At 47.7% G+C, this 71581-nt stretch overlaps 1 protein-coding gene across 2 annotated transcripts; it reads left to right on the forward strand.

Moving 5' to 3' along the window:
- Positions 1-14941: 14941 nt before the first annotated feature.
- On the forward strand, positions 14942-43487 carry PMP22 (peripheral myelin protein 22). 2 transcript variants are annotated; one of them, XM_029210615.1, is made up of 5 exons: positions 14942-15165; positions 19258-19369; positions 20608-20707; positions 34115-34255; positions 42187-43487. In XM_029210615.1, exons 2-5 carry the CDS (start codon positions 19292-19294, stop codon positions 42348-42350), a joined length of 483 nt encoding a protein of 160 aa, XP_029066448.1. In that variant the 5' UTR covers positions 14942-15165; positions 19258-19291; the 3' UTR covers positions 42351-43487. The 2 variants fall into 2 exon arrangements, with proteins under 2 accessions (XP_029066448.1, XP_029066447.1); XM_029210614.1 differs by lacking the exon at positions 14942-15165 and adding an exon at positions 17552-17724.
- Positions 43488-71581: the final 28094 nt, after the last annotated feature.

Here is a 71581-nt window from a genome sequence, read left to right on the forward strand (position 1 = left end):
GGATTTAACCACTGACCAGAAACAAACAAAAGTGATCATGGCAGGAAAAGGTCATAAGCTGGTTGTTTGCCCTTGAAATATCGTTTCCAATAGCATCAGTTTTAAGTGGTACTTTCATTCCTGGCTAACCCACAAAAGCTTGTTTCCTCCACATGACGGAATTTCAACTGCGTTCTCTGTTAAGTAGGTTTTGTGGCCTGGTTTGAAGACACAGTCCCCACTTTATACATTGTTTTCCTGGAGGAGCTTTTGGGAGACAAGAGCAAAGAAACCATGTTTATTCAAAAAGCCCTTTTACCTGCTGCCAGGTGCCTGCTGAAATGGAAATGGAGACGTGTGGGTGACAGGTCTGGCCTCTGGGAACAGTTAGGCGTCTTTTGGTCAGTGGATGAAGGTCTTGTCTAAGCACTTGAGGGCTCACTCCTCCGTGGGGAGGGCTGTCCGAGGCTCTGGGCTGCCCTGAAAGGGTAACTGGGGAATTCTTATGGACCCAGAGGCTCTCCAGCTTGATACAGCTCCTTTTAACCCAGGTGATGTAATGAGTGAAAGGAGCGGTGGGAGATGATAAATGGCAAATAAATGTCAGTGTTCAGCAGGTAATAGGGTCTGTGGACATTCAGCAAAACAGAGAACACATATTCCTGTGTGGCAGAGAAAATACTCACCAGGTGTTCTGTCGGCTCTTACATTGCCCCGTCTCCCTTGTAGCTGAGTTGGGTCCACCTGATAAGTTTTGGTCAATGGATTCTGAAGGGAAATGTCAAGCTGGGTGGTCAACAGCCAAGGTGCTTCCTCCACCTCTCCTTCCTCCCCCCAGTAATCTTGGATGCTACTAATTTATATGATGGGTCACAGGAAGGAGGAAGCCTGGATCCCTGAGTTGCTGCTTGGAGCAGAGCCCTCACCAACCCTCAGTGGACTTTGAGTGAATGAACAGTAATCTTTCGTTGGGTTAAGCTGCTAAGATTTTTTTTTGTTTTATTTGTTATGTCATCAGAGCCCATTCTGTCTTGACTAATGTACTATTTAAGTCTGAGCCAGATGGTTGGTGCCATACATAATGCAGGATTGGTGTTGCCTAATATCCCAGTTTTTCAAAACAAGCCGGAAATGGACATTTTCATGTGACTCCGGGTTTGAAATGCTGGCGACATATTCAACTTGAAAACACCATGGTTCTACGCTGTGTAGACCAAACATGTCGGTGGGCTGAGTTCAGCTTATCAGGGGCCAGTTTCCAATCTCTGAGGTCCCTCCAGCCTATTTAAGTATTTTACAAACTTAATGTCCTGTTACCATTCTAATTTCAGACTTAAAGGCAACAATTACGGGGATCAGTGGTGGGGAAATAAACGTCTCTGAAACTTCAAGCTAAAACGTACGAGGTCATAGCCAAGGAAGGTAACCCAAAGAGGAAGTTCTTCTGCTTCTTCTCTCTCCCCTCCTCTCTTCCCTGCCCTTCCCACCACCTTCCAAAAAGGTTGTGAGGCGTGCCTTAGGTCAGGTTCTCCAGAAGCAGGTGCTGAGATGGGGCTTCAAGAGCAAGTGATTTGCTAAGCAGATGCTCCCAGGGCAGGTTGGTTAGGGATGGAGAAAGCAGGGAGTGAAAGGGGAGGAACCAAGCAAAGGTTGCCACCATCTCAGGCAAAATCCTGCAGAAGGTAACTTGTCCTGACCCTATGGGGAAGCTTGGAGGGCTAGTTACACCTCCGAGTTGTCCCGACCCAAAGCAAGGAGTCTGTGCTTTCATTCTCCTCAACCGGACAGTCTGGCTAATGACCAAGGTGGGGATGCAAGGCAGGTATGTGAGCACCAGGCACCACCAGCTCTCCGAGCCTGCAGGTAGAGTGGTCCAGGAGCCCAAGGGCAGCCCTTCAAAAAAGACCTGCAGGTACTCGCCATTGGAAACACAGTGATGGGGGCAGTTGGGGGCACAGGTGCAGAGAAATGATAAAATGGGATGTGAGGGTATTTGGGCACAGCATGGATATGGCCCACTTTAGGCGTAAAAAAGATTTAAGGAAAAGAATTCTCTAAAACTGCATCATTAGGGAATGGAAAAGAGTGATTTTGTTGGGGGCTTATGTAGTAGTGATTGTAGTTCTTTGTAAGCACATGGTAACTGTGTGACTTTGGGTATCTCGTTTAATTTCTCTGAGCCTCAGTTGGCTTGGGATGATAGGGTTGCTCTGAAGAACACAGAAATAATGTGCTAGGCACTTAAGCCTGGTGCATTTTGGTGCTCACCAAAAGTCCTTAGCACCTTCCTTCCACACGCTCCTGGGACCCCGGGTCCAAGCACCTGCTGCCCGATGCTCTCCTCTGTCTGGACGCCCTTCAGCAGCCTGCACCTCCCCGCTTCCCCGGGCAATGCCTCCTCCCAGAACTGGTCCTTCTCTGTCCACGGGGTCCTCTCCAGGGAGTGGATTCCACCTCCATCACTTGGAAGCATCTGATAAAAAACTGATGCATGTTTCAACATCCCTAACCTAAAAGAAGGACCCTCCAGCAATGGAATCAAGAAGTGTTAAAAATCTTGATGTGCAGGTAGTTATTTTGGTTGTCAGAAATAGAGACAGAGGAAGAAAAAGGAGCTGCTTGTACGAACATATGAGAACTTGAACTGAAATCAAAGCTGACCAGGGTCCCGGGCAGCCTCAGGGACTCGATGGCCCTTCCATCTCACTCACTTCCCATCCTCCAGGGCCAGATGTGACAGAGGTCAGCAGCCAGCCTGGGTGCCCCCATTACAGTCCACGACTACCTCTGTGCACAGTCCCCGGGGTGCTGGTGGCAGGATTGTGACATTTGTGGTTTTGTGGGACAGGAGCCCGACCAACAGCACTTTGTCACAGATTCATTTCTGTGATATACTAGGGACTCACCAACAAGGTCAGCCCTGCTCCAAGCTGCAAGGTTAAAATTCACAGTCATCCACGGAGCACCTGCTGTGAGTCAGAAATTGTGCTTTGGCCCAACTTGGAGACAGTGCAGAAGACGGACAAATAAAAAGAGGTCTCCGAGGCAACGGAGAGGAGTGCTATTTGGGCGGGATGCGGGGGTGGTGAAGTGGGGACCGTAGCAACACAGGGGATGGATTCCTAACCGGTCCTTTCAGGGCGTTTGGGAACTTTCCGAGAAATAATAAGCTGAGAGCTGGGGGATGAGCACAAGTCAGAGAGGAGAAGGAGGCCGAGAGAATTCCAGGCGGTGAGAAGGGGTAGGGCAGGGCTTGGAAGGCAGGACAGAACACACATGTTCGTTAGAGGCGCTGCAAAGTGCAGCCCACCTGTCACCTGGGACGGAATATGTCGGGGATATTTCAAAGCACCATCACAGCAAGTTTTGTTACAGGAGAAAAGGATGTAAGTCAGCTAATAAATAGGCTATAACCAGGTTTTCGTTTTGCTCTGTTTTGATTTTTTTTTATTGCAGGACTTCTCAGAACCTTTAGAATTCTTCTAGATGCTCATGTCCATCAGGAAATCCTCCAATGGACTTTTTTCCCAAGAAATATTTAGCGTGCTCCATAGAGCCCTTAGTGGGCAGTGCTACCTCGGTAGAGGCACCTGGCTGAAGCTCCGTGGACAAAACGGGGCTGAGAAAGTGGTCTCTGGAGATCGAAAGACCCAGGTTTTTTTTGACTGATTCTATGAACAAATTGTTCACTTTTTCTAGCTTTGTTTCCCTCATTGGTTAAAAAACAACAACACAAATAATAGTTCCAAAAATAATAGTTGTCAACAGTGGTTGCCCCTGGGGGCTGGGGATGGACTGGCAAGGGGCTTGATGGAATTTTCTGGGTTGACAATAACGTTCTGTATTACTCAGGTGGATGCAATTATCAAGTTCCACCCGTGGTGCCCTTGAGACGTGCACATTGTACTGTATGTAAATCTTACCTCAAAAAAGTTAAACATGTATTGCACTTTAATGATTTTCATGCCACGTTATTTAAGAGTGAAAAATACCCTGGCATCTGCACCTTTCTTTTAAATGAATAAAAGTTAAATGGGTTGGTAGATGGATAGTTCTGTGATAAAGCAAATGCCGCTAAAAGGGAGCAAATAGAGACTCCACGTGGTAGGAATTTGGGTGTACGCTGGGTCACTCTTTCGAATTTTTGGGTAATTTTTTGCATAATAAAGTGTTGGTGAAAAGGAATAGTAACTATTTCTCAGGTCAAAATTTCAGGACTTAGCACAGTGTCCAGAACAGAATGAGTTGGCGATGATTGTTATCATTAATGGTAAGTAGATAGTGACAAAGTGGAGGCGGACAGAGCATTTGGCTTTGGCAGTAATTCAGAGAAACTAAACCAGGGCCTAAAATAGCGTAGCTGCCGTGAGCATGAAGGTGGTGGAAACATTTCCAAGGTGCAGCTCCTAACACTTGGTGGCCGGTGGGTAACTGGTGTTGAGAGAAGGGGAAGAGGCTGGGATGCTGCTGCAGCTTCTGGTCTTGGCAATGGACGGATGCTGGTACCTTTCAGAGATAACCATCCTCTCCAGATGGAGGAAAGCTGGCTCTAGAATGTCCTGGGACTCCATGCGGTTTTGTTGCCAAGGAGCCGCAGCAGCCCTGAGCCTTTGCCAAGTCTCATCTTCCCCCCTTCCAAAGAACAATTCAACATGTGTCAAGCTTTGTTTCCACCCATGAAGGGAAAATCTTAAGGCTTCAAGACCCTCCCTCAGGAAGATGCTTCAAGGGACACTCTTTAAAGTACTTTGCAGATTTCTCTGGAAACGACACCCTTCGTGGTCCTGGTGTCTGTAGGTTGTTAAAAAAGTGGTGGCTCCGTGGAGGGGAGTGGCCGCTCAGAGAGCAGGCTGCATCCTTCCGCGGGTTGGGGTGCAGCTCCTGCAGCCCTGAGAGCTGATCCTCGCTGGGCAGTGCTTGTACCAGCGCTCGGGACAGGGCCGGCACTCAGATCAGCGTTGCCATCAAAACTGTGGCCCACAGGTGGTAGAACGATGCTTCCCAGTACAACTGCTTTTTCTAGCCAAGGAAGTGCTGAACGTTGAGAGTTATTGTTTTCATTATTCAGCGCTCTTCCCAAGTAAGGGTTCTGTCCTTCATAAAAACTTTCCTGTTTTTTGATTTTCCATAGGCCTTGCGTTGGGGATTGAAAAAGTGCCATTTGTTTGGTGTTCAAAGAAAACATTTTAATAGTCAAGCTTATGCCACAGATGAGTTCATGGTTCCAGGCCAGGGATTGTACCAACTGCAGGGCTGGGCTCAGCCTTCTCCACAGCGATGCTGCTGGAAGTATTGTGCACACATGGGACCGGTGCCAGCTCAAAAACTGGTACCGGGCTGCTGTGAGTAAGTAGAAATTGAGAGTGAGAATTTAGAAGGTTTCAGAGCAGTTTTACGTGGCATGACATTCAGTGCGTGACCAGGGGACACGTCCATCTGGCATGTCTATAGGATCCCACAGAGGCTCAGGAGTCTTCTCAGTCTCTCTGGCCTTACCACTCTCCTTCTTCCCGGACACAGCTGAGCCAGCAATGAAAGCCCGTTTTCCAGGCCCCAGAGAACCAAGAGCACCACGAAGTCTATCCACTACCACCGAGGACATTGCCTCTGCTCTGCTGGCAGAGAGTCCTGCTTCTGAATACAACCTGTGTGGTACCAAACCCCATCCCTGTGATTCTTCATGTATCAGTTAGCTTCTGCTGTGTAAGAAATCATCCCCAAACTCAGTGGCTTAAAATGACACATTATTGGTTTTCACGATGCTGAGAGCTGGCTGGGTTTTGTTTGGCATCCCTTCTGGTCTGGGCCAGCATCAGCTCTCCTTTCCTGGGGTGCCTCACACGTCTGGGGCCTTTGCTGTGTTGGCTGGGATGGTTGAGATCACGCTCCGTATGGTCTCTCGATACCCAGCAGGCCTCCCTGGGCTTATTGGGATGATGGGGAACAGTGCCCAGCAGCAGGAGAGTAACCCCCAATGGGCAAGTGGGGGTTAAGCCTCTGCTGATGTCATCCTGCTAACGTCCCATTGGCCAAAACAGGTCATGTGGTGAGCTCTGGATTCAAACAGTGGAGAAAGAGACTGTACCTCTTCATGGAGGGAACAGAAAAGCTACATTGCAGAGAGGCAGGCATACAGGGATGGGAAGATTTCCCGGCTACTTTTGCATCTAATCAAGATTGAAGAGACCAAGTGACATTGTTTGCTCCTGGCCCATAGTAACTGCTCACTAAAGAGCTACTGAATGAATATGTTTCCTTTTCTTTTGCGTTACGAGGGCCTCTCACTGTTGTGGCCTCTCCCGTTGTGGAGCACAGACTCCGGACGCGCAGGCTCAGCAGCCATGGCTCACGAGCCCAGCTGCTCTGCGGCACATGGGATTCTCCCGGACCGGGGCACGAACCACGAACCGGGGCAGGCGGACTCTCAACCACTGCGCCACCAGGGAAGCCGTGAATGAATATGTTTTTAAGAGGCCTTCAGTTTTCCTCCTCTTCACATATTTGAGGTTAAGATGTTCAAAATACACTGCTCCCAGAGTCTGGTTCTGACTGTCGATGGCCTTGGATGCCAAAAACGCTTAGTCATCTGTTTACTCTGTCATCATGGAAGAAGCCAGTAAAGTCCAGTGACCTTAGTAAGAGGAACTGTATGGCTTTTGTTTCCCATATAGAAGCAACCACTGGTGTAGACTGGGAACTCGATCTTCATTCATTGTGTGGTTGTTAAGACAACACCAGCTGGTTTCAGCTATTCACACGTAACATTGTGCATAAAGAATAGGGAGTAGGGATCAGCTGGTGAAATTGTTGGGCGAAAAATGGCTCCATCAGGCATATATCTGGAGAAAACTCTAATTTGAAAAGACACATGCACCCCAATGTTCATAGCAGCACTATTCACAATAGACAAGACATGGAAGCAACCTAAGTGTCCATCAACAGATGAATGGATAAAGAGGATGTGGTGCATATATACAATGGAATATTACTCAGCCATAAAAAGGAATGAAATAATGCCACTTGCAGCAACATGGATGGACCTAGAGATTATCATACTAAATGAAGTAAGTCAGACAGAGAAAGACAAATATCATAGGATATCACTTATATGTGGAATCTAAAAAAATGATACAAATGAACTTATTTACAAAACAGAAATAGACCCACAGACATAGAAAACAAACTTATAGTTCCCAAAGGGGAAACATGGTGGGGGGAGGATAAATTAGGAATTTGGGATTAACAGTTACGCACTGCTATATATAAAATAGATAAACAACAAGGACCTACTGTATAGCACACGGAACTATACTCAATATTTTGTAATAACCTAGAAAGGAAAAGAAATCTGAAAAAGATTTTTCAGAATCACTGTGCTGAACACCTCAAACTAACACAGCATTGTAAATCAACTATACCTCAATTTAAGAAAACAGAAAAAAATGAATAGAGGAACTTGAGCTTGCAGAAAAAGTTTTCTTGCCTTTTCTAATAAACCTCATGTTTCCAGGAAAAAAAATAATAAGGAAAATGGCCCCAGCAGTCACCTGAGTGGATGCACACCCACTGGCGTGCAGAGAGTGGGGCTCTGGTGCCACCAGGCTTACGGACAGGTTCATGGACCAGGTTCTTCCTTTACATAGCTCCATAGCTAAGTGGTCCAGGCATCCAGCCCCATAACATGTCTTTTCCCTCAGCTGGATCGAGTGAAGCTTCTTTGTCAGAAGGTCTTCCAGTTGGGGGCCCATCACTGGCAACCCATGCCAACCACTCTCACCCTGGATTCTCTGGAAGAAGCTCTTCAGCTGGGTCATTTGAGGAAGCTGGGATGGTCTGCATGATGATACGACCAGTATGCTTCTGTTTCTCTGGAGGATTTCCTGCCCTCCCCTGCAGCCTGCATCCTACAGCCATCGTTGGGTTTCTGTGCACCAGCTCCAGTATTCCTCCACGCATCACCTCTCTCTATATGTTGGGGTGCATCAGAGGGGCCTGGGGCTGATCTAGGAAAAAAAGATATGACCACAGGAAGCTGTAACACACAGCAAGCTTCATTAGGCTCTTGGACAGGGTTGCATGAGAGACAAGGTCTGTCACAGCATGAGACTCTGCATAGGGACCACCATCCAGAAAGGGAAGAAGAAAGGAACTCCTCAGGAGGGGGGGGTCCCATTGAGGCTGCCCAGCTGCCCGGTGGGACGTCTCTGGGTCAGAGGACTGAAGGACCGAAGCGGTTTGGGGGTCTTACAACCACGAGGCTCTCATCAATAGCCTTCAGATGTGAGGTGAGGTTTCATGGGGTACGCAAAGCAGGCAGCTTCTAAATAACTAAAGCTTTACTCATTCCGGCTATTTTTAAACTGATTGGCTGTGTAAAAATTGGCGTTAGATGCCAGCAAGCTTTCAGGTAATGGGTCTCAGCCTATGCTCAAGATATAAACCACTCAGGGGCCAATACCCAGAGGCCACCTTCGGATCACTCCTATAACCCCATAACTGGGTTCTGGGGTGTTCTTCTGAAGACCAGGATGAGGCCACCCTGAGTTAAGATGCTGTGGTCCCCCTAAAAGGAGAATAAACGTATGACAGGGGAGAGCCTGAGTGGCGATTGGGAACCACGTTGCTCCGATGACCTCAGACCACATCCAGCCGATTCCTTACTCAGGATCACAGCTCCTGTGGGAGCTGTCTCTTCCCTGCTGGGGGGAAGTTAGCTGGCCTGCGGGCCTTAGCCGACGCCTGCTACCTACACATCGCCTCTTCGTTTCCTGAAATGCCTGGAGCCAGTTTGAGGAAATGCCATCTCTTCCACTTGTCTCCGCTGATTGAGGCTAGAACGTCAGGGCCGGGGAGGGTCACATAGCCCAGTGTTTCCAGTAGTGAGCCCCAGGGAATCTAAGTCTCGGGAAGAAATCTGGGAACAAACGTTCCATGGTACCATACGTTTAGAAAATGCTTCATCACCTAGTTCCCTCCTAGGGATTCCCAAGACACGGTTATAAGCTCAAGGAGCCAAGATTATAGAGGAGTGAGTATGTCATGTAGAGCATCCTTTGGGGAGACTCTTGAAGATATATCACTTGGGAGGAAAATTCAAAACGGTCCTGAGGTCTTCCGAGGATTTAGGAACTCACAAGGTACTGAAATTCAGATATTAAGGGTATTTTGATTTCATTATGGTTGCACGGCATAAAGGACAGATGAGGCGAGAGAGAGAGAGAGAGAGAGAGAGAGAGAGAGAGGTTCTGAGAAATAAGATAGTAAGACAAGGCGGTCAGTTTAATCCCCTTGGTCAAATGAACCAGTTTTCATCTGAACCATGTCTGACCTTGCTTTTGTTGAGGGTTGTAGGGAATCTCAGATTCAAAGTCACATACTAAACTAAAGAACTGTTGGCTTATTCAGGGTCCCTAAAGAGCAACAAAAGTCCAGGCCACTCCCCCCCCTTTTTCTCTGAGTCTCCTGATGTATTTAAACACGAACAACATAAGGTTGCCAAACTCACGGTCCATGTAAACGCTTACATTTGACCATCAACATCGTAAGATACACATTGTATTTCATTTGTGATTCAGCGGTGTCCTACCACCTCCGTGCCTGGGTGTGTGAGTCCCATCTGGAGACAGCACAAAAGATGACGCGAGGCCTGGCCTGAGGCCCTGCTGACCCCTCCCTGGGGTGGGCCGAGTGCAAATTCCTCCACTGACACCAGAAAAGTCAGAGGCTCGTCGTGACGGAGGCACGAGGCTAAGATCTGCGATTATTAATCATGAATAACCCTGTGATATGTTCCGTCGCGTGCAACCTTATTTTTCCCATTTTATGTTACAAGTTGGAAACACAGACGTTAGCTGTCATTCTCCAAGATTTGCAGTCTTTCATTTTTGTCGCTGTGGAACCTGGGATGAGTCTAAGATGGCACATTTGATGGAATTTAGTGATGTATGGTCCAAGTTTACACTTGGGCTCCACCGTCTGCCAGCTCTGTGCCCTTGGGGCACTCGGTTAGCCTTGTGGGGCTGCAGGGGTCACAGCGGTCCACCCACCCTGGGATTGTTGTAGGTATTAAATGCGAGGTTTTAGCACAGCACCTGGGGAGTGCCGATCAATTATAGGGATGGTATTTTGTAACTCCCCCCTCCAACCACGCGTTGTTGACTTTTCCTCATTTCATTAAATCATCTTCCTCAACGTTATGTTGAATATCTACACAGCATTTCATCCGAGGACTGTACCGACTTTTGTCCAGTCACTCCCCTATTGTTCGAGATTTAGGATGTTCATGTTTTCCTTCGTTATAAAAGTGCTGAAACATATAGCTGCATTTTTTGTTTAGCACATCCACATTTCTAGAATTTTAATTTCTAGATCAGAATTCTAAGGTAATTGCAGCATGAAGCCCAGGCCTTATCACCCACGTCCCCTGGAGAGAAATTTCCTACTCTTTAACAATGAAGAGTAAAAATACTTGAAGCTTTGCCCAGTCCTGCCTTGAACCTCTGCAAAGGTTTTGACCTCGATCTGTGAACACCCTTGGCTTCCGCTGAGGTTTCACGCTGGGTAAGTGGTTTGAGGAGTCGTGAGGAGGAAAACTTCTGCTCTCAAGTTCACTTGATGTGCAACCTCGTTCCTCCAGCTCAGAGGCGCTCATGGAACAGAAGCAAGCATCGTGGAGGCAACGAGGCTTCGCGGGTGTGCCCCCCCACACCCCTCCAGGTCCCCTGCGGGATGGTCTGCGTGCACCCTTTCTTTAAAAAAAAATTTTTATTGGAGTAGAGTTAACTTACAATACTGTGTTAGTTTCAGGTGTACTTTTTTTGTTTTGTTTTGCTTTTTTTTGTGTTTTGCTGGTGATGAATGCCCCACAGCCTGGTGTGGTCCCATCTGCCTGAATCAAGCATTCCCTCGGCTTTTAGTGGACTTTCCTGTCCACCTCCCTCAAAAACTACCAACATTGGCATTGTCGCACCTGGTCTCCACGGGGCTTGGAAAGTCCGTCCACGCCTCTCCTAGCCCATCATCATTATGTGGCAAGATTGTCCCCTTCCCCACCTCCGGGAGCCTCTCCCCACCCAGAGCAGAAAAATGTCCCTAGGAGTAAAAGTTTTTAGGAAAGCTTCAGAGTTTTCAATCCCAGGTACAAATCCATCCAGACCCTCTCTTGCTTGAGTTGCTTCTGCATCCTGGCTCTGCCAGCTCGTGAGATGTCAGAGAAAAGACTGCCTTCCCCCCTCCGCTTGCATCTATGGAATCTGGCCTTCCTAAGCAACAGTGCATTTGGGAACAAAGAATTCTTTGTACTTTGTATCATGCCATTGGTTCCACGTGATCAGTCTGTGCTTTCTCTCTCCCACAGGTGATGGAGCTAAAGGTACAGTTTATCCCATGATACATTGTATATTTGTGTAATTTAGGGAACAGCCTTGGGCCAACCAGAGTTTGTGTCTCATAGTCTGCTTTCCACCTGCTTCTCTGTTGCTCATTGAGAACGTCTTCCAGGGACTTGGAGATGACATAGTTTCAGACACATCCAGTTCTAGCGGGATCTGCTCACGGAAGTCACACCGGCTTCGTTCCTTCCTCTCTCCTCCCCCTCCCCTTCCTTCCTTCCCTCTGCTCTGCTTTCTTTCCCCTCCTTTGCTAGCTCTCTTAATAATAAGCTGCTCAGAAGAGTCTGGATGGGGCAGTAGCTGGCCTTTGGAGGACCCTTTCAGTCCAGCTGAGTCCGGGCCTCGACAGGAATGCCCACACAGGCTGCTGGCTGCCATGAAACAGGAGAGTCCTCCCTGGTCGAGTAAAACACTCCCCAGATATTGACCGAGCGCCTGGTGAGGGGCCGATGCTCCAACAACAACTTCATCCACTGGACAAATGCCCAGTTGAGACTCACCTCTGTTTTTCCTTTGGGAAATCTGCATAATGGAAAAAAAAAAAATCACAGGTTTGGAAATCGGAGGAGCTGGTTGCAAGTCCCAGCCCCAGCAGGTACTCGCTGGCCCCTGGAGGAAACACTGTCAATTCTCCAAGCCTCAGTTTCCAGCTAGAAAAATGGTCATGATTCCCCTTCAGGTAAGAGACTATATGAAACCGCATTTTCGCCACTGTAAGTGCAGAAAATAAGGGCTGCCTCTCACTTTCAGAATCTGCTCGGATTCTCCTCCCCGTAGAGAACAGTGATGGTCTTATGAAATCAAACTGTCAGCCACGTGCTAATTCCACCCGGTGCTGGCTGCACGGGACAGTGAAACTGACACCTCCGAGGCAGGGTAAGTCAGGGCGCTGGAAAGGGGGACGCACAGGACTGGGGCAGTTGGTGGAGGCTTTAGGACATTCTCTTCCTTTTTTAATGAGAAAAGAAACCTGGATGTGTAAATGGATAAAGTGTGTCAGTATCTTTGGTGAGAAAAGGGAATTAGATTATATAACATCTATGGAAGTGCCATGAAAAAGGTACAGATGTGCTATGAACGTCGGACGCCAATAAGAGACTCCAAACAGCACTGGGTACCGAGCATGGGCTCTGCTGCCACATGCCTGGTTTGAATGTGGCCTCTGCCATTTCTTCACGGGGTGTCTTGAGAAAATCACTCAGTGTCTTACTGTGTCTTGGTTTCCCCGTTGTAAAAAAGAGGCTGATGGGGTGCCTGTTTCCAAAGACTGCTGTAAAGATAAAATGATCTGATTCACACAAAATGTTCAGAATGATGCCGTACACACAGGAAGCACCAAGTATATAGGAGCTATTCTTGTTATTACGTTGGTGAGTGACTTGTGGATGACTTATCTCTAGTGAGCTGAGATAGCACAGTGCAGCCGGTCGGGATGAGCTAGTGCGATGTGTTTTCACTTTCTTTCCTCAGGGAGTTTGCCCAATTCTCATTTTCCCTAGCTAGAAGATGGGAGGAGATAATTTAATAATAATAATAATAAATGGGGTCTGGTGACTGTTCTATTTATTATCATGGCAAGTAGCCCAGCGGATACTCTCCATGGTCCTCAGGATACATTGCTCAACACAGATGCCTGGAATGGGGTCCCATCTGGCTGAAGAGGGGCCTCTAGAAGCGGGGAGAGAGGTCTCGGCAGGCATTTTCCTCGGCTGACCGTGGGGAGGCAGAGACCCTGGCCCAGGTTGGTGGGACAGCGTGTTGCGACCCACGAAGGGGCCAGCAGAGCATAGCAGTGACCGGCTCCCACGCCTCGAAGCCTCCAGAAGCATGTTAAACAGGTCACAGCCAAAGCCAGCAGGTCCTCAGGGCTTGGCTGCAGGGGGCCACATGGAAGGAGGCACAGGGCTGGGAGAGCAGGTCCCGGATGCAGAGCTCATGCAAGGATGGCGGGCTGATGAGATTGGCTCAATCCAGCCAGAAGCAAGATCCATTCCCCACACCCCACCCTACCCGAGCTTTCTTCCTCTGAATCCTTAGGGCTTGGAGCAGGAACGATCTTCTCAGACGTCTCCAGGCTTAGTCCTGGCCTGAGGGGCAGCGGCCTCTGTCATGCAGGCTTCAGAGTCAGATCATGGGGGCACCCAGGAAGGGGGCTGACTGGGGAGGCCAGGAACTCATGCTCATCCGTCCTCATCACCACCGTGTCAGCGGAGGATTGTGGGAATCTCCTCTGTCTGTCTGTCTGTCTCACACGCATGCACACGCACACACACACACGCACACCCCAAATATACACACACGCCCCTGCTTTGCCTGGCAAGACTCCGAACACAGCTTGTGTAACACTGCAGCCCACACTAGGACTTACCTCGATTTGGGTTCCACAAGAGAAGGCAGCTGGAAGGAAGCCAGAGACTGCCTGACACCGTATGACAATCTGGCTGAATGCTGGAACATCCGGGATCATTAGAAATGACCCACACCTGAGCCCCCTCCCAGGCCACCGCGTCCACGGCTCTGGGCCCGGGCAAGGATATTCCCAGGCTCTCGGGTGATTCTGACGAACAGCTGAGGGTGAGACCTGAGATATGAAAAGAGGCTAAATGGTTTCACTGGGCCTGGAAAGATGCTGGCTGGGGGTAGGACGGGGGAAGGCCAGCAGGCCACCTCCTGACTGCGGAGGCCAACAGAACGCAAAGCGTCTGTGGCAGAGAGGGACGTCCCCGCATGCATGGGTGCTCCAGATAGGGGACCCTCGACATAAGGTGGGGAGAAACTGACAGAAATCCAGGAAACTCATTCAGTGAAACCAAGTCCCCTTGCCTTGAAGCTTCCACCCAGGAGGACTTGCTAGAGATGGAGGAGATTTCCGAGCTCGAAGGGGGACAAGTGGCAAAGAGCCCGAGGAACACCTGCTTTCATTTGTCTACCTCTCCGCAACAGCTCTTCAATTGTCCTTCCAGCCTGTCCTGCCCCACAGGTTAGAATGTTCTCAACAGAGCTCTGCTTAGTATCTCATGAAGGTCAGCATTTAATCACGACTCGATTACAGGCCCATGGAAGACAGAGCTGAAAGAACCCATTTCTTGGAGCTGTGTTCCAGTACCCGCCCATGTGGTAGAGCACAGAGGGGTCTAGACAGACAGGGCAGGTAGCAGGGCCCTTCTGCCGTTGGGGGCTGGGACCGTGGACGTGATCTGGTTCCCTGCAGAGATGCTGTGAAGAGATGACCTGTGCAATGTCTGAGCCCCTTAAAATTATGTTGTTGATAAAGGATGGAACCTACCTGCACACACGTGTTATACGCACAGTGTATTTCATCTTTGCAGACTCCACTGGGAGGGGAGGGGGATGGGACCGAGGACTGGGGGACCTCTTTGTTCTCACACAGGCTGCCACTTGCGGTGAGAACGGGCACACCCAGAGCTCCTCTCCTGGCCGAGTCCAGGCTCTCCACACTCCCCAGGGCCTCTTGGGATCATTGTGTTTACTCTCAAATACGCAAAGCTGGGCGCTGTCTCTTTAAATAGTAGAGGCTGAGAGGCTCTCAGGCCACCATGACATATCCCAGCATTGGACCAGCCCCTGAATAAACTGGGTGGACGCCCGGTCTGGCTTCAGTTACAGGGAGCACCACCAGGGCACATCTCGAGAAGCCTGGCTGGAAGCAGCGGGGCTAGATCTGCTAGCTGCCGGTCTCTCCACTGCCCTGTTCCAGGGGGGCCTTGCCTGGGCATCCGTCACGTTTGACTGCAAAGAAAGCCGCGGGGAGGAAGGGGTTACACTGTTTGGCCTGGTGAGTTGTCTTGGCAAACTATGCCTCTGGATGGTGTGTGCTTATGCTTTACAGAGAGCTGCCCAGCCCCACGCCCTGCCAACCACAAATGGAAAGCATTGCAGGGGAGATGGCACGTGTGTGTTGGAATTCACCGGAGAGTCAGAGGATTTCTAAAATCCTTGGTTAAGAGCTGGATATATACTCTGGCTGGGGAGGCGAGAAGGACCCTCTGGGAGCATCTAGAAACCTCAGTGTACCCAGAGTGGAAGGGAGAAAGGGGACCAGATGCGCCTTCCCTGATGGGAAACAGCTCTGCACACACAGCTGGCAGGTGGCCTTGGATTGGTAAGCAGGTTAGGGAGAAACCTAACCTCTGCTCCACCTGTAGCGGAGCCCTGGCTGGGCTCTGGGTGTGGCCGAGCTGGTGACACCAGCCCCACTGGGTGGTATCCTGTCTTCCACCCCTCGGGGCTGAGTAGGCAGGACGCAGGCGAGGGGCAGTGTGGTGACCGCCAGAGACGGGTGGGTTCAGGTGTCCCGCAGTGTGGTGTGACCTGGTTATTGATAAAAACATTGGGTTCAAAAGAAAGGAAGAGATGAGCTATATCTGACCACGTGTGCACTTTTCTAAATGTATATACTTCATTTAAAAGTTTAGTTGGAACAAAAGAAAGGAAGGGAAAGAAACTCCTGAGTTAAATATGCTAATATTTATAAAGTGCTTAGAATAGTCCCGGGTACATGGTGATCATGTGAACATTGGTTAGATAAATAAAAATGTCTGAATGGCATATGAAGAGGGGCAATAATTCCCAGGGCAAACTCGGCCTAGACCATGACCCAGGAGGCGAGAGGTCACTCCCATTGGTAGGTAGAAGGTAGTCCTTCTACCTACATATGTGCTTTCAATCTATGGGATTGATAAGCAATTATCGTTTAGGGGGTCAGGCTTTCCTTAAAAGGTTGTTGTGAGGATTAAATGTGAAATAATAATTAATAATAATAATAGTGACAATTTACTGGGTACTGATCCTTTATTCTTTTCCAGACGCTATGCTAATTGCTTCACACACTCTTTTAATCAACACCATAACCCTTTAAAATGGCCATTCTCAGTCCTGTTTCCAGATGAGAAAACCGAAGCACCCCAAACTTCAGCTAACTGCCCAAATCCACAACCCTGAGTAAGCAGGGTAATCGGGTCCGTCTAAGCCCAGTGGCAACGTGCCTAACCATTGGACCACACCACCTCTCACAGAGGTGTCATGGGCACTGAGCGAAAAATTTACAAGGAGTCTTCTTTTTCATCTAAGGGTTTTTGAAAGCCCATTGTTGGAAGATTTTTTTCAAGTTATTTTTATCCGAAGAATGTACGATTAGCTGCAATAAGCAGTTACTTTCATGTAGTAAAATAAGTAGCATGGGAGTATGTGCCTCGCTCAGAGCGATGATGTGTTGTGACACAAACGCTGGCTGGCTGTGTATGACCTGCTGCATTAGCCGGCAGACGTTCAATACCCACCTTCCGGCTCCGGGTTCCTGCCTCAAGGCTGGACCCCCAGAGCGTCTTATTGGGGCGCGCCTATCGTGCGCCCGGAAGGGCTATCCTCTCTCCCCGTGACGCTGGGCGGACCCCGTTCAGGCGGCTGTGAATCAGCTGATTTCCCTGGCTGCGCTTCCCCCACCTCAAATGGCCAACTCCCCACCCTGTGGCCGGGGACGCGAGCCGAGGCCGGGCGCCAAGCCAGGCAAAGTCGCCTGGAGCGTTCCAGGTTGTGGTCTGGATTTCCCCAGCGACCCCAGGGCGCGCTGTCCTGCAGTGGGCAGGCCTCTCCCTCCTCCCCCAACCCTCACCCGAGCAGACCCGCTAGATCGGTCCCGGGAATCCGAGGCACCCGGCGCTGATCGCGCAGGCGGGCTTGGCGCGGGTGCGCCCCGCTAGGCCTGTAGGGCAGGCCAGGGACGCCAGGACCCGAGAGAAGGGAGGTCTGCCAGCGTTTAAGTGCCATCTCCCCCTACCCGTGGCAGGGGCATCCAGGCTGGCTCTCCCCGCGGGCGCGGTCCGACTGCGTGCGCCCCAGAGCCCCGCGCCGGTCACCCACGGAGGCGACCTCTGGCGGGCTTTCCCACGTGGGCAGAAGGGCCAGTATATCGGTCAACTCTTGGTCTCCGTGACCTCCGCGGAGCCAGGATAGCGGAGGTGAGAAAGCTCGCTGCCTCCTAGTTTCGAGGACAAGCCACCGCTCTTTTGGAGTCATCGACTTTCTCCTGGGGCGCAGTGAAGGCCGAGGAACTGGCTCCTGCCCTGCCTCCCTCCTCACTGCCCTCTCCCCTCCCCGGGTCCCGCCCCCCTGCACACGCTGACCCGGGGACACACCCTACTGCAGCGACGCAGACAGGGCGTTGTTCCCGTTAAAGGGGAACGCCGGGAGCCTCCCTCCGGCCCCTAGCTCGGCGCACGCAGCCCCGCAGAGCAGCTGTCTTTCCGGACGCCAGCCGCCGAGCGGACGCACGCGGTTTGTGCCCGAGGCCACTCTGAGGATCTCCGAGGATCGGGGACAGCTATCCCTTTGGGCTGTAAGTGCTTTTGGCAGGGAAAGTGGAGGAGATGGAAGAGGAACGTGGGCATCTTTCGTAGACGGTGACAGAACGCGCGGAGCAGGGGGCCTCGGGCCGGCGCGGTCCCCGATCGCGGGTAGACCACCGCCTGTCTCGCGTCCTTCCTACGGGGTTTGTAGGGACCCATTGCGGGGTGCCTGGTGGTCTATAAACCGCCGGGGACGCGGGTGCTGGTGTCCGGGTATGGGGCAGGGGCGGAGCACTTTTCGCCTCGCTGGACTCACTGGCAAAGCGGTCCCTGCGGTGGACATCTCCGGGGTACAGGACCCCCGTGCCCCCCACCCCCACCCCTGCCCTCGGCATTAGGAGTCACTGGATTTAATTTAAACCTTCTGGGAGACATCAGAAAATCGTGCTTATTTCCTCCTGCACATTCCCGAGTTTCACTGAACGTGTTGCTTAAGGGAAGGAACGGAGAGGTTTGCGATTGGGTATTTTAAAAACCGAGTTATTGAAACGATGTCTCTGGACCAAGATTCTGTCCTGAAGTAGCCCCCCAAACGCAGCTCATCTTCGCAGACGTGCAAATCCTCCCACAGGTCGGCGGGTCTCTGTCCCTAAGGTCTGCAAAATGTGGGGCTAGGACCACGCCGTGGCGGAGAGAAGATGTCCTGCCGGCTCCGTCCGGCTGCGCTTCTCCTGGGACCCAACCCATTCCCTCCGCCTCTCCTTCCCACCGGACACTGGCTCCCCTCCATCCAGGCTCCTGGGCCCCTGTCCCGGGAGCGCAACGGCCCGGCCCGCAGGGCTGCCGGGGGAAGAGCGCGCGGTGGGCAGGAGGCGCCGGCCCCAGCAGTTCTCTCCGGCCGTTCTTTCTTCTCCGCTCTACCCAGCTCTGCGCCTTCTCTCCGGGGCCGCTGGTGTCGATGCCAAGCTGTGCTGGGGCTGGGACGGCTCCCCTGCGCGGGAGGAACTGGGTGGAAACTTGAGAGCCTAGCGGAATGCGAAGCGCCCTGGGGTCTGGGAACCCGGCTTCCCGCCGCGCGCTCTCCCTCCCAGCTCGCCGCTGGTGTCCCCGGGCCTCTCGCAGAAATCTGGGCCCCTTCCGCTCACCCACAGCTCCACCCCACGGGGGAACGCGACCTCTCGCCCTCCGCCCCCCTTCTCCTCGTTGGGCTGCCCTGGAACCCCCAGGTGGGTGGAGGCGCTCTGCGGCCTCTGCTTGGCACTCTGGAAAAACCTCGCCTCCCGGGGTGACTTCGACGTGCGTCGTGCGTACCACTTGTTTTGTTCCAAAAGCAGATGTTCGGTCGCAGGCGGGCTCGACGGACTGTGGGGCGGGGATGCCGCGGTCGGCTGCTGCCCTCTCTCGGCGGTCGCCGGGCGGGGTGGGCGGGCGGGCGCGGCGCCAGGCCCGGGCCTTCTGAGCGCAGGACCCTCCCTCCGCGTCCCTCCCTCCCTTCTTTCCTCCCTCCTTCCTTTCCTCCCTCGCTCGCTCGGTCAGGCCGGTTCGCTGGGCCTCACGTCCAGTTCGGCCCTCTCTCCGGCCAGGCAGAGACTCCGCTGAGCAGAACTCGCCACCAGAATGCTTCTCCTGCTGCTGGGTATCATCGTCCTCCACGTCGCGGTGCTTGTGCTGCTGTTCGTCTCCACGATCGTCAGCGTGAGTCTCCGGCGGGCAGCGGGCGGGCGGCGGGCGGGAGGGGCGCCCGGGGCTCACCCCGAGCTCGGCCTCCGGATGGCAGTTCCAACTGTGCCCCCTCCAGTTTGCAGACAAAGCATCTCAGACATCCCAGGGCCCTTTGCAGTTTCTGGCAATCCGCGCCTTTTCAAAAGTAGTTTTGCGAAAACCAGAGCAGATTCAGCGGGAGGAAGGAAGCGAGCGCGGGACTAGGTGAAGCCACGCAGGCCTCTCTTTAAGCCAGAGAATTTAGGTACAGATCCAGGGGTTCCCCCACCCCCGGCCCTTCATTTGATAAGCTTGTGTAGCATTTTCCTTAATGCAGGGTCGTTGAGGAAGGAAGTGGAGTATTTAGGAAGGTTTGTTTTTTCTCCAAATGGCATCCATCAGATGGGCGGTTTATTTCATAAAACAGCCTTTAGGACTCGAAATTGGAAAGTTCAAATTGGCTTTTCCCTAAGAGTTCACAGCCCCAGGTCTGCTTTGCGCTGTGGACATGGCACCTTCTTAGAAAAGCCTCCTCCAGTACAAACAGGTCACTGGGATAACTTGTGTTGCAAAACCATCAGACATCAAGCTCATTAGCTTTTAAACTTATTTTCTTGAAGCTAAGCCCAGACTCGGGCAGTTATGCGACCGTGGCCTTAACTTCTGTATATACAGCAAGTCCCAGGCGTGATGTTCTGGCCTGGTTCAAAGGTTGAGAAATAATTATGTTGGGGATTGGTGAGTTGGTCCATCGTTTACCAGCATCCTGCCAACATCTTAAGTGTGCCTTATGGCGATCTTGTCAGGTTGATAGGAATTGTAAGTAAGGAAATGCGCTCAGAGTGGCTGCGGCTTTGGGAATGATACCCGGGAGATGGGGGGTGGGGGGAGCTTGGATGCAGGTGTCCTGGGTTGAGTCCACGGCTCCCTCTACTATGGCACACATCTCGGCACAGAGCAACTTATGTGTGTGTGTGGTACTTTGACACTTACAGAGTGCTTTTCACTAGAAAAGCCCCGGCCCTCCCCTCTGGCTGTCTGGGCCTGACCACCACATCTCCCCTTTCTCAAGCACGACCCTGGACTCTGGCTAGGCAGCCCCGGGGCAGGGCAGGGGCAGGCCCCGCAGACAGGTTGATGAGGTTGCTCTTTGCCTACCCTTGGTCTTCTCCCTCCCCCTTTCCGTCACTCCTCACGGGCTCCCCTGATTTACCACGTCTGGTTCTCTCCAGCAATGGATGGTGGGCAATGGACACGCGACCGACCTCTGGCAAAACTGTAGCACCTCTTCACTGGGCAGCGTCCAGCACTGTTTCACATCGTCAGCAAACGGTGAGAATGGTTTTTTGCTTCACAGGTTCGTCCTGATCTGTCCTCGGCATGTTTCTCTGTCCAGACCTGGAAGCACTTGTTCTTGGAAGACACAAGCTAGAGAGTTGTTGCCAGGGTGGGGTGGGACATGGCCAAGACGTCCCAAGACAAAAGGGGAGGGGCGGTCGCTTCACTGGCTACACTGAGATCCTGGGGAGTCTTTGTGCATTCTCTCTACCTACAGAGAAGCCCTAGAGCACCACACCCCCTGCTTCCCATCACTTGTGTAAGGCTTCTTGTGAACCAAGAAATGTGGACACACATCAGCAGTGATGATGCAAAACCTTAGGCAGACCTCACTGGGAGTTTCAATCCAATTAGCGTCTTTGGTTCGGTGGTAGGGTATCCAGGAATGTCCTGTGTCTTCCTGGTGCAGTGATGGAGGGGCTGTCCTGAGGATAGACGGGCCAGCTTTTGGTCTCCAGTTATAGGATTTCCTCTCTGCATCTTGGGCCTCAGGGGTGCCATTTAGCATCATAGCTGTTGAGCGATTCCTCGTTGCAAGATGGGGCATTGACGCTATTTGCACAACCCCAAGCTGAGCCCGGGAGTATTTCTGCTCCGTCCTTAGCATCTTTTCTGTGAGATGTTGGAAACCAGGCTTTCTTGGGTTCAGGTTAAGGGGTTAATTGGCCATGGAAGCACACAGCAGCTACTTCCAGCACCCAGAGGGAAGGAGGGCTCAGCGGGGACCTGGTGTCTTTGGATGTGGAGAGGCAGAGATAAACAGGATGCATTCTTTTTGGTGACTGGGAGGTGTCTGGTGGCAGCGTGCACCCTGGCAGGGGCCACAGTGCCTGGCATTGAGGACACGGTGGGCCAGGCTCTGCATGGTGTCATGTTCCAAAGGACATGTCCTTAGCCTGGAGAGGGAAGTACCTATAGATGTGACAGAACTTTCCTGACATCTTGGGTTTAAAGACCAGCAAAGTACACGTTTTGATGAGACTGCAGCTGCCCCTAGATCAAGTATTTCTGTTGAAGATGTTACGCTCAGTGAGAGAAACCAGTTCAGACGCAGCTCAACAAAGCAGGAAGGGCAGTGGCCCTTCGTTCTGTATGTGCACGGTCCAGTTTCTTTGTGGGACTTTTCCCCTCAGGGCTCTGCACCCAGCAGTACTCAAGCTGTCTCTGAAGCATCACCAACGAAATATCTCCAACCTCAGTATAAAGAGAAACTGCTCGAACTACTGTAGTTTATATGGGGAGGATAGGCAAGGACTAGAAGACCCTGCTTTATGTTTCCACTTTCCTGGGGGAAGAAAAGACACCAGTCTTTGTTGAAGGGAGCAGTCCTTAAACTTTTCTCGGAGTCTGTGAAGGATATTGAATTCAAACCACCCTAGAGGTTGCATTGTGAGTTGGCAATCAAATAACTGAAACACTCGGGAGCGTCTGCGCATGTGGCCACAGCACTGCTTGGCCCCAAAGCCACAGCATCCGGTCTCCGGGGCAGGGTTTAGGCTGGAGTTCCTTGAAGCTCAGGATGGGAGGCTCCCTGCTCGCTACTGACACCTGGTGGCCACGACTGGTGACTCCGCCCACAAGGGCCGGCTTTCCCTGAGACCCCCCGAGGTGTCCACCTGGACATTGCCCAGCTGGCATTTGGCCACGTGGGGTTGGCAGGGGATTCTCGACTCAGTCCCGGAAGGAGCAGTTTTGGCAGGCATACTCCAACCCGGCTGGGTTTCAAGAGGGATGAGTCGGCAGAGGCGCAGTGATCTAAATTGTCCGACCTGCTGGACCGTGCGTGATGTTTGCCTGCTGCGGACCTGCCTCTTCTGCGGTCGGGAGTGGCTGCTGTTCCGCCCTCGCAGCGGCTCTCAAAGAGGCACCAGCGTTATTCCTATCGCTCAGCTGTCTCTTTGTGTACGAGCTCACCTTCCTGGGTTCGTTGACAGTGACTTTGGGGTGTGCATCGCGGGTCTTTATCCAAATCCGCGTGGTTGCTTCCCCAGTGGTCGCTATCTCTGTTCTCATCTTCTGACGGGTCAGCTTGTGTTACAACCTCAGCTCTGATGGGGGTGAAGCCTCTGGGACTCCTTTGCCTTTTCGATTGGGTTTAACCATTTCTGTGCCAAACAAGAGGTGAAAAAAATACAGAATTAAAAAAAATTAGACTGCCTCTACAGATGAACTCTGCTAGTTGTAAACCAGTCACCTTGGTCCGTATTTGCTCTTAGAATGTTTCAAACATACTTTTTATTTTAGTAACTGAAAGCAATTCGTTACAGATACCAATTTGTGAAGAATATGTTGCAAGCATGTTATGTGAAAACGCGTTGGTTTACAAGACTTGCTATTTTTGCTGAAGGGGCTTGTTTTTGCATGTGCGGGGCTGGGGCAGTGCACCTCTGCAGGGCGTCATTCACTTTTTTTTCTTATATGGAAGATGCTTGTTGCCACATTAACTGCACGGCAGTCAAACGTCTATGTTATACGGTTGGAAGGAAAGAGATTAGATTTATTTCCCTCAAACTCTTTCTTGATATTAGAGTAGTTTTAGATTCCTCACTAAATGCCCTCAACTCTGTCTGCTTTTCCATTTTCTAAATGTATTTACACACCCTCTAGCCCCATCCTGATCCTGTCTGCAGGTAGAGGTGAAGGAGACCTATTGGGGGAATATTTATCATGACTTTGTTTTGAATGCCTTTCGGCCTGAGGGCTATAAGAACTTGGAGAATGTGCACGTTGGCCTTGACAGTCCTGAGCTCTGTGCAGGGGGATGAATCACTGTGCAGGTAGCATAGGCCAGATACCCAAAGAGTGGGGACAGGCGGGCAGCACCAGACTTCAGGGGAGGAAGTGGAAGGCAGGTCTCATGTGGGAGGGGGGATTTGATCCATCCTCCAAAGGATGGGCAGGATTTAAATAAATGCAGGCAAGGAGGAGGCAATTCCCTACTGAGGCAATGATGACCTAAAGCAAGGGGAAGGCAATGGAAGGACACATCAGACCAGTTGGCTAGCGTTCCGATTGGGATTAAGACTGACTGCATAAAACAGACTTCTTTAAATGGTAGTGGCCTAAATAAGATAGCTTATTTCTCTCTCTTTCAAAAGAAGTGTGGGAAAAAAAAAAAAAAGTGTGGAAGTAGGCAGCCTGAGATAGGTATGGTTGTTCCATGAAATTGTCAGAGCCCCAGGCACTTTCTAGCTTATTTCTTTGCCATCTCTCAGATTTGGTCCTCATCCTCATGGACCAAAAGGCTGCTAGAGCACCAGCCATTTCTCTACCCTTCAAGCAAGGGTAGAGAAAGGAGGAGGAGAAGAATGTGTCCCCTCCCTTTTAATGAAATGTCCCCGGATAGACCACACATTTCTGCTTTTATCTTTTCCTGGAAGTTCATCACAGAACCACACCTAGTGACAAGGGAGGCTGAGAATGGAGTCATTTGGCTTCATGGGAAGCATGGCTTTTCGATTCATAGAAATTTAATAGCGAGCACCTCCCAGTAAGCCTGGCTTGAGACTCTTCCCTTCAGGGCTTTGACTACCCCCCTGCATACCAATCATACTCTTTTACGAGAGCTCTGCTGTGTCCTATGCAGTTTCAGAGCAGAGCCCAATTACTTTAGGATTCTCCAAATAGCCCATCTCTGCTGTGTCCTGGGCGCCATCAGCAAGACACTGACCCATATTGGAAACTGGAGATTCCTTCGACTTGCCTCTCTTTCTTTCCACCTCCCAAGTCATTAACAAGTCTTACTGTTTCATGATGTCTCTTGAATCCTTGTTTCCTTCCTGTCCAGACCTCTCTTCTCACCTCCAGATGAGCATATACACCTACCTACCTGACAGTTTGGCTGGGATGTCCAGAGGCATCTCCAAACCAGCCAGACTTTGCCCCCCTCCACCCAATCTCCCTCTTTGTTGGTCTCTAGTGTGTTAGTGGATGCCACTTCACCATCCAGTGAGCTTCATGCTCAGAGTCTGCCTGGATGTGTTTCCTTCTCTCCCTTCTCAGAAGCATCCTAGGTCCCACTGGTTGCTCTTCATCTCCACGCCCGTCACCATGCCTGCAGTTACTGTCAGGGCCGTTCTGCAGCCTCCTAACTCCTGACCTTTCTTCCTTCCTTGTAACTCGTTTTGCATATTGAATCAAGGATGATGTTTAAAAATACAAACCTCATCATATTACTGTCAGTTTAAAACCTCTCAGAGGTCCTTTACTGGTCTGCATCTTCAGATGAGCATCTTTGCTAAGGTCCATACCTGAATGATCTGTTCCTGTTTCCCATTAAGCCTCACCTCCCATCTCTCCTCCCCTTCATCTTGGAATTTCAGCCTTCTCTCACCTCCTTGACCCTGAACTTCCCACCTCAGGACTCCCCCTGCCCTCCTTTCCCCCCTCCCTCTGTTCTTTCATGCAGGACTATTCACTGAACACCTGCCCCGTAGAAGATTCCACCGCAGACACCAAGGCTGCAAGAGTGGACAAGAGCTTCCGTTTTACTGGGCGGAACAGTCAATAAACGACGTGGATAGTCAGGGGCAGTGGTAGGAAAGACAAAGAGAATAAAGCAGGGTGATGTGTAATGAGGGACTTGGGTGAGGAAGGGTGTCCTCTTGGAGAAATGACCGCTTGAGGATGACCAGGAAGGAGTCAGCCACAGGGACATCTGGGGCAGGCTCCAGACAGCGGGACCTCCCGAGGACAAGATCTCCGGGGCGGGAAGGAGCCTGGCAGAGTTGAGGAACAGAGAGCACAGGAGATGGAGCAGCCGGCCAGCCTGTAGAGCCTTCTAGACCCCAGAAAGGAGTTTGGTGCAGATGGATGGGTTTCTAATGTTTATGATTTCATTTAGACCTGCTCTGTCTTATATGTGTTTCTCAGCTGTTTTATTCCAAGATGGACTAACAGTCTTGTGCGTTTATAAGGCAGAATACATCAGAAATTTTACAAAGTAGAAATGCGCCTATCTATTTCCAGCAGCAGCGACCTAGTGGCCGTTAGGTTGCGGGCAGCATTAAACCAATGCTTCGGATTGAAAATTAGAAAAAAATAAGTCTTGCCAGTCTCGGGAGCCCCCGACTTGAGCCCTCGGTGGTCTCCTGTATCTGTGTCTTCTGTGATCCCAGATTTATCTCGTTTGCCCATTTGGTGGCATTGTCATTTCTGCAAGGACATCATACCATTTCCTCATCTGTGGCTCAGCTTTTGGTCAGAATTTAGAAAACACAGGAGGCCCTCTGCACTTATGGGTTCATGTTTTGCAATTTAAAATCTCTGTGGCTCCCTGGGCCAACCCGCAAGCTCTGACCCAGCAATGACTCTTGATTTTACAGGCCCCTGTGGGATGAGGAGGTCCTGGCAGGCGAGGGAGGTGCAGGGAGTGGGACGTGGTGTCATAATGATGATGTTTCAACCCTTGGAGTCTCTCATCAGATGCCAGCATCCATGAGTTAATTCAGAACGCTTGTTCAGACCTGTGTCTGTACCATATGGCCCTTGAAGCTCAGACTTTGCTTTCTAAAAAATTTAAATTGGGCTTCCCTGGTGGCGCAGTGGTTGGGAGTCCGCCTGCCGATGCAGGGGACGCAGGTTCGTGCCCCGGTCTGGGAAGATCCCACATGCCGCGGAGCGGCTGGGCCCGTGAGCCATGGCCGCTGAGCCTGTGCATCCAGAGCCTGTGCTCTGCAACGGGAGAGGCCACAACAGTGAGAGGCCTGCGTGCTGCAAAAAAAAAAAAAAAAAAAAAAAAAATTTAAATTGCATTCCCAGGGTTTTACCAGAGTCAAGAAAGCATCCCTTGTAGTTCAGGAGCAGGGATTGGCCATGGGGTGGCCTGAGGGTGTGGATTTGGTCTTTGGTGCCTGAGAAGAGGAAGTCTGGCATGAAGGCTTCTGAGTATGTGGTCATCAGCACACACGTAGACTCTGACCTTGGCGGGGACCTGGGAGGTCATCAGATTCATCCCCCTTCCCATCCCACTAGCTTCGGACTGTCTGCAATGTGCCCACCATGTGCACATCCTACCAGTGATGGGGAACTCACTACCTTTCAAGAGAACGTCTTTCATTTTCAGAGCTGCCAGCGTGGTCCATTCATCCATCCTTCAAATATAAGGAGCGCATCCTAGGTGCTGGGCAGACAGAGCTCAACAAGAAAGACCAGTCCCTGCCCCGGCGGATGGAGCTCACAGTTACGCAGGGGAGACGGAGGATAGACAATGAATGAGTCATTGTGGGCAGCGGGCAGCGCTCTGTAGGAGACAGAGAGAGCGATGGAATAGCAAGTCACCACTGGGGAGGAAGCAGCTGGTCATGGCAGGCCTCTTCCTGCCAGAGTCCCGTGGATGGAGGCTTAAAAGATGGGAGAGACCAGCTGTGTGAAGAACTGCAGGAAGAGAATTCCAGAAGGTGATGGAAGGGCCAGGACCCTGAGGCAGGAAGAGTTTGGTGTGTTCACCAGTGCCAGGCTGGCGTGTCTGAGTGTGCTACAGGCAGGAGAGGACGGGCCGACGGCTCGGGCCATGATGCTGAGAAGGACAGCCCAGCCACACTGAAGGGTTTGGAGCAGAAGAGTGGCATGACCTGACTTGTGTTTTGAAAGTTCATCCTGGCCGTTAACACTGAGAATGTAGAATGTCAGCAAAGCACTTGGATTTGGGAATCTGTGGCTCAGGGCAGAGGTCTGGGCTGGAAATTCAGATTTGGAGTCGTCCGTGTCTACGGAGGGTATTTGACGTCCTGGTGCCGGGGAGTTGATGAGAGGAGAGGCAGAGGAGCAGAGGCGTCCAGAGTGAGTCCTATGACACTCTGGCAGCTGATGGGCACAGGAGGGAGTTGGCAGAGAGGTTGGGGAGGAGGGGCCGGTGATGCGGGGGAAATGCCCTGGGATGCTGTCATTAACAAATTACACAGCTGAGGCCACGACTGTCCTCTGAATTTCCAGTCGTTTCTGGATGTCTTCATTCATGCCTGGGGGTCTGGACCTGGGTTTTATAGGTTGCAAGCTTGTCCTCAAGGAGTTTAAACGCCCATCGTGTCCCCAGACTGACTTCAAATATTTGGAGGCTGCGGCTTTATCTCCCCAGGGTCTTCCTTTCTCTGTGATGCCTTCTTCTTGCAGTGGCTTTTCTGGTGCTGGTGACAGTCCTTGGCTGTCCCAGCTGGCTAACGTGTTGCCTCTGGATGGCAAGCATCCGTCTCTTGCCGCTTCTCTGCAGATGGCTCGTGGTTTGGCTTGGCAGGTGGATGAGCAGAGAAGGGGGAACTCTCTCCCTTTGCTGTCCCATTCTTCCTCCTTCCTCCCTATGTTTTGTGGATGCCAAACCTAAAGAAGGGCAGCAGGATCCTTTAATTTGTTAGATTTCAAACATGCTTTTCAACTCCTCAGCACCCCAGTGGATGGGTACCTGGAGTCCCTGCTTTTCTGCACTGGGTCTGCCTCTTACGAGCTGGTTACCTGGGGCAGGTGCCCGGTGGCCTAATAGGGTGAGCGTGGAGGTGGGACCTTGAGTAGGCACCCATCGCATCCCATATGTCCTGGAGCCTCTTCCTGTTCAGGATATAATTGTGACAGCGGGTGCGGGGAGGGGAACCTTTGAGCCGGGCCTTGGAAATTGGGTAGAACTTCAGTAGGCATGGGGAGGAGAGAAGAGTGGGTGCTTTACTATGACTGGTGGGCTGGGGGCTCTTAATTTCCATGATGCTTGGCTCCCTTTTTATATTTTAGGATTAAAAAGGAGAGGGGACCTCTGATTATTTTTATATGGAGAATGCCTTTTAAAGCCAAAGATCGTGAGCGCCCTCCCCCCAGGCATACCCTCCTTCCCTGTACATTTCCATCAGCACAGCTTGTGATCGGGCAGTTAAAATGCCTTTCTCCTTTCCACTGTCATTGTCTGTGGCCAAAACCCGCATGTCCAGGTGGCCTGTTCTTAACAACACCAACAAAAAAGGTTCTCCAATAAGTCAATTTGGAAAACACCATTTAAAAGTTACCCAGGCTATTTTTTTAATGGTAAGACTTCTCAGAGCCTTGAGTACGTCGTTGTACATTGCAGTGTCCGAGGAGGGAGGTTAATGTACTTGACCATGGAAGCCACTCCCTCTGTTTTTCTGTTTAATCAGCAACAAGTGTTTGGGAAACACAGCCTAACCTGACCCTCCTGTTACTAGAGTTTTCCAACCAGGGAATAGAGGAAGCCTGAAATAGCTGAATATTTTCAGTAACCTCAGAACCTCAATGGCTGTATTATATTCCCTGTTCAAGTCTAAAGACTAGTGAGAATAAGACTTGTGGTATCAAACCACACATATAAATTAGACTCTGGAAAACTAGCTCCTGTGCCCATCAGGAAGCCTCTTGGTTAGGAGGGCAGTTAACTGAGTGATGGTGCCAGGTGCAGCCAGAGCGCCTTGAACTTCTGTTCACTAGTCATCAGCCAGTGCTTCTGCTGGAGTCGAAATGCCCTCGTGATTGTGAGTTGAAAGAGCCTCCCCCGTGGCCTTCCTCTTCCGCGTGAGCTCCTGGCCAGAGGGAGCTGAAAGCCCCTGTGTAGCTTTCCCCTCTGGCAAGCATCCTGCGTGGGTCACGGGCAAAGTTAGCCTGAGCCCTGGGCCCGATTTCAAAGCTCCCAGCTGGACTGGATGGGAAGAAGCTGGAGCCCTGGGCGAGGACCACGCGGGGCCCTGTATAGGCTCCCACCGGTGAGCGAAGCTTAACAGCCAAGGCCACCTGGATAGGAGGCAGGCCGCTGGGCAAGTCAGCCGTCTCTGGGATGACATTCATCTCGAGGAGGAAGGAGAGTGGTGGTTTGTGGGATGGCAGTGGGTAGGGTAGCGAGGTTTGAGGGTGGGGATCGGTGGGGATCGAGGGCTTGGTGGGTCGCGTGCTTTGGGAAGCAGCACAGCTTTATGCAAATGGGTGGCACTTACTCCTGCAGTGGTGACTCACCCCCATGGCCTCTTTCCTCCTGGCTTGGCTTCCCCCAGTTTATCCTCTGACTCAACTGCCACTGTCCTTCCGTTCACTTTCCGGAAAACCTGTTCTCTCTATGGAGTCAGAGAGCTTTTATGAACTGCCTGAGTGGAATGCAAGGTGGGGAGGGGCTGCCAGGGGCGTGGCTCCAGGCTGGGAGTGAAAGATGCACAGGAACGCAGAGGGGCTGGTGCACTGAAGAGGGCTGCATCCCTTTTGAGCTCTTAGCTCACCAGATCGTTGGCCCTGGGCTAAGAATACAGCTGAGGGGGCAGATATATTTCCTTCATTGCTTAGCTGCCGCTGGGGCAGGAATCTGACCTTTGGTCCTTGGGCATCTCCAGCTTTCCCTTCTGCGGGGGGAGTGGGTGTGCTGGCAGCCACGGCCTGGCCCACGTCAGAGAGCAGAACAGCAGGTCTGCGAAAGGCTTTTAATTCCTGTGCTTGGCACCAACGTTGGAGGTTACAACGCTGCCCCCGGGGATTCCACGAATAGTTCTCGGGCACTGATCATGGGCTCTGCTAACGACCCTGAACTTGTGGTTTGGGAGAAAAGAGTATCACTGCCTTGGGGCTTGGGTAGAAGTTCGGACTCACCACTTGGCACGGTGGTCTTACATTAAGGTTGATCTGTATGAAACAGGACTGCAGTGGACAGGGCTTTCCCTTCCGTCCCGGTCTCTCCACTCTAACAATTGTTTTCTGTACGTCGGATGTGCTTGTCTGTAGCAGAGGCTGGCAAACGATAGCCTGCAGGTCCAGTCGGGTCCACGGCCTGATTCTGTAAATAAGATTTTATTAGGTGAACAGGCCACACCCATTCATTTACATATCGACTAAGGCTGATTTTCTGCTAAGGTGGCAAACTTGAGTAGTTGCCATGGAGACCACATGGCCTGCGAAGCCTAAACTATTTACAATCTGACTCGTCACAGATAATTTGCCAACCTCTGTGCTGAAGATCCCGTATGAAATGATAGCAGAGTTGTATCAAAATACTTCTTGGTGTTCCTGTTGGCACCTTACAATAATATGGCTTATGTGGACACGGTTGTCCCCGTTATACATCTACTTGGTGCGGCCCAGATGGAGATGCCCCAGGTACCATCCTGGAACAGTCCGTAGGTGCTCATTTACCCTGCCCCTCAGCTCAGCCTTTTCATGGGGTTATTTGTATTGTACAGAGCTTTTATATCAACACTTTTATTTGATCGTTACAACAGTCCTCTGAGATAGTTAATCCCACTTGTTACAGGAGAGGGATTCGGGGGCAAAAATATGCAAGTAGCCAGTTAAGCCGGGGGTACCCAGGACTGTTCTGATGGAGGGCGTGGCCTGAGCACGGCTGGGACCACAGCCTGTGGGTTTAACACACGTACGTCAATATCATTCCTTGCTGAAGAAATCTTTACTTCTCATCTTGATTTCTTTATCCAAGGGATTATCTGGGATACTATTTTAAAATGTCCCAATTTATGTTGGCTGGTTTGTTTTGAGTTTCTACTTTCTGTTTGCCTTTAGTTGTGTTTACATCATGTCTGCTTTTTTCTGAGATTTTTTGGTTGTTGCCTACTGCAGTTTGCAAGACTGTCCCATGTGTGTTTGAAAATAATTTGTAGTCTTTGTTAAAGGGACATACATGATCTACATAGCTACTAAACTGAATTGGTTAATGCTGTAATACAAATAATCTATATCTTACCGTATTTTGATCTACTTGATTTATCTATTCTGAGAGAGCTATGCTTAAATCTTCCACTATGATTGTTAGCTTTATCAATTTCTTCTCACATTTCAGTTATTTTTTGCTTTATTTTTTTTCCAGGCCATGCTATTATATGCATAGAAATTTATGACTTTTATTTCTTCATGGTAAACTGGATCTTTCCTCACTGGCCATTTTCCTCTTTTTCAATTTGAATCCCGTCCGCCTGATGCTATTATTACTGTACGTTTTTGTTAATATTTGCCTGGTGTCTCTTTTCAAAATCTTTTGATTTTCAACTGTTGTTGGTTTTAGGTATATCTCTTGTATCAGACTACAGATACAAATGACGTAATTCAAGATGGAGTTCCACATCTTATAATGAGTGACCTGAACCCATTCACACATGCTGTGATTGATATAGTTGGACCTGCTCTCATCGTGTATGTGTGTTACTTATTTTGCTTAAGGTTGAAAACTTGCTTCTTCAACTCTGTATCCCCAGAACAAACCAGAGAGCTTGGCTCAAAACAGTAGGTGTTCAGCCAAGACCCATTGAATAAAAACTTCCTTGACTTCCTGATTGGGATCTGATTTGAGGAACAGCTTACGGAAAGCTAACTCAATTGTAATGAGCTTGGCACGAAAATTCAAGTTCCTGGTGAAAGAGTTTCGAGAAGAATTTCATTACGTTATTAAATCTAAGGGACTTCTCCTATTGATGTAGACTTAACATGTATGACTTTGAGTTTTCTCTAAATATGAGGTCTGGCGGAAGTTCCTGGTGTTGATGATAGGTAAGGACTTTAGGAAAAGGTCTCGGAATCAGAGAAGGAAATCTAGGATGTCACCTGCACCAGCTGTGCCCCTTCTGAGGGTGTGCCTTGAAGGCCACTCCGCAGCAAAATAGAATCACTGTTTTAATTCTAGATTTGGGGCTCAGATTTCTTTGTTTCCAGCTTCACCTACCAAAGTGCTGGATGATTGCTTTATTACAAAAAAATGATATTATGGCAGCGTTGGCTTTGTTGCAGACCACCCCTCCAGAAGAAGTGCTACGCTGGGCATAGTGGTTCAATTGGAGACATAAAAATGAAGCTGGGATGGCTCACAACGCATTAGACATCCTTTTCGAACCTTAATTGTCAAAGAAATTGCAAAGATAAAAGAAGCGTATAGTCCATCACGGTGGAAAGAACAAACACTAGACTAGAATCAGGGGCCTCCCAGCTTTGGCTCTGCCAGTGGGGCTCCTCCAGACATCTCTGGAAATCTCGGTCAGTACAAAGGGGTGGGTTAGTTGATCCCTCAGGCTTCTTCCAACTCTAAAATGCTTCTGGTCTCAGTCTGGAAAAATGTCTGTGTCTGTGAAACTCGAGTCACAGTTACCCTAACCAGTACCCTTAAAATTCTGCCTTGAGCCACTCGCAGCTCAAACCAGGTTCACCTCTGTGAGTTATTGGACTTCCCTGGCAGCCCAGTGGTTAAGACTTCCACTGCAGGGGCCTGGGTTCCATCCCTGAATGGGGAGCTAAGGTCCCGCATGCTGCGTGGTGTGGCCAAAAAGAAAAAAAAAAAAAAAGGGAACATCTTCGCGAGTTATTGATGATAAACCATCGAGATTTCACAGCTTTTTCTACTGTGTGAAGCACTGGTGTTTTTCTAAGCCAAGGCCCATTAATCCGTTACTGAGTGGAGAGGATCAAACCTGGGTCTTCTCTAATTGATCTTTCTTGTTGAGAGCAGCGCCCACCCCAGCGATTCTCAGGTGCTTGGAAGGAAGGATGCAGGCGACAGGTTGGCAGGGCCCCTGAAGGTCTCCTGGGGGCACACTGCAAGTTCCCCTCTCTGGTGTTAAGCCCAGGTTGTTGCCTCTTGTTCGTCCCTTCCTGAAATGACCTTCATTTGCAGTAGATGGTGAACTACAGAGTTCCCTTCCTTGCCTGAATTTCAGTTGGGTGCCTGGAGATTTGATCTAAGGCTGGGGGTTCAGCAAAGATGAGGAAGGGTCATCCGTGGTGCTATCTGATGGTCGGACTGAGCACCCACTGCTCTGAGATCAGCGTGGCTGAGGGAGAGCAGAGGCGTTCATGGCTAAATAAAGCATGCTCTTCCCATCAGCATTTTCTTGCGACTTTCTACAGAATTAGTCTTGGCTCCAATAGCACTTCCGTCTTCCCAGCCATCCCCACGGTCTCTCTGTCTCCTTGGGGGATGCTAATATTTTGAACAGTGGTTTGGAACTATTCTCAGAATCCAGGGGCTCCGGGAAGCCCTTCGAACCCCCGAGGGCAGGGAGGGAGGAGGCAGAGGGCAGGCCTCAGAGCCCCTTGAACACACGCACATCTGTGTAAGTAACACATTTGGCTAAAAGACTGGAAGGGTATTCAATGTATTTTAACTGGAGTTTAACTCCTTGCGGTGGGACTAGGTAGTGTCTTAGAGACTTTTCTTAAAACGTCTACAATTAAACACGTTTTAATACCTTTTTTTTTCCCTCCAAAAGAAAGCAGGAAATAAAGAATGACTTTTAAGAGTGGGAAGGTGAATAGTCCGACTTCTGTTCACAGGAGGGATGCGGCTGCTGCCCTGGGCGGGGTGCGGGGGGTGCGGGTGGGGTGGGGAGTGGCTTTCAGCTGTCCTGGTGCCCCGGGCCCCGCCCCCCGCGGCAGAGCCCCGCCTCCCCGCGCCCCGCGCCCGGGCTTTTCCTAACCCAGTGTCTCCTCCCTCAGAATGGCTGCAGTCTGTCCAGGCCACCATGATCCTGTCCATCGTCTTCAGCGTTCTGTCCCTGTTCCTGTTCTTCTGCCAGCTCTTCACCCTCACCAAGGGGGGCCGGTTTTACATCACCGGAGTCTTCCAGATCCTTGCTGGTAAGTCGGAGATGACTGAGTCCATGAGGGGGCTGGGCACCCCCAGACTGCAGCACGATCAGTCAGAAGGGCGTGGCTCCAGAATGACTGGCGTGCAGGAGTCCTCCCCGTGGATGGATTTCATACAGCACAGGTGTGTGTGTGTGTGTGTGTGTGTGTGTGTGTGTGTGTGTGAATCTGGGAACTCTCCACTTCTCCATGGAACGGGGTGCATAGGAAACAGGGCTAGGGGTTCTGGAAGGAGGGTCCCTAACCTGGGGCGGAGCTACAGTTTGGACATATCATCAGAGGTAAATGTTGAGGATGTCAGTAGAGCACAGGACAGTCTTGAGGGTGGATTTCTGTAGCTCACGTTATGCCCCGGGACCATCCCTGCTTCAGCATGGAAATGGCCCCGATCTGCTGCCGAGGTTGCTCTCAGGTACCTGTCGCCTACCTCTAAGCAGTGATGGAGCCACCTGACAAATTCTTACTCTCCTTTACTCTGGCCCCTGGAGTCCACCAGCCTCCGACTTACTGGTGTCTTCCTTTCGGCATGTGTAACACACCATCGGTTCCAGGTTATCGACACGCACCGTGTGCAGAGTCCTAGACGTGACGCCTTCCAGCTCTTGTCTCTGGATTCTGGCCATTGTCTCACTTTGTTTCCTTTTATCCTTCTGTCCACTGATGGCCAGTTGACTGAGTCAGCAGAGCACTGGAGAGACATAGGAAGCAGATGTGGTGGATTCTACAGTCCAGGCTAATAACTCATAAAATCTGTATGTGCCAGAGTACGTCTGGTGACTGTGAAATGTTCTCAGTTCTGGCCCCTGAGTGGGCAGGGGTGTAGCATCTCTTGTTTAGTTGCTGAATCACCACCATGACTCATGAGCAGTCATTGGAGGGTTGAAAACAGCGCACAAGTCCTGGATGGATGGATGGATAGACGGGTGGATGGATGGGCAGGCAGAGCTCATGGCTTACATAGGTTTGTATGGCAAGACACAACCTGACGTTGACTGTTGATGACCCTTTTCTAGAAGCCAGAGACTTATGCTTTACTGGAAAAAGTAAGTAAACTAGAGAACCATTTCGCATCAAATTCCTAAATACAACATGTCAATGTGCACAGTTTGGAATTTCAAAACCAAACAGTGCTTTGCTACTTGATTTTATCAAGGTTTTATTATATCAGCCAAGCTTCTGGGAGTGTTGCCAGCTTTGCTAAATTACTAATTCTTCAGTGAGATATCATTTCTGGGTACATTAGGAGCCATGATCATTATTCACCCCATTTCCAGAAGTAGCACAGAAAACTAGAATATATTCTGGGATTTCCTTTTAGGCTCCCTGTTTGCAGTTTGATATCAATGGTGATCCTGTCCATGGTATCAATGATTATATCCTCAAGAAAAAGTGATATAAAATACTTATATTTGATCTATACGCACTCGTTATTTTACTGATAAAGAAACTGAGACTGGGAGAGGCTAAATGAACACGCAGCTCATGCAAGGACACTGGGTGCCCCCATTTCTTCCCATCCCACGTGGACTGAATATATTTAGAGATTCAGAATCCACCCGAGTTTTCAAGGAACGCAACATCCAAGGCAGAAACTCTGCTTTTGGTATGATCTTTCATTGAACCTGATTGACCGTGGAAGATGAGTTCAAATCTACCCCATTTATGATTCTCAAGTTCCGAAACATCTGTGATGAATGAGTCTACACCATCAGGACTAGTCAGACTGGAAACATTGGACACAGCGAACTTACTTTTGAAGGGACATCTCAGGGCAGGGAGTGCCTCATCTTCATTTTTCCAACTGAGATATTTTAGCTTAAAATTCTCTAACATTGTCTTTTTAGCAAGGTCATTTTCGGTCAAAAACCAAAGTCCAGAGATAAGTACTTCGTTCAACCCAAACACTCTTAGGTACTGAGATTTTGCTGATCTTCCAAAGTTTGTTTACTCATTCCTCCTCGTTTCACTCTTTGGATTCTTCTCCAAACTCAGCCCAAGCCTTCTAGAACTCTGCCATGAAAACCTCCGAATATAGAAGCACATGGTTTGTTCTTGCGTTTTCCCCTTCAAATCTAGCTTCTTATCTCTCACGAGACCTAGTTTTCGGTTATCGGTTTGTCAGTTTAGCGGTCCATCTGTGAATAGGAAGTTGTCTGGAGGTTGAAGTGTTGATCCAGAGTAGCGGTGGTACTTTGTACGTCCTAAGAATGTTCTGTGCTTGTTCCGTCCGGTCAAAAGGACCTGAGAGAGCTGGTCTTCTAGAAACCTCAGCTCTCTAGAATGTTGTGTTTGAACTTGCTGTAGGGTCTTCCCACTAAACTTGGGATTTAAGAGAGTGGGGACTTCCCTTAGAGATTTCCAGACTTCAGTGTGTGACAACCCTGCTCATGTGTGTTTCCTATCTCACGGCCTACGAAGGATTCAGTTACTAGAGAGACAGTTAGGGAAGGGTTGTTGGGGATGAGACATTACCCCTTAATATCAAGGAACAAATCAGAAAAGCAAAAACAATCAGGAAACAAAAAGGAGAGTAGAAAGGAGGGAGGGAGGGAGGGAGGAAAGAAGGAAGGAAGGAAGGAAGGGAGGAGCCCTTCCATCATGGGATGTGCAATCTACAAGTGGGTTGTGGCCACCGTAGCTGGGATCCACGCAGGACAGATGCTTCTTCAAACACTGAAGCCTGTTGTGTGGAAGCCTCCAAACTATGCTGAGTGTCCCAGGGGCTGTCAGGGCCTGACTGTCTCTGCGTAGCTTCCTTCTGGAGGGCCCAGCTGTGGACTTTTTAAACACACGAGTGAGCATGCAGTAAGGGCAGGTGAAAGGCGTGTGGGGCTCTTTGGCTGATTGCAGACTTGGGAGCCGTCTCTGCCTGGCTCTAGATGACTGACTTGCCTGTGCTTGTGGGGCTGCCTGTCTCACTGCATCATCTCTTCTCCACTTATAATAAGCTGCGAGTCTCACCTTTAAGAACTGTCTTTCCTTGATTACATACTTCTTAGGTTGGCTGCTTCTCTTTTTTTTTTTTGCGGTACGTGGGCCTCTCCCGTTGCGGAGCACAGGCTCCGGACGCGCAGGCTCAGTAGTTGTGGCTCACGGGCCCAGCCGCTCCGCGGCATGTGGGATCTTCCCGGACCGGGGCACGAACCCGCGTCCCCTGCATCAGCAGGTGGACTCTCAACCACTGCGCCACCAGGGAAGCCCAGGTTGGCTGCTTCTTGAAGACGTTTTGAGAGGCTCCGTCATCTAGTTGGGTGCTTCTCAATCTCAGCTGCAGACCAGAATCACCTTTTGTGAGAAAGGGGGTGCCTTTAAAAAACGCTGGTGCTCAGGCTTCATCCCCAGAGAGTCTCATTTAAGAGTTCTTGGGGGCTTCCCTGGTGGCGCAGTGGTTGGGAGTCCGCCTGCCGATGCAGGGGACGCGGGTTCGTGCCCCGGTCCGGGAAGATCCCACATGCCGCGGAGCGGCTGGTCCTGTGAGCCATGGCCGCTGAGCCTGCGCGTCCGGAGCCTGTGCTCCGCAACGGGAGAGGCCGCAACAGTGAGAGGCCCGCGTACCGCAAAAAAAAAAAAAGTTCTTGGGCAGGGCTGCTCCCTGGTGACTCTGATGTCCATCCAGAGTTGGGCACCACTGTTGCAGCCATTAACCTGCCCTAATCCCACTGTAAGTTCTTCTAGGATGATTTACAGAGCTCATCCTATCCACGAGCCATCAATTCTTCTAAACCCTCTTCTTAGAGAAGGACCGTCCTGATCCTGTATCTGGATTTTGGAGTCATTCTTATTTTCAGGGCCTGCAGCCATCTGTTCCCAGACAGTGCTTACCCTGGCCCCGGCTCTGTTGGGTTGAGTGGCACAGGATGCGAAAGCATCAAGAAATTCACGGAGATACAGACTATGTTTTGATTTATTTCACGAGTCACACCCAGCGGCGAGCTCCACGCACACCTCCTAGAACGCCCTGAATGTCCCACTTGTTGGGTGACTGGGTCATGTGTTCCCTTGGCAGAATTAAGCTCAGGCCACCTGTGTAGTTTCTGTGATTTGTGTTTATTGTGATTACGAGGAACAGCAAGGATGGTAGGAAACTCCTTTTAAAAGTGACTTTTACTTTTTCTGTTTGTTTTGTTCCTTTTCTTTCATACACATTGAGGTGGGTAGAGAGCACTTAGAATGAAAATCTGGGGGAGGAATAACAGCCCAGTGCCCTCCCTGTTCTGAGTGGTTCCAAGACAGCTTAAGTCGGAGACCACGTTAAGAAACACCAGTTCTGGGCGAATCATCCCAGATGTTGCCCTGGCTGGGCCCAGATGGGCATCTAGTAATGCTGTGGGCGATTTGCAAGGCTGCAGGAATCACACGGAGGCTGAGAATGGAAAGGGGGCTGGCGGCACAGAGGAGGCTCGGTGTGGGTGGGACAGAGAGCCCAGTGCTTTCCGGGTAATGGACCTTCCAGCCTCTTCCTTCTCTACCTTGTGGCCTGAAGGGTGAGGTGGGGAGAAACAGGGGCGTCACTCATGAAACGAGCTCCAGGGAGGCACTCCCACTGCCCATCTCGGTGGTCTCCCCCAATGCTCACTCCCTAGCCAACCCCACCCAGGCTCCTGGCTTCGCTCCAGGCTCTAACTGAGCTGCATTGGCAGAGGTCACGGATGTACACTGATGGCCATTTGCTGACTCCCTCCCCTGCTTTCCATACTGTTGCCATCTCTCTCCTTGAAACTGTACTTCCTCAGCTTGCAAGACCATTTCCCCAAGTTCCCTAAGTTAACCCACCAGGCAGTCATGCCAGAGCCGCCCACCCCCACCCCAGTCCACCATCGGCTCCTCCGTTGTGTGGCATCACACCTAGATATTGTGCTCATTTCTTTTCTTTTACTTGCAAGCACCATTGCTGGGCAAAAGCCAACTCATGAACCTTCCTGCCCCCGATCTCGTCCCCACCTCTAAATCTGGGGCGGTCTTTCTGGACACACCTCTGATCCTGTTTCTCCTCCACAAAAGCTGTGCTTCCCTCCACGACCTCGTCAAGTGCCCTGGTGGCCCTCTCTTCCAGCCTCCATCACAGAGACTCTGAGTGGGACCCGCTGGTGGTGTCCACGGGGCCCTCCGTCCTCCTTGCCGCGCTCGTGGTCTCCCTTCTATCTGGGATTTCCTTCACACCTTTCAGCATCTGGCCACCTCTTCCACATCCTTTAGACCCCGGTCAAGCCCCGTGTCCCCTTTCAGGATTCCCCAGGCCCCTGATTGATCTGTGCTCTCAGGGCATCCGGTGTGTTTCTCTCTCCTTTCCTTGGAATCACATCCTACTCTACTGGAAGTCTCTACTGACGTGTCTGTTTCTGGATGACACTCACCTTGAAGGTGGGGACCACGTCTTGTGGATCTCGGTGCACTCAGTGTCCAGAATGGTACCTGCACATGCCCGGTGCTCATTCCATGTTGACTGAACCGACCAGAATGGAGATGAGGAAGCCTAGAGAACCCCCTCCCTTCCTTCCTCTGCCTTTGGTCTCTTGGTGGCTCCCTTCTAAAGATGCCGGGCTCTGATTGTTCACCTGTGGTTGCTGTCACCATTAAAGGGAGCTCGAGGCCTGGTCTTCGGGGAGCATTTCTAGTGATGCAGACCCAGCCATGCTGAGGCAGGGGGGAGCTCTTGGGAAGTCTTGAGTGGCCAGCATTTCTGTGTTGTCTGGACAGGGTCAGTGCCTTTCCACGTACAGCTGACCTTTGCTCCCAGACGCAGGCCCCTCCCTGCTCATCTCTGGGGAGGGCAGCACACCTGTGTGTAGTTGGTGGCCTCACTTACCTTCTCCATGGAGACCTTCAAAAACGCATCTCCACCTACTGGTGGCCAAGAATGCGAATCACAGTCCCTTTATTGGGAGAAGTGTTTGACTTTTCGGGACTCTTGTATGGCACTACCTGCTCTGTATTCCGGGGCACGTCTGTTGCTTTGCATACAGACAGCCTTGTAATGATATATTCCCTAAAGCATCAGTCTCCCGACAACAATAATTATAAAGTGTGTATCCTCTTGTTGACTTTGCAAGTGTACACGCATATGGCTTGAAGAGAAGCATAAATTCCTTTACTTCTGAGATTCTCCCAGGGCGAATGTCATATAATTAAGCCACTGAGTTAGTCACTGCACTTGTGTGTCCTGTCTCTCTCGCTCCCTCCAGGTCATAGACAAAGTGTTTTTTCTTTGCTATTTTCTCTTTGCTGGGGAAATCTGGACACAGCTGGTCCACACAGCTATCACTACATTTCTCATGCTGTTGCTGGCCAGACACACACCCCATTTGGAAGATGATGGGCACTGTCTTGCCCTTCAGATGCTCTGCTTACATCTCACTCTCTCCCTTGCTCTTGCCTCACCTTTGAGGCTCTGCCGTCATTAGGTAGGTCAGATATAGCCTAAGAGACAGGCAAGAATTAGCACTTTGGAGAGGTGAGCTATAGACCTTGAGGTCCAGCAGATCGAAACCGCAGTTTCCCTCCCGTGACCATTGGCCAGCTATGACTTCCCCGCGGAAACAGATGTCTTCCCGTCCCCCGGGCTATCTGTAGGTGGCAGGTCCTGGAGCTGATGCCCCTGTGGTCCCAAGACTGTTGTGTGGCTCTCTCGACGGGGGCCAATGGAGTGGGTGTTTTCTCTCTCTGACTTGCAGAAGGACAGTCTTATCGGGGCAGTGAATGTTACACAGTCCCACTTCTGCACTTTGTTCAAACAGAGTCGCAGTGTCCAGTTAAATAACCCAAATAGCAGTGAGGTTAGATGTAGGTGGTCCAGGCCTTGGGGGGCTCTGGACCCACAGGCATCCCACATGCGTTCTGGACTTATAATAGAGTCAGTCAGAGCCTGTCAAAGCCCCTGTGTTCAGGAGCGGACAGAGCAGGCTTTGTGCTGCTCTGGGCTGGGGTGCTCACGTCACTGGACTCCTCCCTGCAGGGATGCTGACCGTCACCGTGGGCATGGACCGTCATGCTTGAACTTGCCTGCTTTGTGGGGCTCAGGTGGAGGATTTTCTTGTCCCTCTACCAAGGCTCTGTGGTAGACAAGGAAGGGGTTGCCTGACCTGCCTGCGGATCTGATACCCTTTCACCTTTGTTTGGGCTTTAGACCAACCTTGGGGGAACAAGAACAGTTGAAAGGGACCAGGCACCACGCAGCTTGCCCGTGACCACCTCCCCTCTCTGCAGCGTCCTTGCTCCCTGTGTCTTCCCTCCTTTCCTCTCCACGTGTTCTGCTGTCTGCCTAGTGGTGCCCATGGGCATTGCTTGCTTGGTCTCTGATGCAGCGATCCTGCTAAGGAGGTCAGCATGGAGTTCCGCCCCTGTGCTCGGCGTGAGTGCCACTCAGATGACGGTGAGGTGTCACTTCCCCTGATTTCAGAGAATGCCACCCCCCATCTGTGGAGTGGTTTACAGACTTCCAGGGGCTTCCACACCCAGCCATCCTTGCAAAGATATAGGTGGGCTTCTCTTGCCACCCCAATTCTCGCTGGGCCCCTCGTGTCAACTGGCAATGGGTGACGGTTAAAGGAAATGAGGAGGAAAGAGGAGGGGAGACCTTGGAAGCCATGGTCTGGGTCACATAGATTGGACACAGAGAGCAGATCGTTTCCTGGGTTCCTGTACCTTTGAGCCCCTCCTGTCAGTTCTGGATCTGGTGGCAGATTCCTGCCTGAGATGGATGTGCCCTCTCTTCCTGCAGCCCATATCCTTCTCCCTAAGAAAGAGAGAAGTGTGCCCTGGTGTGTGTGTGTGTGTGTGTGTTTGTGTGAGGTGGGGTCGAGTCTGGGAGGAGAGCAGGGTGGGTGGGGCAGGTGCTCCGGGTCCCATGGAGTCTGGTTTGGGGGTGGTGCAGGGTCCCCGCTCCATGACCCCTCCTGCCCCCAGCTGGTCCCTCTCCTTCCCAGGTCTGTGTGTGATGAGCGCGGCATCCATCTACACGGTCAGGCACCCGGAATGGCATCTCAACTCGGAGAACTCCTACGGCTTTGCCTACATCCTGGCTTGGGTGGCCTTCCCACTGGCCCTCCTCAGCGGCGTCATCTATGTGATCTTGCGGAAACGTGAATGAGGCACCGGGACAGGACGTCCGAGGGTCTGAGCGCACGCAGGGAGGGAGGAAGTAAACCAGAAGCCAGGAAAAAAAAGGAGCTAGCCAAAAAACCCAAACTCAAACCAAACCAAACAGAAAGCAGGTGCGGGGGGTGGTTAGTGTTGATTGAAGATGTATATAATATCGACGGTTTATAAAACCTATTTATAACACTTTTTACATATATGTACATAGTATTGTTTGCTTTATGTGTTGACCATCAGCCTTGGGTTGAACCTTAAAGTAGCTAAGGAACTTGACATCCTAACCGTATAATCAAACTCAGTTTTTTTTTTTGTTTGTTTTTGTTTGTTTTGCCCAGAAATAAAATAAGTCCATCTTGCCCCTTCCCTTTTGTCTGAAAGAAGATACCTCCCTCCCACTCCACCTCATTTAGAAAACCAAAGTGTGGATAGAAACCCCAAATGGCCCAAAGCCCTTTTACTGTGGGTGACCCAGTGCGTCACACACAGACACGCACTGCCCACGCCTCTGTGTGCAGCCTTACCTGCACTCGGACAGAACCCCCAAACTGGAGCCCTCGGAGAATCACGGCTTGTGGCTTTGGAATACTTGCCCTTGAAGGGGGGTATCCCGGTCACGCATCTAGGTGAGAAATTGGTGACAACAAACCTACGAAGTGGTGCTATGTATTTACCATTCCTTGTGATCACTAATCATCTAAACGCCTCACTGGAAATTCAATTAACAATTTTACAGCATGAAGTCGAATGGAGACCTGAATAATTCTGTGTAAGATAAATGGTTTATAACCACATTTGTACCTAGCTAGGCTGCTGTTATTACTATAATAAATAACAAACCACCGCCTTTATCACTCCCACGTTTTCCTTATGGTCGGAGCATCAGGACAAGTTTCTAGACCCCCTGGGACAGTGGTTCCTGGGATGCAGCATGGTCTAGACTGTCCTCTGACTCCAAGGACTGTCTGGCAATGACTCGTACTGGCCACCAACTGTAGATGTATATACGGTGCCCTTCTGATGCTAAGACTCCAGACCTTTTTTTTTTTTATATATTTTTTGCTTAGCTTTTTCTGATTTTATACCAACTGTGTGGACTAAGATGCATTAAAATAAACATCAGAGTAACTCACTGAGCTCTTGTGGGTTTTTGTGGGTGAGGGTGCGAGGTGCGTGTCGGAGCAGAGGGAAGAGGGTCACGGAGCCGCTGTTGGGCAGGTGATCTGGGTTGCTCTGGCATCTTTGGACATCCGTGATGGAAGGGCTTCTCCCTTCCAAGGTTTCCAGCAGAGACCCGCTTTCTCTGTTTTGACTCGGATAGATTGGGTAAAGTGGCACAGATGGCCACAAGGTGATTGAAAAAACTGGGAATTTCACTTTACGTGCTTGAACTTTGAAAATACACATGTTTATTTCATAAGGTTTCTTTTATAGCATTTAACTAAAAATTAAAAATTAATAATTAAGAACAAAGAAGAACAGAAATGGCCCAAATCTCACCATTTAGGTAACACTTTTGGCATTAAAAAAAGTAATATACATCCAGGATCATGACATGCGAAAGCCTCTTTTCCCCCTCTTTTCCATAGTCTCTCGCCAAAGGTAACCAGAAGACATAGTTTATGATTTCTGCCAGGAAAAAATGCAGTGCCCACACAGATACATCCATTCAAGTATTTGTAAAATTTACACAAAATGGAGAAAAATACTCACGTTATTCTGCACCATGCTGTTCTTCTCACCTAAGGATATAAATTGGAGATCTTTCTATAGGAACATATACCTTATTCTATTTTTAGTGAGCTCTGTTTCAGTCTTTCCAAATCTGCATAGCATTTCACTGTGTAGCTGCACATTTATTTACCAGTCCCTCAATGATAAACACTTTGATTGTGTCCTGGTTTTTATTATTACCCAAAATGTTTCAGTGAACATTCTTACACATGAATATTGGTGCATCTTAAGAGTACATCCAAGTGCTAAATTCCTGGTAAGGATATTACCAAGATAAAGGGCATGCATATTTTTAAAAAGTATAATAGGTATGGCCAACTTTGCCTCCAGAAAAATTGGACCAACTCTGACAGGGTGCTCTTTTTCTACACATAACTCGTGGGGGCTGCCCCAAACAGAGGCATGTTAAACTAAAAAATCTTGAGTAGAAACAGGTACTTGCTACCAGTTCCTTTGCAAATGGTTGTGACGGATCTCCCGTCCACGGGCCAGTCTTTCTGATCTGGGAACCCGTCTGCCGTAGTTTATTCTAAGTGTGAAAATACTTGCAGATCATATATCTGGAAAAGGACTTGTATTCAGAACATACATAAAGAACTCTAACACTCAATATTAAAAAGACAAATAATCCAATTAAGATGTGGGCAAAGGACGTGAATAGATTTTTTTTTTTTTTTTTGCGGTACGCGGGCCTCTCACTGTTGTGGCCTCTCCCGCTGCGGAGCACAGGCTCCGGACGCGCAGGCTCAGCGGCCATGGCTCACGGGCCCAGCCGCTCCGCGGCATGTGGGATCTTCCCGGACCGGGGCACGAACCTGTGTCCCCTGCATCGGCAGGCGGACTCTCAACCACTGTGCCACCAGGGAAGCCCATGAATAGATTTTTGTCCAAGGTATATATGCAAATGGCCAGCAAGCAACTGAAAAAAATGTTCAACATCTTTGGTCATCAGGGAAATGCAAACACAAACCACAGTGAGATACTAGTTCATACCCACTAGGTAAGCTCAAATCAAAAAGTCTGATAATAACACAGGTTAAAGAGGAGGTGGAGAAGTTGGAACCCAGATACACTGCTGGTGGGAATGGAAATGGTGTAACAGCTTTGGAGAATATTGTCAGTTCCTCAAAGGGTTAAGCATAGCAACCCTATGACCCTATGACCCAGCAATTCCTCTTCTAGGTATTTATGCAAGAGACATGAACAAATGTGTCTGAGCATGAACTTGTACGTGGATGTTCATGGCAGCATTATTTATAACAGTCAAAAGATGGAAACAGCCCCAAAGTTCATCAGCTGAATGAATTAACAAAATGTAGCCTATCCACATGCTTTCTCCATAAAAGGTAGTGAGGTACTGCTACATGCGACAACATGGATGAACCTAGGAAATCTTATGCTAAGTGAAAGAATCCGGTCATAAAAGACTGCATATTACACGATTGAATTTCTATGAAAGTCCAGAACTGGGCAATGGATAGAGACAGATTTGTTTAGAGCTGGGAAAGGGCGGATGAGAATGTAGGGCTGTAATAGCTAAAAAGTATGATGTTTCCTTTCGAGTGATGAAATGCTCTAACATGGGGGTGATGGTTGCACCTCTTTTCACAGAGGCGAATATACTAAAAACCAATGAATTGTATATTTTAAATGGGTCAGTTGGATAGTAGGAGAATTATATCTCAATAAAGCTCCTAAAAAAGAAAAGAAAAGGGACAGCTATTTGCTCTAGCCCTTGCTAATTTTCTCATTAGATCTGTTCTTTCTGTTTGGAAAGTAGTCACCTTTTATTTTTTGTGCTTTCAGATGAGATTCTTATTCCTTCTGAGCGATATAAAGCAAAACAGGATATTAGAGATGAACGGTTAACATAGCTCTTCACTCACAGACTCTTGGGTTTTCCCAGAGGGTTGTTTTGATGACATTTATTTTCCGTCCTTGAGCTCTTCTGAGAAATACTGCAATCTTAGGAATTTGTAGCAATGGAGTTTTGGTTCGAAACTGCCCTCCTCGCAGCTGCTTTGTGTTTTGCACTCAGGAGGGTACCGCTTATGAAATGGCAAATGCAGGGAGGTGTCAGGCTGGCTTCTTTGCAATTATCTTCTCTCCAGGACCTTGAACCCTTTATGTCTTAGCGACTCTGAACTTCAATTTTGTCTCCCCAACTTTTCGAGGTGCTAAGATCGCTGTTAGCCTTCCTGCCCTTTGCAACTGCTTTCAGGACAGCTTTTCAATCGCTTGGTCTGTGGCTTATTAATTGGCAAATTTTTTAAACAGAAATTTGGGAAAGGACATTGGGGTTTTCTTCTCACATCTGCCACCTGAGTCCTGGAGGTCTTGGTATCTCTTGACGCTGTCAAACAGATGAAAAAACTAGAATCCAGATTTTCTAGTAGTTCTTGGCCAGAAGAAGTTATCTATTCTATAAGCTGCTATGAGCTATTCTACAAGAAGACCCTTTTATTTTGAAAGCAAAAATTCAGTATTTATTTTGAAAGAGTTCATTTAAATGTATAAGTGTCAATTGGGGGGAACATTGATAACGTCCTGGGCAGGCACACAGTCTGGATAAACTCTAATGATTCCACTCTTTGTTTACACTTTAGTAACATTTTTTGTTTTCATTATGTAGGTCCTATACTTTTACGTTAACTCTGTTTCTAGGCATTTACATGCTTTATGGCTTTTGTGAATTTCTTTTATTCTATGGTGTTTTATTGCTAGTTATTGTGGGCATGTTGGAAACATTGATTTTTCTCAAGTTTTATACTTGTTTCTTTTACTGAATTGCCTCATTATTTTCAATATTTCTCTAGTTAATTATCTTGGCTTTTCACATAGATAATCACAGCATAGCAAGAACAGAAAAAAAGAGAGATAATGTGCCTTTTCTTCCTTTTCCGTATTTACAGTTCTTAATTCTTAAAATTTTATTAATTTTCTAAAACTTCTAGAACATGCCAAATAATAGCTGTGAGAGTAGACATCATTCCATTTTTTTCTGAATTTAATAGGAACGCTAGTGCTTATAATTATTTAACAATAATTTATTTCAGTAAGTACATAATTCTGATTCTCAACTTAATAAGAATTTTAACCAAGAATTTATATTAAATGTTACCAATTCTTTTCAATCTTTATCAAGAAGACTTTATTTTTTTATACCTTTAAAAAAGAAAGGTGAATCCTATCAATAGTTTTCTTAATATTGACTCATTGATTTTGTTAATGGAGTAAAGTCCACTTTTTGGAAAGCAGCATTCTTTTGACATATTGTTGGGTTATTTTTGCTAGTATTTTATTAAGGCATTTTTGGTGTTTATATGAGATTGATTTTGAGGACTGTGTGTGTGTGTTGAGGATGGAAGTGTGGGATGAACTCCATCCGTATCAGTACACAGAAAACATCAGTGTGTTTTGCTGGGGGACTGTGTGGGACACTCATTTTCTACACATTTGGCAGTTTTCAAGTCACGTGCACTTCTGTGCAATGACTGTTGGGAATTGTAAGAAAATTCACAATCGATTGACCTATTGATTTGACATAATTGATCGTGATGTTTAGACTCTTCACAATCTAATCAGTGGACTCTAAAACTTAACTCTACACATTGAGAATTTCCAGTGGATCGTCTCTGGGATTGATATTGATCCTTTTCTTTTTGGAATTCCAGCTGGAGCCAAGAAGAAGGTAAAAATAAGATTTAAAAATGCCCAAGCTTTATTACTGCACTCGGATTTAGAATATAAAATCTTCAATGGGCCGATCCATATGCGGCAGGCACGGAGGTTTAAGATTTGGAGAGGTATGGGACCACCTTGAGGCTCCTACACTGTTTATCAGGACCTAAATCTCTGAGAAATATACGGTGAGTCCACATCTCTGAAGGATTGCAGACAAGAAACATTTCCTAATTGAGTGAAAAAGCATTCCCTTTACTCTTTGTGCTCCTTTGGTTTCCATTAGGTATTTCCCAGGATAATTTTATTGCTTTGCCAAATTAAAAAGAACAACAAGAAAACTATTCTCTAAGAGCACTATATTCGCACTATTCAGCCTAAAGGAGATGAATATTCTTTTACGTTACGAAATCAGTGACTCAGCTTCAAAAGTACTGGAAAGGCTTTCATTACCCAGGTAGACAGGGGATGTCAGTCTTGAAAGTTTAAATTATGGGTGCTTTTCTCATGCCACTCCCAAGTAGGTAATTCAAGGAGTCAGTTACAATGTATGGGTTCCAAAGTAGATTTCCACAGAGGGAGCCCCTGCTTGGGTAATAGAATGTTCATTTTACCTCCGTTAAAACTAAGAAACTAAAGATTTTGAATAGAATTCATTTGCATAATTTTTCCACCTCCAGCTCTATTTGCAGTCAAACGCTCTCCCCCTGGGCTATACTTCCACACCACTCCAGCTCTATTTGCAGTCAAACGCTCTACCCCTGGGCTATACTTCCACACCACTCCAGCTCTATTTGCAGTCAAACGCTCTACCCCTGGGCTATACTTCCACACCACTCCAGCTCTATTTGCAGTCAAACGCTCTCCCCCTGGGCTATACTTCCACACCACTCCAGCTCTGTCTGTGTACTAATCACAAGAATTGTTTTGGCAGAAATGAACCAAAGGACCGTTTCTATTACGGCTGAGGACTATCCCATTGCATACCTGTGCCACATCTTCTTTATCCATTCACCTGTCGATGGACACGTACTTCCATGTCCTGGCCATTGTAAGTAGTGCTGCAATGAACATGGTGGTACATGTCTCTCTTTTTTTTTTTTTTTTTTTAACATCTCTACTGGAGTATAATTGCTTTACAATGGTGTGTTAGTTTCTGCTTTATAACAAAGTGAATCAGTTATACATATACATATGTTCCCATATCTCTTCCCTCTTGCGTCTCCCTCCCTCCCACCCTCCCTATCCCACCCCTCTAGGCGGTCACAAAGCACCGAGCTGATCTCCCTGTGCTATGCGGCTGCTTCCCACTAGCTATCTACCTTACGTGTTTGGTAGTGTATATATGTCCATGCCTCTCTCTCCCTTTGTCACAGCTTACCCTTCCCCCTCCCCATATCCTCAAGTCTGTTCTCCAGGAGGCCTGTGTCTTTATTCCCGTCTTACCCCTAGGTTCTTCATGACACTTTTTTTTCTTAGATTCCATATATATGTGCTAGCATACGGTATTTGTTTTACTCTTTCTGACTTACTTCACTCTGTATGACAGACTCTAGGTACATCCACCTCACTACAGATAACTCAATTTCGTTTCTTTTTATGGCTGAGTACTATTCCATTGTATATATGTGCCACATCTTCTTTATCCATTCATCCAATGATGGATACTTAGGTTGTTTCCAGTGTTTTTGAGTATATAATCCCCAAACTATATATATAGGGTTTTTTTTTTAGCATTTTGAAAGGATTTTTAGTATTAAAAGATGCATATATGACTTTTTTGCTGGTATCAACTGATATCAACATTTCACTAGTACAGAACTCAGCACAAGACAGCTCTATGAGAAACAAAATAAAAGAGATATAAACGTCTAGAATCTTAGAGAGACTACAGCCTAGTGAGGCGGGTTAGACAGATGTATACCCAGAATCTCGGTGGCGTGCTTACAATTTGACCTAAGCTCAAAACAATATGGGTACATCCCAAAGTGAGAAATAATGGTGTCACCTACCACTTATTAAGTGCTTTACTGGGCATGAACTGGAGTGTTTCCACGAATTGTTTCTTTGATGACGCATGGAAAATGCATATGAAAATCTGAACTTACAAGATAGCTCAATTAAAGGGTGACTATTTGCATTATAAAAGAATTCTTTGCGGTGCAAAAGTATTAGCATGGGGTTCCTTTAAATAGCATCTCCCCTGCGTATTAACGTGTTTATTTATAGATCATTAACTACTTGACAGAGATGCCGCAGGGCAGAGCAGCTCACAGACAACTGGTCAGGTGGCCTTACCGGTGGAAGATCAATTAAATTTGAAGACAGAATGTCTTTGAAACACAAAGTTAATGGGGAAAGGGGATTCATTTGCCCAAATTTGTTTGATCTCAGTGGGGAGCACATACATCGGGTGAACCGCACACCTATGTGCTCTCACTCATGCTTTATCCAGGCAGATGTGTTCTCCACTCTGTATGGCTAAGGTCTGACATGTTCAGGGTCATAGCGATGTTTGGCCTCCTTTTGGTTGCGCTTTAATTAAGAGGTAAAATGATTAAAGTGACAGATGTTTCTAGCCTGAGGACCTGGGCCCCGTTACATCAAGCAGATGGTCCCAAGTAGGAGAGCATCCTCTAATGAAGAAACATTTGCAATTCATGAGCGTTCGTGATGTCCATTTCTCTCACTCTCCAATGTTCTGCTTGTCAGGGGTCCCATTGTGTGGCCAGGGACCATGATGAATTAGGCAAACCCCTTCTGGTTTGGGACAGTGTCTTGCGCTGATGAAAATTAAAAGTATTATCACCCAGAAGATCAGAGTGGGGAGTTCTCCTGCCCTCTCTCTTATGTGCCTGCTGATCTGGCTGAGAGTCAACACCTACGGCACAGGCTCTATCAAGGTATGAATTGGCTTTAAGGACGCAGAGCTGTGAAAGAACTCACTTGCTTCTCCCTTCGATTCCTGAAATTTTCACTTTGGGATTGACCCTGGTTGACCTGGGGCTCCTTTTGATTCTTTGCCCGGACGACTGGCAGGCAGAGGCTCAGGAAAAACTGTCATTTGCAGGCAAAATATTTTGGCTTGATACCAGAAAACATGGATCCTGCTTTTGATGCCCAGTGTGACCTGGGGCAAATCACACACACACACACAACCAGATAAACGTAACCCAAATAAGGGAAAACAAATACACCACAGTAGAAGTGAGACGGGGAAGGTGACCACAGATTCTAAGTGGATTAAAACAATAAAAAGATGATTCTGGAAACAATTCCATGTGAATACATTTCAAATTGTTACGGAAATGGGTGCTTTTCTAGGAAATTCAAAACTTGACACAAGGAAGATACCTAAATAAAGCAATCACCGTGAGAAAATTTTTAAACATTTGTTAAAGGACTATCCCATCCCAAAAATACGAGGCCAAGAGGGCACTAAAAAGCAGCTTTTTGACCTTCAAAGGCTAGAAAATTCTTGCACTATTTAATGTGTTCCAGAGCATAGATAAAAATAGAAGGTTTTCCAGTTCGTTTTACTAAGTTAGCCTAACCACACGTATCAATCAGCTTCCCAGCAGGAAACAGATCTCACACTCACATTGACTAATTTGAAGAGAGCTCAGTTAAGGTGTGGGAAGGATGCAGAAGTGCCAGATGGTAGTGCAGTCCTGTTCACCACCCTTGGCTTGAAGGGGCGGGGAGAGGGTCTTATCGGAACCTCCTAGGAGAGCCTAGCAGCAGTTGTGATCTTTGCTCCTTGGACCCAGTCAGCCTCCTGTGAACTTGCAGGGAAGGCCTGGGAGAATAGATGCCCTCACCCCCTTCTTCTCCCACCCTCCGATTTCCTTCCTGGTTCCTCATTGGCCAAACCCAACTGGAAGCCATAGGTCAATGGAGTCCATTGATGTGGTCCCTGTTGGTCAGCCTCCTAGGGCAGACAGCAGGTGGAGGAAGGTGGAGGTGGCCCTAGAGGGGCCAACGGAAGTCCTGTCACACACCATGGTACTGCAATACCTTGAGGGCAACCTGAAAAGCATTGCACAAAGAACACAAGTGGAGAACAACCTAGCCTCTAAACAGAGATGCAAAAATATTGAAATGAAATACAAGCAAATTGAATTCAGAACTTTATAATGATACTATTAGCAAATAATGCTTTAGAGTTGGGTTGGCTGTTATTCTAATTTCATATATGTGTATTTTTAGAACACTTTGTTTTTGATTCTTCATGTTTCAAGGAAAATCCCCATTCTTTCCTTCCTTATTCTCTCCTTCCCAAGGGAGGAGAAATGACTTACTTAATTGATGAGTGTTGAAGAGGACACGGGGCCTGATGGGTCTCTTTTGGAATGAGTTTCTCCATGGAATGTAAGCCTCCTCTGCTTCTCCATGGAGTAGCATTACAGGGAAGACCGCTGGGCTTTAAGCTGGGCCAGTGACCAGGGGGGAGATTTACTGAATTCAAGGGCAAAAAATTAGCAAGACCATTTAGCTGTGCATCTAGACCGTGTCATCCAATCCAGTTTTTATCAGTAATCAAGCTAACATTTATCTCCATCTGATTCCTCTATCTTTTTATTCATTCTGCACTTCGGAGGAGAATGAGCAGTGTTAATTTAGTGGCCTTTAAAAAGTGCTAACATCAAGGGTGTGGAGAAAAGGGAACCCTCCTACACTGTTGACGGGAATGGCAGTTCATGCAGCCATGATAGAAAACAGTATGGAGGTTCCTTAAAAAATTAAAAATTGAACTACCATATGATCCAGCATTCCCACTTCTGAGTGTATATCTCAAGGAAACGAAATCATTATCTTGAAGAGATATCTGCAGACCCACGTTCGTTGCAACATCAGTCAAAACAGTGAAGACAGGGAAACAAGCTAAGTGCCTGTCAACTGATGAATGCGTATATAAGACGTGGTCTGCATATATGAAATGGAATAGTATTCAGCCACGAGAAAGAAGGAAATCCTGCCGTTTGCAACAACGTGGATGGACCTTGAAGGCATTATGCTCAGTGAGATGAGTCTTTAAGCAAATACTATATGATCTCACTTATATGTGGAAACTTAAAAAAAAAAAACTGAACTTGTAACAAGAGACTGGATTGCTGGTCCCCAGGGGCTGGGGGTGGAGGATTTGGGGAGACGTTATTTAAGGGTACAAATTGCAACTGGTAGAGAAATAAGTTTTGGAGATTTAATGCACAACATAGCGATGATAGTAAAAAATACTGCATTATAAACTTCAAAGTTGCCAAGAGATTAGATCTGAACTGTTCTCAACACAAAAAAGAAATGGTAGTTATATGACACGATAAGGGTGTTAGCTAATGTTGCTGTAGTATTCATGTGACAAAATGTAAATGCATCAAACTTACACAATGCTATGTGTCGACTATAGCTCAGTTACAAAAGTAAAAAAAAAAAGTAAAAAAAAAAAAAATGCCAACACCATTTACCTCTAATCCTTTCTGTAGACACTGCTCTGTCATCACCACCAAGCAGTCGTATAGCCAGTGGGACTCTCTATAAATCGCCCTCTGGGCAGGGAAGAATCAGAGAGAGCAACAAAAAAAATTCATTGCCTTTTGAGCTCTGAAGCAGACCTTCAGAAATCTGTAGCCCAAATAAAGAATTAAAAGCCACCGCTCTTCTGTGAGTAGAGAGAATAAAGCTTTGATTTTTCAGAAACTTGGCTCTAAGCAGAAGAATCAGACGTGAAGTATATATATCGTCTCTCGGAGCATGAGAAGAATTGGAGCTGAAGTAAGACTCTCTCCCCTGCCAGGACAAGGAGAGATCTCAACCATCGGCAAGAAAGGAAGAGTGAGAGGGTACTCGAGGTTGGAGGTGATGGTCAGGGATGGAAATTTTTACAGTATCATCAGAGGAGCTGAAGGAGGGTCCCAGAGCAGAAGAGGCCATTTCCGCCCCAAAGTGGAGTCACTGATGCTGAGCCCCATGTCAGGAAACCAAGATTTAATTACAGTTTCAGCCTCTCCCAGAAATGGAATCTTAAACCAGGGAATCGGGGAATCCCCTGATCAGCGCCAGTGAGGTCACCTGCCGGGTGGACCCCTGCATCCCCTAAAGGGAAGTGAGTGACCTTGCAGTAACCAACCTGCTTTTTGCCGAGTACAACTTCCTGTTCCCGCTCCTTCTGCCTGTGAAAGTCTTTGACTTTGTACAGTTCCTTGGAGCTCCTTTCTCTCTGCTGGATTGGATCATGACCAATTTATGAATCATTGAGTAAAGCCAATAAGATCTTTAAATTTTACTCAGTTAAATTTTATTTTTTAACAGGTCTAAGTCCAAACAAAACACAACAAAACATGCCCGTGTTGAGTCCAGTGGTTGAAGTTGACATGGAGCCATACGGTCTAGGAGGTGGCCTTGGGGTAGGGGGAGGGATAGATTAAAAGTTTGGAATGTACAGATACACACTACTATATATAAAATAGATAACCAACAAGGACATACCGTATAGAACAGGGAACTATACCCAATATCTTGTAATAATCTATAGTGGAAGAGAATGTGAAAAAAGAATATATATATATTTATATATATGTATAAGTGAATCACTTTGCTGTTCACCTGAAACTAACACAACATTGTAAATCAACTATATTTCACTAAAAATAAAAAAAAGAAGGTGGCCTTGCCGATTCCTGGGCTCTTTTGGGGAAAGCAGGCAGAATTCCCTGCCCCAGCCCCCTGGTGGAAGGCCAGACATCTGTTAGAACAAGTGGTCCCTAGAACACGCTTTGCGGTTTGCGGTTGTGCTTAGTTAGTTCCTGGATCTGAGGCCAGGAGCTTGAATTTGGGCAAAAGAGCACACCTGACACCTTTGGGCAGAGAAGCTTTAAGCTGCCTGCACTTTCTCCTTCCTGGGGACCGAGTGGATTGTGTCAGCACCTGACAGAGACCAGAGACTCTTGTTTTCTGATAACCTGACTGTATTTCTCAGAGGTCTTCCTGCCTCAGGAAGCTTCACAGTGCTGTGATGCAAGAAATAAATGTCTTGGCTGTTCCTAAAGGGGCTCCCACGACCAGATGAAGACAGGAAAGGGGTGATGGTAAGAGCGCAGATGCGCAAAACGATTAAAGCTTTCAAAGTACTTGCTCACAGCAGCGTTGAATCGGAGTCACTTGGAGATGAGAAAAGTGGCATCTCAGAAGATTAAAATGTCTACCCAAGAACACAGAGCCATGGGGTGGCAGAGAGGGCATTCAGACCCAGGGTTTAAGCTTCTGGCTGGTCCCAGTCCTTTCTTGCTCCATCTCTCTGGGCTGCAGTGATGGCTCGGGTCGCGATGAATGTCAATGAACTTTTAATGAGGTCTTAATGAACTGCTTCATTACCGGGACTCTCGGGGAGCCCAAGCCATGGTCCTTTGGAGACAAAGGCTGGTATTTAAGCCAAAAGGACTTGAGACTGCTCACAGGTCCTGCTTCCTTTCAAGGACAGCGCTGTCCGCCTTTTCACCCCATTACTTCCACCGCCAGGAGGACCTTGAACCAAACAAAAGGAAACCCTCAGATCTACTTTGCATTAGCTCTGGACCGCCCTTGGCCTCAGTGCTAATGAAGGAACTCAATAAATTCCCTCCGAAAAGTTGCATTTTATTTGCATATGTTTAGCTGCCCCCAGTATCCCTAATTCCTAAGACTGATGTGACCCTCAGAAAACCACAGGAAGCCACATTTTCCCTCCCTCCCCTCCCCAGCTAACCTGTCTTGCTTATTGAGGCCCATCTAACAACAGAGTTTAGCCCCTGGCAGATTTTCCACACAACAGAAAAGCATTCTGAGCTGCTAACTTAGCTTGAAAATCCCAGCTTGACCTCATTTCTTACTGTCTTTTCTCCTTCAAAGACCCAAATGTGGATACGCTCACAACTCGAGAGAACTACTGCTGGTTGAAGGATCGTTCTCGATAAGCTCTTGGTTTTCAAGCGTTTTACCAAATAATGTGGACCTGTCATGAGCATTTTGTCTGGGTGCCGAGATCAGACTTGAGGAAATTGTCATAGACTTTTTGTGTATTTTACAGTCATTCTCACCAGATGCCTTGAACACGGAGCCCCGAAAACGGCCAACTTTTAAAATTCAAATATCGATTCAGTACATCATGCTCACACAGAAGGAGCTGGGCATCCTGCTATCTCACTCTCCGAAGATTCTGTAAGCAGTAACGTCCGTAAGAGGATGGCCACTGTAGGTAGCACGAGTGGGATTACACAATACCTACTTATTGGAAGGATAGTAGAAATCAGATTGTAATAATAATAATAACAACAGGGCTTCCCTGGTGGCGCAGTGGTTGAGAGTCCGCCTGCCGACGCAGGGGACACGGGTTCGTGCCCCGGTCCGGGAAGATCCCACGTGCCGCGGAGCGGCTGCACCCGTGAGCCATGGCCGCTGAGCCTGCGCGTCCGGAGCCTGCGCTCTGCAACGGGAGAGGCCACAACAGTGAGAGGCCCGCGTACCGCCAAAAAAAAAAAAAATAACAACAACAATAACACTAATAATAATAATGGTTCCAGTGCATTTTCTTTCCTGTTTCACTTCTATTGACATTAGACACGCAATTCAGCTTCAGCCAGAAAATGGCGCAAAGGAAGGATCACTTTAAAAGCCCACTCTGGTTGTCAGGTCCTTCACCCCTTTCCCCATCTTCCTTCTTAACCACCTCAAACCCAGGAGGAGGGAAATGTTAAAAAACAAAATTCAACTGAGTTAGTTTTGAAGATCTCATTGACTTTATTCAACAGTTCACGAATCAGGCACCATCCAACCTGGCAGATAGAAAGGAGCTCCGAGGACACAGTCGCTGAAAGCTCTCTCTCGAAAGCCAAGTTGATCCAGTGCCTCAATATTTTGGTCCCCAAATGCAAAGTTACATCAGTCATTTGCATAGTGAGACACATCCTCCATACCAATGAATTTTAAATTTCAAAGCAAATATTAACTGTACATTATTTATATATTTCGCCTCTTCCTATATAAGTGATTGTATTTTTGTCTATTCTGTTCAAAACAAGACAACAGGCCCAAAATGGAGTCACTTATGCTAAATCCCATGTCACCCAACCAAGACTTAATTATAGGCAACAAATGGCTTTACTACTTTATAAAAATATTTTTAAATTAAAAAAGTTTGTAACAATAGGTGTCTATTTCCACAGCAAGTTTGTAATAGATTCATTCCTGTAATTAGCATTTATTTAGTCTTAGTTATAAGGCACAGAGACATGGAAAAGACACCCTTTATCCTGAAGGAACTCTCAAACTTATGGGGAGACCTATAGTTCATTGTTAACCATTTCTATTATATACTTGTATATTATGCAATTTTATAAAGCTATAATATATAATGCATAATTCATTCGTCAAACACTAGGGAGCCCTCTATGTTCATGTATAGTATATAGATGCACACACAATAGAATTCATTCATCAGGAAAGTTTGGGAGGCCTCTCACAGAGGGGAACATTGATGATCTCCGTTTTGAGATGGACATTCTGTCTACAGGTACGTTCAGAGCAGTACAGGGCGTGCGGACGCCAACTCAGCTGCTGAAGTAGCCTCTGGAGGATGCGGGGGCAGATGGGCTGCAGTCCCTTGGGAGTGACAGGGGAGGGACCTGGGCTGAGCTGCCAATTAGGGGATTCCCTAGAGGTCCGATCTGTCCCTTTACATGTTCAGGTGAATTTGAAAACCTTATTTCTTCCTTAAGGAAGAGACAGGAGAAACTGCTCAGTGAGGTGTGGAGAACGCTGACCTGCGTGAGGCCATTAATGACAAGGAATCATAAAGAATCACCTGGGGTCACATCCTTAGCAGAGAACCAGCTGAGAGACTTCAAACCCAGGAGAAACCTGTGAAAGGTCCAGAGCTGAAGACAAAAGCAAAAAAAAGGGGATATTCAGGCAAAAAGCCCAACATCTCTCAGAGCAGCAGTGACCGCATCCCACTGGCCCCCAACCTCCATACCTGTGTCAACTACAATTGGCCCTTGCCATCTACCTCTACCAGGGTTAAACCATGTGCTCTGCAGCTTCTGACTTTCAACACCCCCTGAAAGGAGCTCAGGGTGGAGATCAGGAATGAGGCGCTCTGTGCTCTGGGAAAAACTGGCAGAACAGGTCTTCAGAGAGTTAAATATTTTCAGGAGCTGATTTTATGAGCCCAGTTCTTGTATCTCCTCGTATCTAGAAAAACACTAAAATCCTTCATGGTGACGACTGCTCCTCGTGACTAGCAGAAACCTGCTGCAAAATAATATGTGCTCAACTGCATGTACTCCCCTCTTTGCCCAAATCACATCTATCCTGACCTTCCCCTCTCCCTCTTTGGAGCAGTTTCTCAGAGCCCTCTGAAATGCTGTCTCCTGGGCTGCAGTTCTCATTTTGCCCCCAATAAAACTGAACTCACAACTCTCACGTTGTGCATTTTTTTTTAAAGTTGACACCTGCAAGGGTTCCTTCAAAGCACACACCACGTGTAACCCAGGCGAGGGCTTGTACATGACCTCACAAGGTGAATACCTGTAGCCCCGTTTTATTTTATTTTATTTACTTATTTTTAATTTAATTTTTATTTTATATTAGAGTACAGTGGATTTACAACGTTGTGTTAGTGTCGGGTGTACAGCAAAGTGATTCACTTACACATATACATGTATCCATTCTTTTTCAGGTTCTTTTCCCGTATAGGTTATTGCAGAATATTGAGTAGAGTTCCCTGTGCTCTGCAGTAGGTCTTTGTAGATTATCTATGAGCTGCAGAGAAGTGAAATAATTTACCCAAAGGTAAAACCTCGGTGAAACCAAGACAGCCATGGGCAATGGATGCTGAATTGTTCCTGGCACCTGTGTCTAATAGCTCGCTGTGGATAAACAAGACGAGGTTCAGGACATGCGACCCCAAAACATGGCCGCTGGGCATATGCAATATTTTTGACCAAAGGCGTTTGAGAAACGGCAGGTACAGGAAGGGCTTTCCGACCTTCTCCTGAAGCCTGTGCGAGGTGCCCTCCCGGTACCCGGAGGAGAGGAGGGTCCTCGTCTGCGAAGATGGACGGAGCTGAGGAATCTGAAGGAACAGCCTTGCCAACCCCCCCAGTTCATCCCTCGTAGCTCATACCCGTGGTCCCATCACGTCTTCCCGGGACCCTCCACTTTTTATCAGAACTGGCACAGAAACGCTCAGGCTGTACCACTCCCTGGGGTCTTCACTTCTGAAAGTTCCTGTGTCCCATACAGCTCACGGTAAACGCACGTGGATCCTGTTCTCTTGTCAATCTGTCTGTTGTTACAGAGACGCAGCCGAGAACCAAAAAGCCTAGAGGAAAAGGCTATTTCCGCTGCCTTGCAAGCATCCCATTTAAATACGACTCAAGCCCTCCTTCCTCCCCTTGGTTCCCAGTTCCAGCCCTATGGTCCTGGAACAGACCTGAACCCCTCTCTCTCTCTCTGCAAAGCCTTACTGGCTGAGGACAGCGTTACTTTGACTGATGGCTGAGGTTTGTACTTTTCTGTACCCGAAAGCTCACCCTTGGGGACTACCCATCCCCCGCCCTAGGCCCTTCCCCCGACCAGGTGTCCAGGCCCAGCACCCCAGCTTCTCCCGTGGGATCTTGTTCAGACTCTGGTGTCTTTAGTTCTTGCTTCTCGTTAAGTAATGAACGCTGTGACTCCATCTGCAAGTTGAGGTAGGATGTGCTTAGGGCCAAGGGCCTCCCTGTTTATTACTCCTAAAGTCATCCTTCCGGGCCACAGGTGTCCTTGGAACACCTCACGTGCTCCCTGTATGGTGTCTGTGATTGAGGGGGCATCATGGCAACAGGTGGGTCCTCTTTCCTGCAAATCCCAAGGGAAAAGAGCTCTGGCTGCAGGGACGGGAGACCAAGACCAGGCCCTCTGTCTTCGGGTCCAGGTGATGATGGGCAGGCCGCACCATCAGAGCCCAGGGCTGCTTCCTGCCCTTCTCTCTTCCTTGTGGCCAAAACCCAGTGTCAACACAGAATTAAAGTTAACCTGATAGAAACACTGATTGGAAACACTGTTCTTCTTAGAAAGTCTCGTCCCTCTGTACTCCCTCCCGCCCTCCCCACGCCTCATTTCCCACTCATCTCTTCCACCCTCCAAGTTTATCTGTTGATCTGCCATCCGTCCCGCTCCCCTGAAGGTCACCCACAGGTTCCTGGCCCTCGTCTGCACTGCCCTGGGCAGGCCGGCTGCCCGGGTGCTCAGAGCCACAGAGCTCATAGCCTCCTGGGGTGAGGGTGGGGTGCCACAGGCCAGGGTCGGTGGAGGGGGAGGCCCAGGGAGCCTACCTAGCCTCTGGGTGCCACCCTGCTGGTCCCTCAGCGTCCATCGTACCTGCCGGTCCCTTCCCTTACGGTCTGGGGAGCTCCCTGCCCGGAGCAGACGTTCCCAGAGGGTAGAGACCATGCCCACCTTGTTCACCTGTGTCTCCAGCATCTAGCTAAGTGTCTGGCCCATCATAGACACAGCCTATGTTTGTTGGCTGAGTGAATGCAGTGAAGCTCTGTGTGTGTATGTGCGTGTGTCTGTGTTTGTGTAGAGAGGGAGGGGGTAGGGTGGGATAGAGAGTAAGATGCTCCTTGTACGCTATGGGGAAGGGGCTCATGGTATAATGCTGAGCACGTGGGGATGAAAGAAGAAAGAAAAAACTAGAACGAGAACCAAATGGTCATTTAACCACCCATCCCCCTATTCCTCCCGGCAGGACCCCCTCAAAGCATAGAGCTGAGCATGAAGCTTGCTGAGTCTTTTCCCACCTCCCTTGCAGCTAAGACTGGCTGGTGGGGCCAGGGGAGAAGGCTGCTGGGAGGGGGGGGTCTCTTGTAGTAAAAGAGACGCAGGCGCAAAGGCCCCACCCTTTCTGTAGGATTTTGTGTCTACAAGCGATGCCTGTGCTTTTTTGTGACCATGAGTCTAGCTGGGGTAGAAAAATAACAAGACCTGGTCTTTGAGGACAAGTTGAACCTACTTTGAACAAGTCTTGCCTTCAAGTTCTGTTGTTTGAAATAACAAATGATCTTGTTTTTTCAGCCATTTTTCATACTTTTGGAAGAAAGTGTCCTCGCTGATGGATTATTACAGCCACTTATGTGAGCAAATGGCCATTTCTGACTAACACAAAAAACTTTTATTTTTTAAAGATAATTTGCTCTGCCATGATCGATTTTTTAAAATAATTTTTATTTATTTATTTATTTTTGGCTGCATTGGGTCTTCGTTGCTGCGCGCGGGCTTTCTCTAGTTGCGGCGAGTGGGGGCTACTCTTTGTTGCGGTGCGTGGGCTTCTCATCGCAGTGGCTTCTCGTTGTGGAACACGGGCTCTAGGTGTGCGGGCTTCAGTAGTTGTGGCTCGTGGGCACTAGAGTGCAAGCTTGGTAGTTGTGGGGTAGATATAATCCCCACAACGAAGAGTATGGGTAGATATAGGCTATAGGAGACTTTTAAATTTATTCATAGGTGTCCTGTGTCTGACTTACAGTTCATTTTTTTATAATTATTAGCTCACAACTTGAGAAGGGTTAGGACAGTCATTTAAAGTGTATTTTCATTTTCTGTATTTTCATAACATCTACAAATTAAATTTCTTGAATTTCTAGAAGGTGCTACAGCCACTGTAGACCATCAGGTAGGCCTGCGTATATTATTGTGAACCTCTGAGATGCTGTGAGTCACTGAGGGGCTTCTTGAACTCTTTTTTCTCTGTTTATCCAACTGAGAATCAGGAATGCTGGTTATATTACAAAAATCTGGCTAGGAGAAATGGTGAACCGTTCATGAAGGTCTAGGAGTCTGGGACTTAGAGGTAGGTGTAAGTAGATCGTCACTACATAGGAGGTTCTAAGTACCATTGGTTAATAATGAGCAAATTCTCAATTGCCTTTTCTAAAGACCCTCCCCTGCTCCATATTTTAAAGGGAAATGAACAGTCATGAGTGCTAGCAGGATTTCCCTATTTTCTCCTGAAATTCCATCATATCCCAGTGGCAACACCGCTCAAGTCTAGCTGATCTGCTCAGCTCACTGACACAGAGAAGAACGTGGGTCGAAATTCATCGGTGAAAATAGCCTTAAGGAAATTGCAGTCAGATGTTGGCCAGGGTCTTTTTCCCCCACAGGTGTAGTACCAGGCTGTGTCCACTGGGTGGTACGCGCGGCCACCGACTGCGCCCGGGAGGCCCGGCCTGGCTGGACTGAGTGGAAACAGATTTATAGGAAATGGAAGCGTTTAGTTCAGCACAGTTCACAATCTGATGTTTTAAAAATGTGCAATTTCCTCTGTTCTTGAACGAGCCTAGTTCTGCTTCTTAACATCGAAAAGAGACAGGCTGTAAAGTGGTCTTAAGAGATGAGAGGGTGAGTTTGAGAATAAAAGACCCCCGAAGGGCTCTGAGAGCCCAGGAGCCCAGGGTCTGCGTGAGGCTCTGGTATCGCCCAAGTCACTTTACAGCTCGGGGACTCGGAGGGAGCCAGGAGAGGGCGTGTGGTATCGATCTGATTTCCAGCTCCCTTTCCATGGGAGATCCTCTGATGTATGGTAAGGAGGTTGTTTACACAGTCTGAACGTGAGGCCAGGGTCTAAACCAGGATGCTGGTGGAAGGAAAGGACAAGAAAATTGTAAACGATGATTGCTTTCGGGTATTGGAGCATACATGCGGGGTCACATTTCTTTATTTTCCTAAAGTTGAATCAAGCAAGACCTCCAGGAGGCCAGGTACCCGGGAGGAGAGAATTTGAAGGAGGCTCCCTCTTTCCTGGAGGACCCCGTCCTGCGAAAAGCAGTCAGAGTTCATTCCTCAACGGTGGTGTCGAACTGCCCCGCAGGAGAGAGACACAACACAGTAAGAGGAAAGGCTTTGATGGTGTTTGGTGAGGCGATGCCGTCCAGCCAGAGTGATGGGGAAAGCTTTTGGCATCATTAGCTTAAAAAATACAGAGAGGGCTTCCCTGGTGGCACAGTGGTTGAGAGTCCGCCTGCCGATGCAGGGGACACGGGTTCGTGCCCCGGTCCGGGAGGATCCCACATGCCGCGGAGCGGCTGGGCCCATGAGCCATGGCCGCTGAGCCTGTGCGTCTGGAGCCTGTGCTCCACAACGGGAGAGGCCACAACAGTGAGAGGCCCGCGTACCGCAAAAAAAAAAAAAAAAAAAAAATACAGAGAAGTGAGGAGGAGCTGCATTTGGAAGGAAGTGGATGCATTTCATTCATTCATTCCCTCGTTTTTTATTGAATGAGAGAGGACACCAGGCACCAGGGGTGCTGATCTCCTCGAGGACTTTATAGTCAAGAGGGGCAGACAGGCAACTGGACAGATGAGCGCTCAGATAGATGTGATCGCACAGTGCAGTAAGCGCTCTAGGGGGCTGCTAGGAAAGCCACGAAGGAGAGGGTGGTCAGATCCAATGTTCACAGCAGCACTATTCACAACAGCTAAGACATGGCAAGAACCTAAATGTCCATCGACAGATGCATGGATAAAGAAGATGTGGTACGTATATACAATGGAATACTACTCAGCCATAAAAAGAATGAAATAACGCCATTTGCAGCAATATGGATACAACTAGAGATTATCATACTAAGTGAAGTCAGTCAGAGAAAGATAAATACCATGTGACATCACTTATATGTGGGATCTAAAATATGACACAAACGAACTTATTTACAAAACAGAAACAGACTCACAGACATAGACAACAGACTTGTGGTTGCCAAGAAGGAGGAGGGGTGTGGGAAGGATGGAGTGGGAGGTTGGGATTAGCAGATGCAAACTATTATCTATAGAATGGATAAACAATAAGGTCCTACCGTATAGCACAGGGAACTATATTCAATATCCTGTGATAAACTATAACGGAAAAGAATATCAAAAAGAATGTTTAGAGATTGGTTCAAGATGGCGGAGTAGAAGGACGTGCGCTCACTCCCTCTTGCGAGAGCACTGAATCACAACTAACTGCTGAACAATCATCGACAGGAAGACACTGGAACTCACCAGAAAAGATACCCCACATCCAAAGACAAAGGAGAAGCTGCAATGAGACTGTAGGAGGGGCGCAATCACAAAAAAATCAAATCCCATAACTGCTGTGTTGGTGACTCACAAACTGGAGAACACTTATACCACAGAAGTCCACCCACTGGTTCTGAGCCCCACGTCAGGCTTCCCAACCTGGGGGTCTGGCAATGGGAGGAGGAATTCCCAGAAAATGAGACTTTTAAGCCTAGCAGGATTTGACTGCAGGACTTCAACAGGACTGGGGGAAACAGAGACTCCACTCTTGGAGGGCACACACAAAGTAGGGTGCGCATCGGGACCCAGGGGAAGGAGCAGTGACCCCATAGGAGACTGAGCCACACCTACCACTAGTGTTGGAGGGTCTCCTGCAGAGGTGGGGGTGGCTGTGGCTCACCACGGAGACAAGGACACTGGCAGCAGAAGCTCTGGGAAGTACTCCTTGGCGTGAGCCCTCCCAGAGTCCGCCATTAGCCCCACCAAAGAGCCTGGTAGGCTCCAGTGCTGGGTCGCCTCAGGCCAAACAACCAACAGGGAGGGAACCCAGCCCCATCCATCATCAGACAAGCGGATTAAAGTTTTACCAGAGCAACACCCAGCTCGACCCACCACCAGTCCCTCCCATCAGGAAACTTGCACAAGCCTCTTAGATAGCCTCATCCACCAGAGGGCAGACAGCAGATGCAAGAAGAACTACAATTCTGCAGCCTGTGGAAGGAAAACTACATTCACAGAAAGACAGACAAAATGAAAAAGCAGAGGACTTTGTACCAGATGAAGGAACAAGATAAAACCCCAGAAAAACAACTAAATGAAGTGGAGATAGGCAACCTTTCAGAAAAGGAATTCAGAATAATGATAGTGAAGATGATCCAGGACCTTGGAAAAAGAATGGAGGCAAAGATTGAGAAGATGCAAGAAATGTTTAACAGGGCTTCCCTGGTGGCGCAGTGGTTGGGAGTCCGCCTGCTGATGCAGGGGACACGGGTTCGTGCCCCGGTCCGGGAAGATCCCACATGACGTGGAGTGGCTAGGCTCGTGAGCCATGGCCACTGAGCCTGCACGTCTGGAGCCTGTGCTCTGCAATGGGAGAGGCCACAATAGTGAGAGGCCAGCGTACCACAAAAAAAAAAAGAAATGTTTAACAAAGACCTAGAAGAATTAAAGAACAAACAAGCAGAGATGAACAATACAATAACTGAAATGAAAAGTACACTAGAAGGAATCAATAGCAGAATAACTGAGGCAGAAGAACGGGTAAGTGACCTGGAAGACAGGATGGTGGAATTCACTGCCACAGAACAGAATAAAGAAAAAACAATGAAAAGAAATGAAGAAAGCCTAAGAGACCTCTGGGACAACATTAAATGCAACAACATTGGCATTATAGGGATCCCAGAAGGAGAAGAGAGAGAGAAAGGACCCGAGAAAATATTTGAAGAGAGTACAGTCAAAAACTTCCCTAACATGGGAAAGGAAATAGCCATCCAAGTCCAGGAAGCACAGAGAGTCCCAGGCAGGATAAACCCAAGGAGAAACATGCTGAGACACACAGTAATCAAATTGACAAAAATTAAAGACAAAGAAAAATTATTGAAAGCAACAAGGGAAAAACGACGAATAACATACAAGGGAACTCCCATAAGGTTAACAGCTGATTTCTCAGCAGAAACTCTACAAGTCAGAGAGGAGTGGCACGATATATTTAAAGTAATGAAAGGGAAGAACCTACAATCAAGATTACTCTACCCGGCAAGAATCTCATTCAGATTCAACAGAAAAATCAAAAGCTTTACAGACAAGCAAAAGCTAAGAGAATTCAGCACCACCAAACCAGCTCTGCAACAAATGCTAAAGGAACTTCTCTAAGTGGGAAACACAAGAGAAGGAAAGGACCTACAAAAACAAACCCATAACAATTAAGAAAATGGTAATAGGAATACGCATATCGGTAATTACCTTAAATGAAAATGGATTAAATGCTCCGACCAAAAGACACAGGCTCACTGAATGGATACAAAAACAAGACCCATATATATACTGTCTACAAGAGACCCACTTCAGACCTAGGGACACATACAGACTGAAAGTGGGAGATGGAAAAAGATATTCCATGTAAATGGAAATCAAAAGAAAGCTGGAGTAGCAATACTCATATCAGGTAAAAGAGACTTTAAAATAAAGAATGTTACAAGAGACAAAGAAGGACACTACATAAAGATCAAGGGTTCAATCCCAGAAGAAGATATAACAATTATAAATATATATGCACCCAACATAGGAGCACCTCAATACATAAGGCACCTGCTAACAGCTATAAAAAAGGAAATAGACAGTAACACAATAATAGTGGGAGACTTTAACATCTCACTTACACCAATGGACAGATCATCCAAAAAGAAAATAAAAAAGGAAAGAGAAGCTTTAAATGACACAATAGACCAGATAGATTTAATTGATATTTATAGGACATTCCATCCAAAAACAGCAGATGACACTTTCTTCTCAAGTGCGCACGGAACATTCTCCAGGATAGATCACATCTTGGGTCACAAATCAAGCCTCGGTAAATTTAAGAAAATTGAAATCATATCAAGTATCTTTTCTGACTACAACGCTATGAGATTAGAAATCAATTACAGGGAAAAAAACAAAAAAACACAAACACATGGAGATTAAACAATACACTACTGAATAACCAAGAGATCACTGAAAAAATCAAAGCGGAAATAAAAAAATACCTAGAGACAACTTACAATGAAAACCCGATGATCCAAAACCTATGGGATGTGGCAAAAGCAGTTCTAAGACGGAAGTTTATCGCAATACAAGCCTACCTCAAGAAACAAGAAAAATCTCAAATAAACAATCTAACCTTACACCTAAAGGAACTAGAGAAAGAAGAACAAACAAAACCCAAAGTTAGTAAAAGGAAATAAATCATAAAGATCAGAGCAGAAATAAATGAAATAGAAACAAAGAAAACAATAGCAAAGATCAATACAACTAAAAGCTGGTTCTTTGAGAAGATAAACAAAATTGATAAACCTTTAGCCAGACTCATCAAGAAAAAGAGGGAGAGGACTCAAATCAATAAAATTAGAAATGGAAAAGGAGAAGTTACAACTGGCACCACAGAAATACAAAGCATCATAAGAGACTACTACAAGCAACTCTAGGCCAATAAAATGGACATCCTGGAAGAAATGGACAAATTCTTAGAAAGGTATAACCTTCCAAGACTGAACGAGGAAGAAATAGAAAATATGAACAGACCAATCACAAGTAACGAAATTGGAACTGTGATTAAAAATCTTCCAACAAACAAAAGTCCAGGACCAGATGGCTTCACAGGAGAATTCTGTCAAACATTTAGAGAAGAGCTAACACCCATCCTTCTCAAACTCTTCCAAAAAATTGCAGAGGAAGGAACACTCCCAAACTCATTCTATTAGGCCACAATCACCCTGATACCCAAACCAGACAAAGATACTACAAAAACAGAAAATTACAGACCAATATCACTGATGAATATAGATGCAAAAATCCTCAACAAAATACTAGCAAACAGAATCCAACAACACATTTAAAGGACCATACACCATGATCAAGTGGGATTTATCCCAGGGATGCAAGGATTATATGTAAATCAATGAATGTGATACACCATATCAACAAACTGAAGAATAAAAACCATATTATCATCTCAATAGATGCAGAAAAAGCTTGGCAAAATTCAACACCCATTTACGGTAAAAGCTCTCCAGAAAGTGTGCATAGAGGGAACGTACCTCAACATAATAAAGGCCATATATGACAAACCCACAGCAAACATCATTCTCAATGGTGAAAAACTGAAAGCATTTCCTCTAAAGTCAGGAACAAGACAAAGATGTCCACTCTTGCCACTATTATTCAACATGGTTTTGGAAGTCCTAGCCTTGGCAATCAGAGAAGAAAAAAAAATAAAAGGAATACCAATTGGAAAAGAAGAAGTAAAACTGTCACTGCTTGTAGATGACATGATACTATATGTATAGAATCCTAAAAATGCTACCAGAAAACTACTAGAGCTAACCAATGAATTTGGTAAAGTTGCAGGATACAAAATTAACACACAGAAATCTCTTGCATTCCTATATACTAAAAACGAAAGTTCAGAAAGAGAAATTAAGGAAGTAATCCCGTTCACCATTGCAATAAAAAGAATAAAATAGGGCTTCCCTGGTGGCACAGCGGTTGAGAGTCCGCCTGCCTATGCAGGGGACATGGGTTCGTGCCCCGATCCGGGAAGATCCCACATGCCGCGGAGCGGCTGGGCCTGTGAGCCATGGCCACTGAGCCTGTGTGTCCAGAGCCTGTGCTCCACAACGGGAGAGGCCACAACAGTGAGAGGCCTGTGTACCGCAAAAAAATAAAAAAATAAAAAAATAAAATAAAATAAAAATAAAAAGAATAAAATACCTAGGAATAAACCTACCTAAGGAGGTAAAAGATCTGTACTCAGAAAACTATAAGACACTGATGAAAGAAATCAAAGATGACACAAACAGATGGAGAGATATACCATGTTCTTGGATTGGAAGAATCAATATAGTGAAAATGACTATACTACCCAAAGCAATCTACAGAGTCAATGCAATCCCTATCAAACTACCAATGGCATTTTTTACAGAACTAGAACAAAAAATCTTAAAATTTGTATGGAGACACAAAAGCCAAAACAGTCTTGAGGGAAAAAAACGGAGCTGGAGGAATCAGACTCCCTGACTTCAGACTATACTACAAAGCTATAGTGATCAAGACAATATGGTACTGGCACGAAAACAGAAATATAGATCAGTGGAACAGGATAGAAAGCCCAGAGATAAACCCATGCACCTTTGGTCAACTAATCTATGACAAAGAAGGTAAGGATATACATTGGAGAAAAGATAGTCTCTTCAATAAGTGGTGCTGGGAAAACTGGAGCGCTACATGTAAAAGAATGAAATTAGAACACTCCCTAACACCACACACAAAAATAAACTCAAAGTGGATTAGAGACCTAAATGTAAGACCAGGCACTATAAAACTCTTAGAGGAACACTCTTTGACATAAATCACAGCAAGATTTGTTTTGATCCACCTCCTAGAGTAATGGAAATAAAAACAAAAATAAACAAATGGGACCTAATGAAACTTAAAAGCTTTTGCAAAGCAAAGGAAACTATAAACAAGATGAAAAGACAACCCTCAGAATGGGAGAAAATATTTGGAAAGGAATCAACAGACAAAGGATTAATCTCCAAAATATATAAACAGCTCATGCAGAATAAAAAAATGGGCAGAAGACCTGAATAGACATTTCTCCAAAGAAGACATACAGATGGCCAAGAAGCACATGAAAAGCTGCTCAACATTGCTAATTATTAGAGAAATGCAAATCAAAACTACAGTGAGGTATCACCTCACACCAGTTAGAATGGGCATCATCAGAAAATCTACAAACAGCAAATGCTGGAGAGGGTGTGGAGAAAAGGGAACCCTCTTGCACTGTTGGTGGGAATGTAAATTGATACAGCCACTATGGAGAACAGTATGGAGGTGCCTTAAAAAACGAAAAATAGAACTACCATATGACCCAGCAATCCCACTACTGGGCATATACCCAGAAAAAACATAATTCAAAAAGACACATGGACCCCGATGTTCATTGCAGCACTATTTACAATAGCCAGGTCATGGAAGCAACCTAAGTGCCCATGGACAGATGAATGGATAAAGAATATGTGGTACCTATACAATGGAATATTACTCAGCCATAAAAAGGAATGAAATTGGGTCTTTTGTAGAGACGTGGATGGATCTAGAGACTGTCATACAGAGTGAAGTAAGTCAGAAAGAGAAAAAGAAAATCATATATTAACGTGTATATGTGGAACCCAGAAAAATGGTACAGATGAACCGGTTTGCAGGGCAGAAATTGAGACACAGATGTAGAGAACAAACATATGGACACCAAGGGGGGAAAGTGGCAGGGGGCAGGTGGTGGTGGTGGGATGAATTGGGAGATTGGGATTGACATATATACACTAATACGTATAAAATAGATAACTAATAAGAACCTGCTGTATAGAAAACAAATAAAATTTAAAAATTAAAAAAAAAAAGAATGTTTATATATGTATACCCGAATCTCTTTGCTGTACAGTAGAAATTAACACAACATTGTAAATCAAAGAGGGTGGTCAGAGAAGTAACCAGGCCGTAACATTGACCCTGAAGCTTCCTGAAGCTTTTCTGTTCCCTCATCCAGGTGGTCTTTGTTGGCTCTGCTGTTAAATGTGTCAGGTATGCAGTCAATGACTGTATCCTGGTTATCTTCTCTGTCTTAGGCAGGCTGCGAGGTCCTGGGTCTGTAGAGGTGAGTAACTCTGTGTATCAGCTACTGTGAGCATACAGCCATAGGCAGTGCTTGGGCTGTGCAGTCTACAGCTCACCACCCAGTAGCTAGGGACCTTGGGCAAGTTAATTCATTTCTTTAAACCTCAGTTTATGCATCTGTATAATGGGAACAGTGATAGAATCGACCTGCAGATTATTTCGAGAAATGATATACGTATTTTAAGTATAATGTATATATGATGATATATTAAGTCCAAGGTATGTGATGATATAAATGATGTAAATGTTATAACTCATATAACTATTGTAATAAATGTGATAAATATTAAGTGCTTAGTGCAGCAATTAGTGCAATAAATGCTACCCTTTGTTGTAATTATTAATCTTTCAAGAGCTTACTATCAGTTGGGGAGGCAAATGGATGATTGGCTGTTGGTACAAACTGCTAGTGGGGAGATAGGTACAGAACGGTAGGACACCTGGGACAGAATCAGGGGCAGCCTTGGAAAGGAAATGACTCATGAACTGAGCTTAGGAGTTTGTCAGACACCTCTACTGCCACAAAGAAAGAAAGAAAGAAAAAGAAAGAAAGAAAGAAAGATGATGGGAAGGGAACATTTGTTCCTCTCACAGCAGGCTGCCGTGGCCAGGCAGCTGTGGGAAGACCCGTGTGTCTAACCTGCATGTTCCTGCATTAAGGTTGCTCAGCGCCTGGGCATCACATGGTCCAGATTGTTCCATTTACATGAAAGCAGAGGTGGGCCAAGTGGGAGGGTGTGTGTAATGTGCAAACACTCCAGGGCATCTCTGCTCTCAGGACGATGAGTTTACTTTTGTGTTGACATGAAGCCACGCAGCTGGTTTTATGGAATTTTTCGCCGGGTTAATGATGTTTGGAGATCAGGGAGAAACAACCTGAAAGAGATGGATGGGCAGTTCCTCTCCTCTGCGTTGTCTCAGGAGCCGAGGGCTGCTGTCTCTGCTGGGGCGGCCGGGGTAGGAGGGATGGGAAGCATCCCTCCCATCACGGGGCTGAGCTGTGATGCCCCGTGATTCTGTACAGAGAGAAAGCAGAGGGACTTCTTGGCTGGACTGGATATGAAACTGATGTGTGTGAGGGTAGCTGGACCAGAATAAGTCCCGACCTGAGGAAATCTGCTCTCAATGCCTCTTCGAAAAATCATATTTCACTTCTGCATCTAGGGACCACCACCATACAGTGCACATCATGGTACGGCTGTAGTGCAATAGTGAGACACCATCTTTTAAATTGTTGACTTTTTCTTAGAAATGTCTGCAAAATGAGTTCATCATAGATGCTGGAACCCTTCCCTGGCTGGTGACCATC

Source organism: Monodon monoceros, unplaced genomic scaffold (genome assembly GCF_005190385.1).
Source record: "Monodon monoceros isolate NGI ecotype Baffin Bay Population unplaced genomic scaffold, NGI_Narwhal_1 Super_Scaffold_9, whole genome shotgun sequence".
Taxonomy (NCBI): Eukaryota; Metazoa; Chordata; class Mammalia; order Artiodactyla; family Monodontidae; genus Monodon; species Monodon monoceros.

Excerpts from the sequence above, each read along its gene's own strand:
- PMP22 (XM_029210615.1), top strand. The coding sequence starts at position 19,292 with ATGCTTCTCCTGCTGCTGGGTATCATCGTCCTCCACGTCGCGGTGCTT. Across the intron at positions 20,708-34,114 it reads TTTCACATCGTCAGCAAACG|AATGGCTGCAGTCTGTCCAG; the intron begins GTGAGAATGGTT and ends CTCCTCCCTCAG. Across the intron at positions 34,256-42,186 it reads AGTCTTCCAGATCCTTGCTG|GTCTGTGTGTGATGAGCGCG; the intron begins GTAAGTCGGAGA and ends TCTCCTTCCCAG.